The 70,826-nt window shown below is 43.7% G+C and overlaps 2 protein-coding genes and 3 long non-coding RNA genes across 7 annotated transcripts; 2 read left to right on the top strand and 3 right to left on the bottom strand.

Moving 5' to 3' along the window:
• The first annotated feature begins 16,521 nt into the window (after nucleotides 1-16,521).
• ATP6V1G1 (ATPase H+ transporting V1 subunit G1) lies at nucleotides 16,522-25,696 on the top strand. The gene is made up of 3 exons (XM_079962291.1): nucleotides 16,522-16,835; nucleotides 23,207-23,307; nucleotides 24,946-25,696. Exons 1-3 carry the CDS (start codon nucleotides 16,754-16,756, stop codon nucleotides 25,117-25,119), a joined length of 357 nt encoding a protein of 118 aa, XP_079818417.1. The 5' UTR covers nucleotides 16,522-16,753; the 3' UTR covers nucleotides 25,120-25,696.
• On the bottom strand, nucleotides 25,119-27,415 carry LOC307208002. The gene is made up of 2 exons (XR_013834930.1): nucleotides 26,503-27,415; nucleotides 25,119-26,472 (listed from the first exon to the last, which is right to left on the bottom strand). It is a non-coding gene; the product is annotated as an uncharacterized lncRNA (long non-coding RNA).
• Nucleotides 27,416-34,531: 7,116 nt separating this feature from the next.
• Nucleotides 34,532-52,703, top strand: TMEM268 (transmembrane protein 268). Of its 2 annotated transcripts, XM_079962218.1 has the most exons (9): nucleotides 34,534-34,831; nucleotides 34,937-35,135; nucleotides 38,393-38,502; nucleotides 40,272-40,379; nucleotides 40,794-40,943; nucleotides 42,356-42,466; nucleotides 46,065-46,145; nucleotides 49,656-49,841; nucleotides 51,793-52,702. In XM_079962218.1, the coding sequence occupies exons 2-9, from the start codon at nucleotides 35,027-35,029 to the stop codon at nucleotides 51,970-51,972; spliced, it is 1,035 nt and encodes a 344-aa protein (XP_079818344.1). In that variant the 5' UTR covers nucleotides 34,534-34,831; nucleotides 34,937-35,026; the 3' UTR covers nucleotides 51,973-52,702. The 2 variants fall into 2 exon arrangements, with proteins under 2 accessions (XP_079818345.1, XP_079818344.1); XM_079962219.1 differs by having other exon boundaries at nucleotides 34,532-35,135; nucleotides 40,272-40,325; nucleotides 51,793-52,703.
• LOC307207964 lies at nucleotides 35,157-48,732 on the bottom strand. Of its 2 annotated transcripts, none has more exons than XR_013834900.1 (3): nucleotides 48,579-48,728; nucleotides 45,999-46,118; nucleotides 35,157-35,324 (listed from the first exon to the last, which is right to left on the bottom strand). It is a non-coding gene; the product is annotated as an uncharacterized lncRNA (long non-coding RNA). The 2 variants fall into 2 exon arrangements; XR_013834899.1 differs by lacking the exon at nucleotides 35,157-35,324 and adding an exon at nucleotides 38,690-38,869 and having other exon boundaries at nucleotides 48,579-48,732.
• A 1,660-nt stretch (nucleotides 52,704-54,363) lies between the features above and the next one.
• LOC307207945 lies at nucleotides 54,364-68,832 on the bottom strand. Its single transcript, XR_013834862.1, has 3 exons — nucleotides 68,681-68,832; nucleotides 55,581-55,670; nucleotides 54,364-54,719 (listed from the first exon to the last, which is right to left on the bottom strand). It is a non-coding gene; the product is annotated as an uncharacterized lncRNA (long non-coding RNA).
• Between the last annotated feature and the right edge of the window lie 1,994 nt (nucleotides 68,833-70,826).

Here is a 70,826-nt window from a genome sequence, read left to right as displayed (position 1 = left end):
GACTGCCTGCAAGCTCCGCACTGCTTTTTCGAGCAGCGCAGGGCTTGCATCTGCCCACCGCCTCAGCTGCCCTACACCTGAGGGGGAGGCTGTGGAGAGGCTCCACACAGCACGCCCTGCCTTAGCTCGCCCCGCCCCTGGCTGCAGGACACGCATACCGGACCAGACACCCGAGCGGCTAGGTATGCCACTGCCCCTGCTACCCCCTTGGCTACACCCATGGTCCCATTAGTTCAGCCCACTGGGGAGAAACGGGTTGAGGTGAATAGTAAGGGGTTGGTGAGAAGCCTTGGGGTAGGAGGAAGAGAAATGATCTTCCAGTATGCCAGTTAGGATATAGGAAGAACCAGGCTGCTTTGGACCAAGGAGAACAAGTAAAGGAGAACAAGAAGTTTCCAGCAAGCCCAAAAACAGGACATGGAAGACCACAGACACTCTCTACTGGTTGCCCCTTCCCAATGCAGTATTCAGACATATAACTTAGAGCAGCGGTCAGCAAACTTTTTCAGCAGGGGGGCCGGTCCACTGCCCCTCAGACCTTGTGGGGGGCCAGAATATATTTTGAAAAATAAATTAAAAAGGAACGAATTCCTATGCCCCACAAATAAACCAGAGATGCATTTTAAATAAAAGCACACATTCTACTCATGTAAAGACACCAGCCAGCCCCACAAATAACCCAGAGCTGCACTTTAAATAAAAGGACACATTCTACTCATGTAAAAACACACTGATTCCTGGACTGTCCACGAGCCAGATTTAGAAGGCAATTGGGCCGGATCCGGGCCCCGGGCCTTAGTTTGCCTACCCATGGAGGTTCCATTTAGCTATCATTGCTTTTAAAAATATGCTCTATCCTTGTTGTCACTGTGCTCATATGCATTTTGGAAACTTCTTAAAGAATACCATCTTTCTAACCTCTAGCCCGGTGGTGGAGAAGCTGTGGCCTTCAAGGTAATATTGGACTTCAACTCCTATCAGTCACAGACACCAAGGCCAAAGGTCAGGAGGGAGGGGAGCTTGAGTCCCACATCTGGGGGGTGAGTACAGGCTCCCCACTAATGTCTTAGACAAATAGAAACTGTTCTGATTTCCCTCTCTGAGCTGTCACATGCTTGGCCATTACTCTTCTGGGGCATCTTGTCCTATTACCAAATTTTAACCCAGGTGGGAACCATTTCCTGCTGTCCAGTCTAAGTCTGCTTTGCTGCAAACGGAGCCCATCAACTTCAATCCATTTACTATTTGCCTTGCCTAACTCCCTGTATTAGGTCAAAATTGAGCACAGCCTGATTCAGATGCAGTAAAATTGATTCCAGCTTGCTTTAATCTTGGTGTCATTGGCCTTTTGTAGAAACATTTCCAGAGGGCATCAGCCAATTCACGTTTGATCACTGCCAGGCAGAACCTCAGACAGAGAAAAACAGGATTTATTTCTGAGGTAAAGAGGAAGCAACAGGCTGGAAAAGAATCCATTTACTCCTCTTGGCACAGCTGCCAAGACTGATTTTCCAGAGCCTACAGTGAACTAAGAGATACTTATTCAGAACCTCCAGTCTTCATTTATTGTGCCAGTATTTAAGAATTTGCGTGGAGACCTGCTGTCTTAATCAAGCTTAATATATATTCTAGCTAAATGTCAATTACACACATGTCATGTATTCTTGAAAGAGCTATTTGCTGAGTTAGTGATTGCTTTTTTGATCCTGGATAAATGGAAGATTAACGCTATGTTATCTGAAATGAATGTGGCTGTTCATAGTGGGCCTGTGTCTGGACTCTACCATTTTGGACTGCAAGAAGGGGCTTGAAATATACTCAGAATCGCAAAGTGATTTCATGCTCTTTATTCAGCTCATGGTGGTGAGGAGGAATGAATGAAAGTCCCCTCAAAGTATCTGCTTTATATACATTATTTACACAATGGGCTGCACATGATTGGCTAATTCCGGAATTCTACTGTAAGCCAATCAGGTTGTGGATTCACTTCAATCTGGAGCATGATTGGGTGGTTCCTGCCAACCAATCATACTGCTGCATTGTTCTAGGACCAATCAGACTGCTGCATTCTGAATCCTATTGTTCTAGGACCAATCAGACTGCTGCCTTTTGGATCCTATTGTTCTAGGACCAATCAGACTGCTGCAGTTTGGATCCTATTTGACTCAGTACATAACAGGGCTCACATGATGAAATGGCTTTCATGGGGCTTCCAGATTGAAAACAAGCATTTACAGAGAAAGACAGCCTAGAATGTTTGTCTTCTTGACAAACTAGGTCCTATTTGTGGGCCACTGTGGGGATGGGGATAGAAATTTGATTCAGGTTTGCTTGAAGCCACTCTTTCCGAAATTATACGCAAACTGAAACACAGGTCTGCTCTTCTCCCAGCCAGCCAGGTTTGCATAAACCAGCCCAGGAATTTCTTGAATTCCCTGTTTGGCACAGTTCTATACATTGGTACCTTGGTTTACAAGCACAATCCGTTCCAGAGGTCCATTTGTAAACCAAAACAGGTTGTAATCCAATGTGCACTTTCTCCTCCCAAAATTTTTTGTTCGTAATCCAAAAGAAATTGGGTTGTAATCCAAAAAAATGGTTGCACATCGGGACATGCACTTCTGGTTTCGATGTGTTTGTAATCCAAAACGTATGCAAACCAAGGTACCACTGTACTTTAATCCGTATCCCAATTAATCAAAATCCTAGTATTTATTTGTTCCTAGTGTTTGGGGGGGACACCACCCAGTTCTATAACAATACCATTTCTCAGTTCCAAGGACCAACAGTCACCTTTGGGTGGAAGGGAAAGGGTTATTCCAGGCTAGACGGTGCACTGGAATATCCCTTCCTGTCTTGATTGTGATATTTTGGGCTGGCACACTCACCAGCATGCTAGGTGATCATTCATTTCTTCCATACAGACTCAGCAGAGGAAGGTCACTTGGAGATGGTTGGCTGATTTGTGATTAATTTCCCCCCCTTCAGTTGAGTTGCTCAGAGCTAGCCCATGAGAGAGAAAACTCTTTAAGTCTTTGCTGGAAGAGGACATTTTTTCCTATACAGTGGTACCTCGGGTTAAGTACTTAATTCGTTCCGGAGGTCCGTTCTTAACCTGAAACTGTTCTTAACCTGAAGCACCACTGTAGCTAATGGGGCCTCCCACTGCTGCCGTGCTGCCGGAGCACGATTTCTGCTCTCATCCTAAAGCAAAGTTCTTAAGTCAAGGTACTATTTCTGGGTTAGCGGAGTCTGTAACCTGAAGCATCTGTAACCTGAGGCATCTGTAACCCGAGGCACCACTGTACCACAGAGTTATGGCCAGGGGTGCCAACAATAGCTGTCAACACTTTCCCCTTTTTTTAAAGGGAAATTCCTTTATTCTGAATAGGATTTCTCGCAAGAAAAGGGAAAAGTTGACAGCTATGGTGCGAACTTGAATAAAATAGGGGGAGGGCAGGTAAGCCAAACCCCCACATGATTGATCGCATGATATGATGCATGTAAACCATTTGAATGGCAATGCCCATCAATGGAGGGGGGGCTGAAATATTTTATTGGAGGGGGCTGAAGCTCCCTCAGCCCCTAAGAGTTGGCTCATATGATTACAGAGTAGCAGGGAGGAAAGGGAGCGATAGAGAGCTAGCCCACTTATATTTGTGCTGGAGGACAATCTGGCTAAGTTATAGGGAAATCTAGGCTGTTTTTTACTTTATTAAGAGCTGATCTTATAGGGATTATGGAATGAGCTCCCTACTGATAATACAGGAGGCCCCGTCTGTATTGACATTCTGCTGGCTTTTGAAGATGCACCTGTTTACAGAAGCATTCCTTTCATCTGTCAACTGCAGTACCCTTTTTAATTGCTGGGTGATTTTTAACACATATTTTAATTATGGGTAATTATGTTTTGATGTTTTGATGGGATTGTTTTATTGTGCATTTTAATTATGGATGCTTATATTTTAAGGTGTGTGTGACTGATTTTTGTACTTTGTAAAACTACTTAACAGCCTGTTTTGGTCAACTGATGGTGATGATTTCCACATTGCACTGATATCTAAAGATTTTTAATGTGTTCGGGAAATCATCTGCAGAACTGTTATGAGCGGAGGGCCCAAATACCTGCTCCCCTTTTGTGTTTGTTTTAAGACTAAGAAAAAGGCCGGGATACTGGGAACTGGGCATCTTTAGCCTGGATAAGAGAATATTGTCGTTGTTTAGTCGTTTAGTCGTTTAGTCGTGTCCGACTCTTCGTGACCCCATGGACCAGAGCATGCCAGGCACTCCTGTCTTCCACTGCGTCCCGCAGTTTGGTCAAACTCATGCTGGTAGCTTCAAGAACACTATCCAACCATCTCGTTCTCTGTCGTCCCCTTCTCCTTGTGCCCTCCATCTTTCCCAACATCAGGGTTTTTCCCAGGGAGTCTTCTCTTCTCATGAGGTGGCCAAAGTATTGGAGCCTCAGCTTCACGATCTGTCCTCCACTAGGGATGGGCAAATCTGTCAATTTTCATTTCTCTTTCTTTCAAAAAGATTGCCATAAAGATGCCTGCCTGATATTTGTTCTTCTTGCAGTCCATGGGGAATATAGGTAAAGGTAAAGGTACCCCTGCCCGTACGGGCCAGTCTTGACAGACTCTGGGGTTGTGCGCCCATCTCACTTAAGAGGCCAGGGGCCAGCGCTGTCCGGAGACACTTCCAGGTCACGTGGCCAGCGTGACATCGCTGCTCTGGCCAGAGCCAGAGCCAGAGCCGCACACGGAAACGCCGTTTACCTTCCCGCTGGTAAGCGGTCCCTATTTATCTACTTGCACCCGGAGGTGCTTTCGAACTGCTAGGTTGGCAGGCGCTGGGACCGAGCAGCGGGAGCGCACCCCGCCGCAGGGATTCGAACCACCGACCTTTCGATCGGCAAGCCCTAGGCGCTGAGGCTTTAACCCACAGCGCCACCTGCATAGCCATCTTCAAATATGTGAAGGTCTGTCACATGGAATATGGAGCAAGCTTGTTTCCTGTTTCCTCCAGAGGGTATGACCTGAACCAATGGATTCAAATAGCAAGAAAAGAAATTCTGATTAAACATTAGAACTTTCTGATATTAAGAGCTGCTCAGCAGTAGAACAAAATATATTGGAAAGTGGTGGACTCTCTTTCACTGGAGGTCTTTAAAGAAAGGTTTGATGGCCATCTGTAAGAGCTTCTTAAGCTGAATTTTCCAGTATTACAGAGGGTTGGGTTAGATGACCCTTGGAGTCGCTCCCAACCTTACAGCTCTATTATTCTACTGCCCTTTTTTTTCTCTTCTTCACTTACAGTCATATTCCCCACATACTCATACCCACCCGCAAGGAGGAGGCCAAGGCCATCTGCTGGCACGTCTCTCTCAGTAAAGCTGATTCTCTAAATCCAGAGTAGGTAATTAGAGTTTCTCGCATACTCATTGACCCCTCCCGCCCCCATGTCTGTCCCTCCCAGCAATCTACTGGCACTTCATATAGTTTTCTTAAGCAAGTGCTTACAAATTACACAGTGGTCTCATAGGATTGTATGTGATGGATGGATTCTGAATGAGGGTCAGAAACAGCTGGGAATATTGAAAGGGCTTTCCCCTAGATGTTTGCAATGTGTCCAAGGCCCTTTTACTCCTTTGCGCAGCTTTACAAACTTCTCCCAAGGCCCCCCAAACCCTTGAACCACCTGTAACTGTGTGGAAGATGATTTATTGTTCTTAACTATCACTGTGTTACCATGGTTATTTCAGGTTAATCCATGCTATTAATTCCAGAAGTCTACAGGAACACACAATTTCATTATATGACGTGGATCTCTCTGTACTCCCACACCACAAACTCAATTAGTTGTTTGGTTTACAGCTTCTGTGCTTGCATTAGCAGCTGCTTAATATTTTAGTCTGGGTTTGGGGCTCCCTCCACAATTGCCAGTCAGTGAAAAACAAGTTTTGCCAGGCAAAGGTTTGCTGTTAGGGGAACTCTCAGAGCTGATGGATGAGGTGGTGTGAGCAGAGATTGATTTTCAGCTTCTCCAATTTACCTTGCACAAGTAAGCAGTGTGCCATGTGGGGAGGAGTTCTATTACAGTGTGGGGAATAGATCTGGACAATAGAAAGGTGGAATAAAACTGCTTATTTTGCAGTTTAATCACTGGTGCTTGAGAAGCAAATGCAAACAAATTGGAATTCTCCACCCAGCCATGATATTTTCACTCCTTTCTCTGGAGAGGAAGTATCTAATGCTGGAAATTAGACAACTGTAATGTGCTCTCCATGGACCTATGAAGACAGTTCAGAAACTTCAGCTGGTACAGTATGCCACTGCCTTGAATGGTGATGGGCACAAATTAGCATACTCATATTCAGTACTTTTTTCTGGGTGGACATAGGGGTACACATACCCATAAACATTTTGTGAATCTAAGTTTGGCCTCATTGAGGGGCAGTATTTCAATATGAGTAGGAAAATTGGAGTACAGTGGTATACCTCGGGTTAAGAACTTAATTCGTTCTGGAGGTCTGTTCTTAACCTGAAACTGTTCTTAACCTGAAGCACTACTTTAGCTAAAGGGGCCTCCTGCTGCCACCGTAGCACAATTTCTGTTCTCATCCTGAAGCAAAGTTCTTAACCTGAGGTACTATTTCTGGGTTCGCAGAGTCTGTAACCTGAAGCGTATGTAATCTGAAGCGTATGTAACCCGAGGTACCACTGTACCCCTAAACATTTTTTCAGGGGGGAAAAGCACTGCCTATATTGATGGTCCCAGTATTGACTGATTTATTTCTAAACCCAATTCAAGGTGCTGGGTTTGCTCTTTAAAGCAGGGGTGAAAAATAGGCCACATTATCCCAGTAGAAAATTGCCAAGGACCTAGTACTGCATCTAGCTCACCCAATGAGCTTCATGGCTGAATAGGGATTTGAACCCTGTACTCCCGGGTCCTAATTCTAACCACTACACTACCACTGGCTCCAAACTCTTAAGATTCTGGGGGCACCACTGACATCACCCCTATTGCCACCTCTGTATCATCCACAATTTTCAGAGGTTAGTAAATGCAGGCAATATACAGACTGGGAGTTAAAAGGACTATTCTTACTTTGGGACTTGTTCAAAGATGCCAGTCCTTTGAAAAGCTGGAAGAAGTGTGCACCATCTGACTGTCACTGGGGCAAGTTCAAATGTTCAGCTGGCCAAAACTGTTGAAGCAATCAGAGGTTTAGGATTTTTTCAAAGGTATTTGTTTTAACCCCAACCTCGATTTAAAGGGGGTGAACTCAAGGTACTATATGGAACTTCGGCCAGAAATAGGAAATACAGTGGGGCTGGAGGAGGTGTGGGAAGCTGATCTGTGATATGTGCCACAGGATGATATATGGCTGAAATCACCAATCAAAACTATTTTAGTTCAGATAAGAGATACATTGTACAAGGTGATAAGCTGGTGTTATACACCAGTACAACTAGGATTTTCTTCCTATTGTAATTTCCCAGGAACATACTACCATATGTGGTGGAGGTGCCCTATGATGTGTTCATCTTAGCATAGAGCACTTCAGTAAGTATCAGCCACAGTAGATCAAATGGTGGTGATGGATCCAGCACCTGCCCTTTTGTCAGTAATTCCATAGGTCACATTAGGGCTTTTTTCAAAAATAAAGATTTAATTATATTTTTTGTTGGTATCAGCACAATTATAAATAGAACAGGGCTGGAGCTATTCCCCACCACTCCAATGTTTTAAATGTTATTGAACAACAGAAACAGACAATACACACAAATGGAACAGCAAGCATTAACAACTAATTCAACACGAGAAGCTTTAGATAACACAGTAAAAATTAATTTAAAAAATCAGGTGTGGATAAAATGGATATGATTATAAAATTACAGATAGGGTTTAAAACACAACCTTACATTGTACAATGAGTGAAACAGGAAAAATGAAAAAGTTATTGCCTGATTATAGACTGCCAAAAAAATCATTTGGCTCCACAGGGCAGATCCTTATGTGGCTCTACCCCCATAAACCAACTTCGACAGGTGGCATATCCCACCTACCTGTCAAAATCCATTGTGCAGTGCTTGGGAATCTCTTGTACCTGAAAAGGGCAGGATTGGTCTCCCCATACATCAACTGTTGCACAAGAGGGTCAACCCTGCTTTCTCGTCCATCCTTATTTGGGGCCATAACTCCCACTTATCCCATAGTGAAGAATAGACTTAGGATAAACATAGAAATGAATAAATTCTAGGATTGAGATTATTTGGGGTGGGAAGGGAGATAGATATATATGATTCAATATATGTTGCAAAGGAATTATTTCGTAGTCTGGCCAAGGTAGGGCAATTAAGGGACAATAGAAAGCCATTGAGGGTCCATTGAGGGGTGTTAACAAGACAAGGGCCCTAGATATTACCAGAGATTGGGGATTTGGGAGGTTGCCAGCAGGAATGCTGACTTGCCCCCCAAATTGAGGGGACACGGTCACATGATGTGTCACCTGATGCCACCAGGTGTGCCCCAGATGAGGGCAGGACGCTTGCTCGTCTCAGCTGCTGCCCGGCTCCTGGGCTGCCGGGGTGGAGGCTGGGGCTGGGGCACGTGCAGGGCACCCGGCGGTGGCACTGCTCCCTGCTCAAAAATATTGGAGCTGAAGCCCTCTCTGCACCCAATACCCAGTGCAGCTGGTTTCCAGGGTAACTGCTCTGGGGGAGGGCAAGGTGTTGCTGGGAAGAAGATAGGAAAGAAAGGCTGGGATCCATTTTTTGAGGAAACCAGCCTGAAGGTTACTTGCGCTGCTGCCTCTGGAAAGGTGCATGCTGTAAGATCTGGACTTCCTCCATGCAGACTGAAAAAGCAAATAGGTGAATAAACCCTATTTCTTAAAGCACGACAGACTCTACCGTGTCTTCTATTCTCCAAAGGGACACACACCCTGTAGGCATGCCTCTGACCCCATGCGCTCTTGCCACTGCTTGGCAGAGAGAGGGGCAGGCACCGGGTTTTTGTCAAAATATTATTGACTTTAGAATCCACCCATGACTCCACCATCTCTGCAGCAAGCCTCCGCTCCTGTTACAGTTTTCTATCACATATGCAAGTTATGGATTGCTTTTGTTTGTGCTCTGTCAATAGAGTAGGAGTGTAACTCAACACTTTTGTTCAGTTGCCCTGTAGTAGTATCCCAGTGATTGAAGTACTGATGGGAGGAGGCTAGAAGGGCAAGGAAAAGTGTTGCTGTTGCACAAAATAATTACTGCTCCCAGACAGAGTAATATTAAGGTGGCAATGGCAGGTGGTGGGATAATGCAGCTAATGACTGCAGCATGTGAGCTGCTCAGTGGCTGAAGAATGGATGAGAACGGGTTGTGAACTGTACTGCCATTCCTCAGCATAATTACAGCTCTGTAACAGTTAAGGGTGGAAGGGTGGAATAAAGCCATTAAGGACTGTAGCAGTAGAACAGAGTGGTAGAATTTAGACTTAGGAAACTGTAAAGACACACTGGCGTTTTTTTTGACAGGGTGAGGGGAGGGAATTAGTCATTAAAGTTGGTGGTTGAAGATCTCTGAGAGGATTTCTGCACAGTTGCTCTCTCAGCTGGCCAATGAAAATGATGGCACAATGAGGCAGTGTCAGTTGCAGGACCCTGCAGAGGCACTCAGGTTGTTGGGAAACCATTGAAAGGCAGGCACAAAGTAGGCAGAAAGAAAACAAGCCAAGCTTTCAAGAAGAAAAGCCAAGGTCTCTCAGTCTGTGGAGTAATTTGTGGTTTTATTGTGCTTTTATTAGTTGAAGTTTGGTTTAGTGCAGGGATGGGGAGCATGATCTCACTGGCAGGCCCAATTGTTATCTCCCCCACCCTTTTGTGGGGAGAAAGTGGCTGCTGTATTACTGGGTTGTGTTTGGCATTGTGATTTTGCTTCCTAGAGTGAAATTCTGGGTTGTTTTTGTGTCGTTACTTGGAGCAAGTCAGTCGTTGCCTCAATTCAATGTCTCTGATTTGAGGGGAAGCATCTATCCAAGTTAGTAATAATGAGATATATTTAAGAAGGCCAACATCACCAAACTGTAGATTCCAATTTCTTAATCAGGCCCTAATATAACCTTTAGAGAGCAACTTCTCTCATAACCATTGAATGAATAGGCTTGCATTGAGTGTCAGTTCTAGTCAGACTAGAACCAGTGAAGCTAATGGAAACAACTAACTTAGGTCCATTCATTTAAATGGGTCTATTCTGACCAAATCTAGATTACTAAAGACCCTTGGCCACAGTCAGGAAATATGAATGAGGGTGCCCATTCACTTCTGCTGTTTTGCTCCCACTGGTGTTCCTCAACTCTCTTAACAATTTGTGTGTTATTATCATGCTCATCAGTTCAGATCCATCAGTAAAGTGCTGCTTTTAACCTTTAAAGCACTGAATCAGGGGTTCAGAACCTAAAGTCTGGGAACTAAACGTGGCCTTTGGGGCTGCTTTGTGTAGCCTTTGGGACTCTTCCCAGGCTACACCTCCTCCTGAGCAAGACCACATTTCTCTGGCCCTACTTGTGCACCAGCCTTGAATGCTTTTGCCTGTCTGGAATATGTCTCTTGAACTCTGATAATGCTTCTTGCTTGCTTGAATGGAGGACAGAGAGGGTTGCATCAATGGGTGTTGATGCGGGACAGGGCATTCACTACAGTAGCACCAAAGTTACAAAGCTCCCTCCATAGCAATGTCCACCACGCTTGTTATTGACTGTTGGATACCATAGTAATGTGGCTTTTTTCCTGGGTCTTTTGGGTTGCCAGTAACCTTCTCTCTCCTCCCCCATTCTGATTAATGTGGCTACTAATTAGAAGTTAAAAAAAAATTGTTACATGTTTTATACAATTTTGTGAATAAAAATTTGTGTATATTCCAGTACTCACCATGAAGTTATTACAGTAAGTGGCACATTTTAACATATATTTTTTTTTTGGGGGGGGAGGCACTGATTATACTGCTCCCAATATTTTTCTTCTCACCAAATTACCCTTTCCATGCATTATCTTGTGCACTGAGAGAATTTCTATAATTCCCACCCACCACAGGGAAGTACATGTGCTCTTGATGTCAGTACACATCTCAAATGTTCCACAAAAGGCACCCAAAGTGCATTAAAAAAACAAAATGGGGTGGGGGGGAGACTCCTTCTTTAGGTCGCTGAGTGCCCTTCTCCAGCTTCTTCAGGCTGGAGCTGAATCTGATGTGCTACATACGAAATCCTCTGAAATCTGATTAGCAAAGAGAGCATGTTGGCTCTGTGTAAATGGGGTCATTTCTAACAAGCTGTTAGCACACTTTGCAGCTGCAATATAATCTAGCATTAAACGCCGGGGGCTGTGGACCATGTGTTGTAATGTTTCACACAGACAATATTTCTGCTTCATCTGTTGTTCTTGAACTTAAGCAGAATTACAACCTTCAGACCTCAAGTTTAGTATTTAAAAGTGCTCTGTGTACTGTTTGCAGTTTTTGCTTTTTCAGCTGAGTACAGTGGTACCTTGGGTTACATACGTTTCAGGTTACATGCGCTTCAGGTTACAGACTCCGCTAACCCAGAAATACCTCAGGTTAAGAACTTTGCTTCAGGATGAGAACAGAAATCGTGTGGTGGCAGCGCAGCGGCAGCGGGAGGCCCCATTAGCTAAAGTGGTGTTTCAGGTTAAGAACAGTTTCAGCTTAAGAACGGACCTCCAGAACAAATTAAGTACTTAACCCGAGGTACCACTGTATTAGTTTTCCCAATATAATGCCAGTGCTTCTGTCCCATTTTCTAATGTTCCTTTCATACTGCAGTACCTGTTAGAATTACAGTGGTACCTTTGGTTACAGATGCTTCAGGTTACAGATGCTTCAGGTTACAGACTCCGCTAACCCAGAAATAGTACTGAGGCATCTAATCATAGCCTGCATTTTACTTAGGCTTATATTTTGATCAGGGCCTGTATTTTAAAAAGAGCTTAAAGATTTTCAAATGTTTCATGCCAGGCAGAAGACCGGCTGCCTAAGTACTTTGGCAAGATGTTTATCCTCCTGGACAAGGGGGCCCCCTGATTTATAGCAGAAAACAATTCTCAAAGTCGTAAAAAGGGAATTACAGGCTGAGAGCAAAGGTTACACTGACCCTACATATTACAGAATATAAAAAAGCTGAGAAAAAACATAATTAAGACTTGGTAAATAGTAAAATAAAACCATGTGCCTCCTATTAAACTTGAGCCATATTTTCCTAAGGTTAGAAGGACAGAAGCAAATGGAAAAAGCAGCTGGCTTGGCTGGAGAAGGGGGTGTAAACAGAAGAAGAGGTTTCTTCCTATTTTATTTTGAGGCTGTAAACTGTTCCTTCCTTTTTTACTTTGAGAAAGTTTATTCTTCTAAAAAGCTATCTATGATAATGTATGAAATATATTGGCTTAAATGTAATTATGTAAAGGATTTAGAAACTAAGAAATGTTAAATCCTTATGCTAGATTCTTATTTCATATAGTTGGAAGAGACCACAGGGGCCATCAGCCCAGCCCCCCTGCCAAGCAGGAAACATCATTAGGGCACACATATGGTTGTCAGGCCTTTGTTTAAAGACCTCCAAAAGGAGATCTTTCAATGATGATGTGAACTCAAGATCCCTGACATCTGTTTAAGATAAAAATTTAAAACTATTAACCATCTGTTTTGGAGGGCAATAGGGCAAGGAGGGCAAGAGGTGAGCTGGTAATTAAGGTTCCTTGTTGAGACAAATGTAAGATAAATGACTACTTATTTGTCATTTATAGATAGAAGAATATATAGCTTTTTTTTCCCATAAAAGGCAATAGGAAATGGGTGTATCTTTTGTGATTGGTTCTAGCAAACAGCCAATAGGAATTTCAACCAGGCTGATTGGACAGAGGCAGCCAAAGGAGGAGCAAGGGGGCTGGGTTAAGGAAATATAAGTGCTGGCCAGAATGGCAGGAGGGCAGGCCAGAGCTTGGTAACCATATACCACTGTGCCTCTCATTTATTTGTCTGACAAATAAATTATTATTTTAATTTCTCTATTGCTGCGTTGAATATTTCATTCCAGCTAAGCGTTAACCACAAGCAGGGTGCTACAGTACCTCAGGTTAAGAACTTTGCTTCAGGATGAGAACAGAAATCATGCTCCGGCTGCAGCAGGAGGCCCCATTAGGTAACTTTCAGGTTAAGAATGGACCTCCGGAAGGAATTAAGTACTTAACCCAAGGTACCACTGTACTTATGTTTAAACCAGCAGTGTAGTGTCGGTTGTCAGTGCTCAGGGCGGGCACATGTGTGCGTGCCGGGCAGAGTGTGTGTGTGCGTATGGGTGTGCACACACCGGACAGGGGGGGCACCAGTCCCTCCCGTGCCACTGAAGCTGCATTAAGTGACCCCACTCCTACCAGAACAAAGCAAGGCCTCGCTGAGCTGCCTGCCCACCCACACGGAAGGCAGCCCAGCCAACTGACAAGGTGGGTAGATAGGAGCACCAGGCTGGGCCTCACTGTGGTTGTCTGCGTGGGGGCGTTTGGTTTACACACACACACACCACAAAAAATGTGTGCCTGGGACCACGTCCTCCCTGGCATCTGCTTCTTTCTCCCCTGGTTTTAACTGCTGTTTGGTGGACACTCAATAGAGAAAGCTTACACATAACTGGGAATCCCAGGCCCATAGGGGTGCTTCAGAGTAGGTGAGTGTTGAGCAGGGGTCAGCAACCTAAGGCCCATGGGCTGGAAGCGGCCCACAGAGGTCGTTTGACCGGCCCACGAGTCGCCCCCGAACTGAGCTGTCCAATCGTGCACTGCGCTAAACCAGCGTAGCGCGGCACGGGGACTCACTTCCGCGGCGCCTGAAATCGCTTCTGCGCATGTGCGCAATCTGGTCCATGGAGGAATTTCCGTGGGACCGATCCAGCCCAGGCAAGAGAAACCTTGCTGACCCCTGGTGTTGAGTTTCCCTATACAGTGGTATCTCAGGTTAAGTACTTACCTAATTTGTTCCGGAGGTCCTTACTTAACCTGAAGCACCACTTTAGCTAATGGGGCCTCCTGCTGCTGCCGCGCCACCGGAGCACGATTTCTGTTCTCATCCTGAAGCAAAGTTCTTAACCTGAAGCACTATTTCTGGGTTAGCGGAGTCTGTAACCTGAAGCGTACGTAACCTGAAGCATATTTAACCTGAGGTACCACTGTAGTTTTCCCAAGGGGGGGTGGGGAGGTGAACTTCAGAGCAGACATGTATGGAATTGCACTATTTACAAATTAGTATCTCGCTGGCATTGAACACCAGCATGGTTTAGGCCACATCCAGCTATGGCTTCCCCCAAGGAATCCCGAGAGCTGTATATAGTTTGTTGAGGGTGATGAGAGTTTGTTCAGTGGCCTCTATTCCCCCACCCCCAGCTACATTTTCATAGTTCCCTTTGCAGATAGATTGTTAAACCACTCTGAAATCTGTAGCTGTCTGTGGGAACTAGGGTTCTCCTGTAACAACTCTTAGCACTCTTTACACACTGCATTTCCCAGGGTTCTTAGTGGGAAACCATGACTTTTAAAAGTGGTATGACACTGCTTTCTGGTTGTGTTTGAAGAGATCAGTATTTTGGACAATTGTAATAAATGAAGTTAAACTTACAATAGGATATGAATTTCCAGTAGAACATTAGCTATATTATTTGGATATGGTTTAATGAGTAGACACAAAATTAAAAATAAATTTGGGAACAGCTGCTTGTATTACAATCCGCTATGTTTGGGAAAAATGTATTCCGGCATTAGAAGATGGGATAGTAAGATTATGGGAATTGGCTGATATGGTGAAATCAACTCATATTGTAAGAATGAAGGGTGGAAAACAAGCAGATAATTTATTTATTGAAAAATGGAAGTTTTGTTATGTACTGGTGCAATAAGACGCAAGAACGTTTTCAACCATATATAGGGTTGTAAGCAGTTCAATGAACAAGCAATACACTTTTACATATCCTCCAATATTTCTCTGATGAAAATAAGGACATCACATTCCATAATGATAATTTTACTATTTATACCCCACACATCTTAATGGGTTGCCCCAACCGCTCTGGCCAGCTTCCAGCATATATAAAAACATAATAAAACATTAAAAAACCACTTCCCTATATAGGATTGCCTTCAGACACCTCACGAGTCAAATAACTCCATACCCTCCAACATTTCTCCCATGAAATGAGACATCCTAAGCTTCTCTAAATCAGGGATGCCCCTGGAAAAAATGGACACTTGGAGGGTCTTCTTTTAGGGTTGTATCTGGCTAAGTTCTACTCAGAGTAGCCACATCAAAAAGTAATGGACATGAGTAACTTAGATACGTTAATTGAAATGGGTCCACTCTTAAGGAAAACTTGAATTGAATACATGTTTTCTTGTTTTTGTGATTGCTGCTGTATTAAACATCAATGAAGCATTCTTACACCGATCTTGCACCTATATAAAGCAATCAAATTTCTATTTTTTTTAAAGTGTAAAAGAAAACAAATCATAAAGCAATAAGTAAATATTGTGTTGTATAGTAGTTTTTACCCTAGCACCTCTCTCACTTGCCTAGGGAGGGTATTTCATTAATGGGCCACCCATTTTAAAGGTTTTTTTTGTTTTAACAATAAAGCAGCATATGAATTTCATGAAATAGATAGATAAATGCGTTTTCTCGTTCATCTCTCTTCTGAATTACTACACTGAATCTAGAACATACATGCTGTACATACAAACATCCGGAACATATATGTTAGTGTATTTATTTATATGTAAACACCGCTTGATCATAACGTGGAAGCCAAGACGCTGTAACCAGGAGGTGAAATGCGCTGCGCCAAAGTCCGGCGGGCTGAGCACCATTTGTTATCTCCTCACGTGAGACAGCTGAGTATTTTTAATGCCTGGCAGAGGGTGGAGGAGGGGAAGGGCGGACACTCGCGCCTGCGCACTGCAGTCGAGCAATGTTTTGATCTGTGTGCGTGTGGTGAAGGTATACAGTAGCATAACAAAGAGGGAGGAGCAACAGCAATAAACACCGCCCACAAGCGAGAGGCAAAGCCGGCGGCAAGGGAACGGTAGGTCGGCGCGCGCAACGCCGGGAGGCGGAGTTTAAAAGACTAAAGCTCGAGCGTGCGCAGTGAGGACTTTCGCGGCTGAGGCGTGAGATGAAGTGATGCGCGCCACGTGACAACATGGAGAAGGAAAACCATAGAGCGCAGAGATAATCGAAACCCTGCTTTCTTGCTTGGGCGGCCTCTTCGTCAAAGAAGCTTCTCCTGTTAATTTTAATTCTCAGTTCGAAGGGGCGTGTAAAGGGGAAAAAATTGATGTCGCTTTCAGCCGAAGGTGGCTGGGTACGACGTGGCGGCTAGAGCGTCTCAGCGCTTTGCGTTCGCGCCGGAAGTGACGTCAACGCGCGCCGGAAAAGAGGATTAACAACACTAGCCAATATCGTTTTTGTTTTTTTGAGGAACTAAATCCTGGCACGGCCCCTTCCGCTGACTTCCCCGTCAGGTGACCCGCGTCGCTGGCTGGTCTCCGTGCCGGTCTTTGCCTGAGGGGAGTTGCGAGAGGGGCGGCAACGGCCTGGTCGTGAAGAGGGAGAGAGCCGACCTGAGCCAGTAGAGCTGCCGGCAGGAGCTGCCGGAGAGCGCCGCGACCGCCGCTAGCCGAGCCGACCGCCTCACCGCCATGGCCAGCCAGTCGCAGGGCATCCAGCAGCTGCTGCAGGCCGAGAAGAGGGCAGCCGAGAAAGTGGCCGAGGCCCGGAAGAGTGAGTGGGCGGGCCGGGGCTGGAGGAGGAGGCGGGGTGGCTCAGTACTCTGGATGCAGTTTTATTCATTTTTATTTATTCACTCACTCATTTATTTGTATTTATTTTTAAATATTTCTTTGCGTTTGTTGTCATTTATTCAATTATTCTTTATTATTTCATATTTCTTTATCCCTTCTTAAATGATGTATTTCTATTTACTTATTCGTATTTCGTTATTTTTATTTATTCACGTATTCGTATTTATTCTCATTTCGTTATTTTTATTTATTTGCTTTAAATATTTGTTTGTGTTTATTCTTATTCATTCGTATTTATTCATGGACAGGAATTCAAAAATGCAGGCTGAGACAACTATTCTAAAGCACTGAACAAATGGCTGACACTGAATCAAATTATCGTGGTTATCAATCCAAAGTGCTGGTTTTGACTATGTGGGCCAAAAAATAATTTTCAGTTGTGGTGTCCTACCTTTGGAACTCTCTGCTCAGCAAAGCTTGTCTGGCTGTGCCACCTCCTATATTTTTGGCACAATGCAGATACACTTTTTAGTTCACTCAAACTTTTCAGGAATTCTTGTTTACCTAATTCTCATGTTATGTTGCATAAAAGTTGTTATCCTGACAACAGTTCTGGATGGCAAGGCAAGTCTATTGTCCTCCGTATTTTGCAGATAAGCTCATAAGTTGCTAACCTTCAGTATTTGTTTACTAGCCTATTAAGAGAATACTAGCCTATTTCCTTGCTAGCCATGGAGGAGGGAAAACCCCATGCTCTGTGGTCATCATGAAAAGACAAGCAGGTAGGCAGAGGTGTGATGGAGCTGAGGCACAGGCTTTCCTTCTTCCACAGCTAGTACTGTAAGTAAGCAAATTATGGTGACCAGGAAAGTTTTTATAATGTTATTGGTCTAAGTCAGTATTGCCTCACTGGCTGCAAGCAGCTCTCCAGAGTTTTTGGCAGAGGATCTGAAATGGCACAGATTGAAGCTGGGATCTGCTGTCAGTAAGAACTGTTATCCCTCCCTCAGTGGAGGCAAGGCTGAAACTTTACAGTGGTTGTATGGAAAGCCCAGTAGTGAAAATGGCAGAGAAAAGAACTTATTGTTTCAAGGTTGAAAGGGTTAGCAATTAATAGCCTATGTTTAAGGGGTCTAACATTTGTATTTATGCAGCAGTGTGCAAGGATAAAATGACAAGGGGAGGCCCAAAGCATATCTGTGAGGTGGCTTGTGACTTAAAGGAAGGGTGAGGTGAGGCAACTGTTTCTCTGTTGTGCTGAGAGGTAGCTTAGGTTGCTGGGACACATGAGAATAGTGTGGCTTGGAAGGAGATCATAAGATGAAGCTTCCTTATGTATAGTTGGCTCTGGTCATTGTGAGCAACAGAGGTTCTACAAAATATTTTTTCAGATCAGATCTCCCAGAATCTGTTTGAAGTCCACATTGTGGTAATGGTTTCATAATAAACATTATGAAACATATATCACAAATCACAATGTGTACGCGCAGTAATTACAAAATCACAAAGTGGGGAAAACTGAAGCTGGTCATCACTTCTCTCATGATTCTTACCACCCCTGTTGCTCTGCTGCCTCTTCTCTTCCCTGCGGGGGACAGCGGACCACAAGAGCAAGCGCTGAAGAAAGTCCTCAGTAATATAGACACCATTAACTGCTTGTTTTAAGTGCAGGTGCCAGGTTGGTAGGTGGTTGAGGAATACAGTGGTCCGAAGTGGCTCCAGGCTTCTTGTTGGGAACCCATTTCTCACTTTGTTTTATTTTGGGCTCTCTGTGCTGGCAGGCCCTGCCTGTAGCAGCCACCAGAGCCCTACTGGAGCACTCGCAAGAGCAGGAAGCCCCTTCCACCTTGCCTCCCCCATTGCCCAGCCCTCCCTTTTGAAGGGCTGCTGCCCTCAAATGGGCTCGCTTGGAAGCTATTGCTGGTAGCATCGAAAAATAAATGGCTGCATATTACTTCTGAGTTTTAAAAGCATAAAAATAAACCTTGCCCTCTTGTTTAAGCCTCTTTCCTCGCTTATTCCCTTCTGTATCCCTGTGGTATTTCTGCTACTTATTCCTACTGCATTAACATTCGAGAAAATGTGCTAAATGTACTATAAAATAACAGTTGCAACAATATATTAAAGGTAATTTTTTTTTGGTAAGTTTTAGACTGCTAAGTAGTAGCAGTTGCCAGGACGTTACCCTGTTTGCCTCTTCAGGCAGTCCTCTTTTTGTGCAGGGGTTACATTCTGGACCCCCACATTGGTGGACCCCCCGTAAAGTGTCCCCATTTAACGACTTTTTGGATCACTTCCGGATTTCGCAGTATGCGCGATCACGTATCAACTAGAAACATGTGCATTGGTCATTGCTTGTACATAGTTCCACCCTTATTTCAGACATTGTGATATATCAGTATATCATGATGTTTAGCTGGTGACATATCATGATGTTGAAAACCAGGCATCGCCCAACCCTAGTTGCAGCCCTTTTCATTTTTAAACTATGTTTATGTAGAATACTCATAAGCTGGAAGCCTAATTAGTGCTTGCCTGGTTTGGAAAGGAGTGAAGGGCTCTAGGACCCCACCAGAGCCCTGGGGCTTTCTTCCCAGAGCAGTTCCGGCAGTTCTCCTGCACAGGGCAGAGGTGGTACAAAATTAATAAGATCCATAATTGAGAAGATCTGGCGCCCCCACATAGATACTGGCTTCACACAGGCGCCATTTTATGAAAGATTACAAAGTCCGTCCATTTTGTCTGACTGGTAGGGCTGTGGGATGCTGCCAGAGCTCAAGCACCAGAAGCCTATTAATTGCCCAGCTTTCAGAAGGAGGGAAGGGCTCTAGGACCCTGCCAGGACCCTGAATTTTCCTTGCCAGAGCGCTACTAGCAGTTTCTCTGCACCGGCGCTGAGCTGAGTTGGCGCATAATTGAGAAAATCCACTTGGGGCGTCAACCTCGCAAAGGCACCATTTTATGAAAGATTACTGGTTCGTCCATTTTGTCTGACTTTTGGAGGGCGGTGCAAGGGCTCTGGGATGCTTCCAGACCTGTAGCACCACCCAGGTAAACCTTATGCGAGATCACAGCTTAGTATGTGTAGACTAGGGTTATTTACTTGGGAGTTAAAAAGAAATAAAAATTTCCTTCTCCCCTTCTCTGTGTCCATGTTCTGTGGCTCTCTCATGTCTGTGTTTCCCCTGCCTCGTTATGTTCCCCATTTCCTCCTCCTTACCCACGAAGTCTCCCCAATGCTTCCGTCGCCCCTTTGCTTGCATACACATTTGTCCCCTCCAGCCCTATGCTTCCTTATGTGCCTTTTCCCTCTTCACTTTTCTTCTGTCCCACTCCACCCCTACCAGTGAAAATAGGGGGGGGGGGTGTTTTTGTTTTCTGGTTTTGTTGGTTCCCCCTAAATAGTTTCCTTCCATGTTAAAAAGGAAGGGGTTTTTTTAAGGGTTATCTCTTTGCTACATAATTTCGTCCTTATTTAGACATCTGTGTTTGAAAAAGTGCTGATGTGTTAGGTAGGTTTTGGTGGGTCCTGTGGGGAAGGAAAAGGATGGATTAGGGTTACTGAAGAATGTATGTTTATAAGAGAGAAAATGGGCTACAATTACAACATTTAAAAAGGCCGAGTCTTCAGTAGAAGAGGTGTGGTTGTGTGCATTTTGGAGATGCCTGGCTGTGGTCTCTTACATAGGGCTGCCATATTTCAAACAGTGAAAATCCAGACAGTTGTTTGGGCAAATGAGGAGGAGGCCACCTTGAGCTCTCTGGAGAAAAGGTAGGTTAGAGGTGCAATAAGTAAATAGTAATAGCCCTTGACTTCTTTCATAGGTGGTTGTGCCCCTTACTAAAATATGAAAATAGCCCCAAAGGTTGACATCAGATGCCATTTTCCTGGACATTTTTAGCAATTTCTGCAATTTTTAGCAATTTCTTCCCAGACACTGCTTCCGACTACATTGTTTTGGATATGCTCATGAAATTCTAGGTGTATGGCAACCCTATTTTACAGCAAAGTCCAGAAGGGCAGAGTGGAGGACCTGTTTACTGAAGGAGCCCAAACACTGCAAGTAGAACTGGTGTGCCACAGGAGAACTTGGTGTATGTATGCTTTTTAGGGTCTCTGCAGAACATTTGGCTAATCTTAGTAGAATAGCAGCACAGGAGTGAAGCAACAATAAAGTCAGGAAGAAAAGGCTATCAAGTTTGGGCTGGGGCTTGCTTTTGGCTCCAAGCGCAGCTTCCACTTTTGGATGCATTGGGCAATCTTTTGCATAAGCTAGTTTACTCAGTGCAAACAAATTTTAGCCTGCAGATTGCCAGTTGTTTGTGGTGGGCAGATGGTCTGCAAAGTCATGTGCTGTGTAATCCTTCAATGATTGAACAAAAGCTTGGCATGCACTTAGGGACTTGGACTAGAAACGTAATATGCTGTAGTGTCTTGTCTATTGGGAATCGGGAGCCTTCTGCTCAACTAAAATTACTTTATTTGAATTTATCCACTTTTTATATATTATTTTTGTGTGTGGAAATACCTGGAATCTTTCCCATCATGACTGCTTGGAGGAAGGAACTTGCTGGCTTGTCAGACCAGTGGAAGCATGTCATGTGCCCGAAAGACAGTGTAACAAGCAAGTGTCTGGTTAATCTGCATGTTGGAAACTGTGACAAATCCCAAGCCTTGATTAAAGATGTAGCTTCCAGTCAGCCCCAAATGTTCAAAAACTTAGTTGGGTTCACACATCATGGGGCTGGCCTACAAGTGTCATGTTCCAAGTTTCTTGACATGTATTGCAAGTTCAGCTATATATTTTGCGTATCTGTATCGTGCCCTTCTAGGAGGAGACAAAATGTTCAATGCAGCAAATCAAGTGTACAAAAGTGTGAGGAAATGTTACACAGCTAAACAATTCTGCTAGCACAAGCACTTTTGGCTGTGCATTGGAAATTCCCCTCCCTGCATGCCCCCTAAATATGTTCTAGGGCTTATGAGGGAGGAGAAATTAACAACTGTACAAGACAACTTCACGGTGGATCTTTCTAGACCCTGGGTGTGTGAAGTGCAGATCTCCCCTTCTGCCACCCTCCCCAAAAAAACACACACTGGTGTCTGGGGCCAGTTACTTCCAGAGTGGGGGAACCCAGCAGTCAACCCTGGCTGCCCCAAAGCTGCTGAGGTGTGAAGCCTGAGGCCTTTCCTTAGGAAACTCACATCCAGCACCCTACTTGTTTGGCAGTCTGCATAGAATTCCCTTTCCTCCTCCTCCTGTTGTGCATTGCAGGGGGTTGGACTAGATGACCCCTGGGGTCCCTTCCAACTCTACAATTCAGTGAGTCTGTAATACAGTTTAATGCTATTTGGTAAACTAAGCTTTGTGAAAAGCTTGAATGAATTGAAAAAAAGTATTTGCATGGTGCCCAAAATACAAGAGATGGGACTACCAAACAAGCTTTCCTAGGCAGAGAGCTCCAGAGGTGGGACACCACTACTGAAAATTATTGTCTGGATCACGCAAGCTCAAAACCAGCACTTTGGATTGATTGAATATGGAAACAAAAATGGTAACCTGTGTAGATGGTATATCAGTGTTGTGTGTTCCAAGGTACCATCTCTCGTTAACATCCTAGCAGCTGCATTCTTGACCAGTTGCAGTTTCCAAACTGTCTTCAAAGGTAATCCTATATAGACCATACTGAAGTTATCTTCCTGGTTTGTACACAGTGAATATCATCACTGCCCCGTAATTTGACTGCCCTATATTCTTTACCCATGAATGCATGCTTTAGATAATCAAGGCTACCTGTGGCACTCTAAAGATTGCACACACAGTGTACATAACTGTAGTAAGAGACATACACACATGTTATGTCAGGGTGAATCGACCTTTTGGGGCTATAAGTGTGTCTGTGAATTGACGTCACAGCTCCACAGCATTCAAATAAGTACTTTGCTTTTGCCTGTAACTAAGTCATGGCTGAGAACTAGTATGGTGTGGTGGTTAGAGTGTGCTGGATCTGGGCGACCAGAGTTCAAACCCCAATCAGCCACTGGACAGACTTGTCACAGGCCTGTCATCGCCTCCCACCCTAACCCACCTTGCAGGGTTGTTGCAAGCATAAAACGAGGAGAAGGACAACCATGCAGGCCACCTTGAGCTTTCTGGAGGAAAGGGGGGCTAGAGGTGCAATAAGTAAATAATAAATAGCCCTTGACTTCTTTAATAGGTGGTTGCACCCCCTGCTAAAATCTGAAAACAGCAGAGCAACTTAGCTGAATCAGTTTACAGTTCTTAACTGCTCCGATATCTGAGCACTCCTGCCTCTCTCTTTTTTTCTCCCCCTTCCCCCCATAAAAAGGAAAGAACCGGAGGTTGAAACAAGCGAAAGAAGAAGCTCAAGCTGAAATTGAGCAGTACCGCCTGCAGAGGGAGAAGGATTTCAAAGCCAAGGAAGCAGCGGTTGGTTAGATTTCCATACTAGCTAAGATTTTCTTTTCACTTCTCTCTGCTCTTCTCTGCCCAGATTTGCTACCTGCCCCTGTGGTGATTCATGGAAGTCTGGGATATAACTGATTTAACAGCAGTTATTGGTGCAGAGATTAAGACCCTGTGGCCCTGCAGATGCTGTTAGGATTTCATCTCCCTGGCTGATAATGAGTTGTAATCCAGCAACATCTGAAGGGCACAGGGTCATCATCCCTACAATCTAGACCGCTCTTCGCTCAGTGGATATGTCCTAGCTTCTTTCTAAAGACAATGGCCGTTGCTGTATCTTAAAGCAGTGGAATTTGAATTTCTTTTCTCCATCCTGCCCAATTTTCGGCCCTAAGGTTTTTTGGGGTGAATGGAATTTTGCAGGGAAGCCACTTTCCTTCACACCGTGTGTTATTCAACTTAAATTTTCTGCCTCTTCCCCCCTGTCAATTCATCCCCTAAGCTTAAAAAGTTATTCTAACCATCTGATCATTCTGGCTGCCTTTCCTCCCAGTTCTATGATACACTCTTCTTCGGACCCCCATTCAACTCCAGCCTAAAAAGCTAAACTGGCATGCACTCACACGCATATACATAGAGTATTTATACACCTTTCTCATTTTTTTTTTTTTTTTTAAGTTAGGGCTTCTAGATGGAAATGAGGGCATGTTCCTTGTAACTTAATAGTTTCACAGAAAAGGAGAATTGTGTTTGCTGCAAGGTTGAGAACATGTACTAGTTGGGAGTCCCTCTTTGCAACTGATTAATAGTAAAAAGGACTTGTGCTTGGTCACTTTCTCTCACCATTCTCTTGCAGCATTATTTTTAAAATGCTGTCAACAGCAGTTGAAGTTCAGTGCAGTACTTGTTCAGAATATGGATTTTCCAGTCATTTGTACCAACATGTTTAAAATGACAACTCTTATGTTTTGTATTTTTTTTATATTTTGGGTAGCATCTCTCCTTTCATTATACAGTCATACATCCGCTTACGTATCCCTCTAGTTACGTAAACTTCGGGATACGTAAGCAGTAAACCCAGAAGTATATTTCCAGGTTTTTGCCACGCACACATGCATAGAAGTGCTCTACCACCGTGCGTGCGTGCACAGAAGCGGTCTCTCCGGTTGTGAAAACCTCGGGATCCGGCTGGACCTCCAGAACAGATCCTGTCCGCAACCGGAGGTACCACGGTATTACAGGAAGGGCATGTTTCAGGTGGCCTTTGAAGCCTGACCACTAGTCCCTCTAGCCCAGACTTGTCTATACTGACTGGCATTTCCTCCCTAGTGTTTCAGACAGGGAGTCTTTGCCATACCTAACTTGGGAATTCAGGGACTGAACCTGGGACTTTCTGAACTTTGGCCCTCTAGCCATGCTTGCTGTGGTTGAAAGGAGTTGCAATTCAGCAGCATCAGGAGGACTGAAAGCCCCCACCCTTGCCTGGAGGGCCACATACACAAAGCTACTGAGATCAGTGGGGCTTAATTAGATATGCATAGAATAGTTCTGGATCGAGGCACTGAAGAATCCTAGAAAAGACATGAAATTCCTTCTGGTATGAAATGTACTTCTCGGCATTACAGCTTGTTGAATAAACTTTTTCCCCCCTTGTTGCCTCAGGCTCTTGGTTCCCATGGCAGTTCCACCACTGAGGTGGAAAAGGAGACTCAGGAGAAGATGACCATTCTCCAGAACAACTTCCAGAAGAACAGGGAGGAGGTGCTGACTAGCCTGCTCAACTTAGTCTGTGACATCAAGCCAGAAATCCATTTGAACTACCGCATCAATGGATAGGGTGGGGAAAGTGTTTTGGCATTCAGGAAGTATTAAGCAATACCGACTCTAGCTGTGCCCCTCATTTTGTAACAGATCTTAACTTATTTCAGAGAGTTGTAGATAATCTTTTTTGCCTCTTCTTTCTAAAACCTCTTGAGAACCTTTTGTAGCATTTTTGGAGCTCATCCAAAGATACATATATACTAGTTACATGTCTCAAAAGTGCATTATGATGGAAGGGTAATATTGTAAGACTTGTGATAAGTATTGCGCATTCTGTCCACATGAAGTATTTTAAAGTTAGGAAGGATAAGATCTCCTATGCTATCTTCTGTATGCCTCTTAAAACTGGAAATACGTGAGCCTGGTGCTATGGCCAATGACAAGCTCACACCAGCAGAGGGAGGAAGTTTTGTTCATAAAGAGTTGTGAGTCTTACTGTACAGACTAGTCCAATGACTTGTGAAGGTGTGTTTTCTTGAAGTAGATTCTGTTTGAATAGCTATACTCTGTATATCTTCCTGTTTAACTTGGAACTAGAATCCTGTCCTTAACAAATGTTTGAAGAAAAGTAAAAGTCTTACTTATTCTGTGATTGGATTAAAATGTGTTCATTTCATTCAATTTATGAATTGCTTCCCATAAAATGTTTTAAAGCAATGCCACAGTAAAAAACCAATTCTGTATACACAAACGAGCAATTCCATATGTAGAAGCATTTTTAGTTTCCATGGAGATACATACTGGGATAAAGAGCATTGTGCAAAAGTCTTGTTGGACAAGAAACACATTGGTGCCAATAAGAATAAGAATAAAGGTGATGGATCTCTGATTTGCAATGGGAAGGAATTCCAAAGAATAGGTGCCATTACACTAAAATGATTACTCCTCTCTCCCCTCCCCACCCCGCACACATCTGGCATTGGATGCTGGTTAACTGAATGAGTGGGTGGGTGCTTTTGTCATTCCAATGATGGTATTCTCTTGTAAGTCACCTTCCCAGGTCTGCAGGCTGCCGCAAGAACCAGATGTGAGTAAGGCAGTTGATGTGACTCTTGTCTTATGTATCTGCTATGCCACATCAACTGCTCTACTCTTATCTGGTCCGTGCACAATCCAAGGTGTGCAAAATCTCCATAATTCATCTAGCAAGCAGGAGGCATCGTCACAGTTCAGGGACACATTCCTGCACAGCAAAAGCAATCAAGGAGGTTGCACATTGAGGCCAGTGAGGTGGGGTAGCTTAAGAAGGAGCTCAGCCTCAGGTGATTTCCAAACGGTGCATAGAAAGCCCTGAAGAGCTGATTTTATCTCATGGATGAAAACTTAATTATCATATTAAAACATGGCTTAGCCAGTTCATGTCATACCCTACTGAAATCTGGCCAGTTTGAGTAAAACAATTAGACTTTCAGACCCTTCGTGAGTTGGGGAAGGAGAACTGTGACATCTCAAACGTAATTTAAAGAATGCTTTTAAACTTAGAGCTCTCGTGCTGGCAGTGGTGGAACCTGCAGTTCTCATCCTTGATCAATGGCTGTGCTGACTGATATATTCAGATTGGAGTCTCACAATATTTGAAGAGCCACAGGTTCCCTATGGCAACTGCTGCACCTCACCTGAGCTCTGTGAATTGTAGGGGAAGGGAACCTGCAGCCAAAGGGTCATAATTCATTGACAGAAGGTCTGGACGATATATCAATATATCGCCCAGGACCGGCATCAGGAGTAGACCATGATGTCAGCTTCACTCAGTGGTTTATCGCTGGTGAAACCACTGCCCAGCCCTAATTGACAATGCATCTGCTTTGCATGCAGAAAGTCTCATGTTCAATCCCTGGCATCTACAGGTAGGTCTGGGAAGCTGTCCCTGTCTTATACCCTGGAGAGCTGCTGCCAGTCATGTAGCTACTAAGCTAGATGCAGCAATGATCAGAGTTGGTGTAAGGAAGCTTCCTGTGTTGCTAAAGTGCTGCTTTTTCCTGTTGCAAAAAGAAACAAAAAGATGAACCAAAGAAGGCCTACTATCTATCCTAGCACCAAGCAGATGACTGCATATGAGGATAGACTTAGTATTTGGTCTCGAGTCATTTCATCGTGTCAGAAGTCTTGTTGGGTGGGGTGGGAGGAGAAGCTCTGCAGAGGTTTTGCAGAAGCAACCGGGAGTTACCACTACTGCCTTCACCCAAGTCAGTGTGCGGTGAAACAGTTTCTGTTTTGCTGAGGCATCTGGTATCGGCTGAAGAGTCAGACAGGAGTTGCATAAATAACATCGTAGGCTCTTATATCTTTATATTTTGCATTTGGGCAGATGCCAGTGTAGCACCCTGCTTGTGGTTAACGCTTAGCTGGAATGAAATATTCAACGCAGCAATAGAGAAATTAAAATAGTAATTTATTTGTCAGACAAATAAATATGAGGCACAGTGGTATATGGTTACCAAGCTCTGGCCTGGCCTCTTGCCATTCTGGCCAGCACTTATATTTCCTTAATCCAGCCCCCTTGCTCCTCCTGTGGCTGCCTCTGTCCAATCAGCCTGGTTGAAATTCCTTTTGGCTGTTTGCTAGAACCAATCACAAAAGATACACCCATTTCCTCTTGCCCTTTTATGGAAATCAAAAAGCTATATATTCTTCTATCTATAAATGACAAATAAGTAGTAATATATCTTACATGTGTCTCAACAAGGAATCTTAATTACCAGCTCACCTCTTGCCCTCCTTGCCCTATTGCCTTCCAAAACAGATGGTTAATCTTGAATTTTTATCTTATGCATATGTCAAGGATTTTGAGTTCACATCAACATTGAGATCTCCTTCATTTGAAGGTTTCTAAACAAAAGGCCTGACAACCATATATCAGGAGTGCTCGATGGCGTCTCCTGTCTGACAAGGGGGGGCTGGTGCCTGATGGCCCCTGTGATCTCTTCCAACTATATGAAATAAGAATCTAGCATTTCTTAAATCCTTTGCATAATTATATTTAAACTAATATATTTAATACATAAATAACCTTTTAAAAGGAAAAGAAATCTTAAAAGGATCTTAGTTTAAGAAAGAAACAGCTTTAGAAAAGACTTCCCAAAAATGCTCTGTTTCTGCCAGCCAGACCAGTTGTCTTTTTCACTGCTCTTGACCTTTTTTAACCTTAGGAAGAAGATATGGCTCATTTTACTATTTATCCACCCTTAATTTGTAGGGTCAGTGTAACCTTGGCTGTCAGCCTGTAATTCCCTTTTTACGACTTTGAGAATTGTTTTCTGCTATAAATCAGGGGGGCCCCTTGTCTAGGAGAAAAACATCTTGCCAAGGTTTTTAGGCAACTGGTCTTCTGCCTGGCATGAAACAGAACATTTTTAAGCTCATTCTTAAAATACAAGCCCTGATTAAACATATAAGCTTTAATAAAAATGCAAGCTTATGATTAGATGCCTCACCAGTGCACAAAATTTTCTGTGTCATTCTAACATCCCATGCATGTTAGAACACAGGAGAGCCTTGCATCAGACTGAAGGTGTGTCTAACATCTTGTTCTGTCCGTCACCAGCTCCCACCAGCAAGCAAACGTCCTGGAGGGGGCTGTCACTGTTGTTACCTAGTGACTAATATTCAGAAGCATTCTGCTTCATCCTCATTGAGTTGCTGCTGAACTACAACCAGCATCCTTGGCTCTGTGGCTAGGCCTGATGTGTGTTCCGAGCACCTGGTATACAGCCATCACCAGTAGCGATTATTTTCCAGAAAATTGTCTAATCCCCTTTTAATGGCATCTAAAAGGGTGACCTTTGCCCCATCTGTGGATTGTGTAAGCAAAATACATAGTAGGGGTGGCAGCTGGGGAAAAAGGGCTTCTGCTGCTGCTGTGAAGTTTGACAAAGCAGTTGACCAGAACTGTGCATGGAATGTCCCATTCATATCTCTCTCTCTCTCTCTCTCTCTCTCTCTCTCTCTCTCTCTCTCTCCTAGCCCTATTCTGTTGCTGGAGTCAGCTTTCTATTATGGCTCCAAATCTTTCATGGGCCTATATTTGTTCATCTATATATGAAGTTGAGATTGCTAATTGGGTGGTGTGTTCAAAGCCATTGATGGGAGTATGGAGTCATTAGCTGCTGTCTTTTGTGGGTGGTGGCTCAAAGTAATTTGTTAATAATCACTTTGGATTTTTAAAATACTTATAACCTTGATCACTGTTTCATTTTAATAACTTCTGTACTGCTTATTATAATATAATCTCTTAAGTGGTTCACACAAGTTACAAGCAAAAAATCTCAAGCAAAAAATCAGTATATCGCATCAAAATACAATAAGAATCTAGTAAAACATTAAAGCAGAAATACTGAAATACTTGTGGCCTGTTCCAGTAGCTTGATGAAAAGACATAGTGACCCATGAGCCATGTTCAAACAAATGTTGGCATCTGTCTGTCTCAAGTGTGCCTCGGGGTGAAGTCAAACCACTGGGGAATTGCAGCACCTGCTGTGGCTGCAGAGACCAGTAATTTATAACTGTTGCCTTTTGTGTTGTTTTTGCTGCATTAGCAGCACCAAAGTGAACCTTCTGAAGCCCAAGCCTGGGCAGTGAGTTTGGAGGGCTTGGGCTGCCCAGACGACAAGACCCCCTCTTGGTGTCGCTGATGTGGTCCAGAGGAAAGCAGAGCAATACTTTTGGAACCAGATTGGCTGCAGGAGTTGCCAGAAGGAGGCGTTCATGGCACCACCCAACTATCTTAGGGTCTCCACTCTGGATTTGTGTAGGATTTATTCCTTAGTCTTTTCTTCTCCTAAATATGCCCCACAAGGCAATGGGTATATATTTTTCTCACAGTTTACTCCCATAAGTTTTCTCCTGAATGAATATACCTGCAAGGCATTGGAGGTTTAGGATCAGAGTTTTATTTCTATACAGTGGTAACTCGGGTTACAGACGCTTCAGGTTCCAGACTCTGCTAACCCAGAAATAGTAGCTCGGGTTAAGAACTTTGCTTCAGGATGAGAACAGAAACTGCATGATAACGACGCAGCGGAAGTGGGAGGCCCCATTGGCTAAAGAGGTACCTCAGGTTAAGAATAGTTTCAGGTTAAGAACAGACCTCCAGAACGAATTAAATCCTTAACCCAAGCTACCACTGTACGGGCTACCTTCCCAGGTTGATAAGTCCCATCTGCCGCTCACTTCCCTCTACAGCATATGCAGAAACTACCACCTAGACCATGGGTAGGCAAACTAAGGCCCGGGGGCCAGATCCGGTCCTATCACCTTCTCAGTCCGGCCCACGGACAGTCCAGGAATCAGCATGTTTTTACATTAATAGAATGTGTCCTTTTATTTAAAATGCATCTCTGGGTTATTTGTGGGGAATAGGAATTTTTTCATTTATTTATTTTTCCAAAATATAGTCCAGCCCCCCACAAGGTCTGAGGTACAGTGGACCAGCCCCCCCCCCCCCGCTGAAAAAGTTTGCTGACCCCTGTAGACCCATTATTTGTCTCATCCACTAAATCCACCAGAGCTTGTCTTTGCAGTCCCTAACTCACCAAGGGTTTGAGAACCCTTGGCTACCCTCACCTGCTTTAGCTGCTCAGTCAAAGCTGTTTCCTGAGGTGTGGCCACTATAGGTGAGAGATGAGTGCAGGGTTGGGGACAAAAGGTGAGCAAACAACCCCAGAAGGAGCATGGCGGCCTTCACCAGAGGTACTACACCTCTCCTAACCCCAAACACTGCATTCAAGCAATAAACTCTGGTTAATCTTAACTATTTCCCGTTGAAACAAGCCAGCTTCACAATCCATGGTTTGAATATGGTTACTTTCAAACTGGTCATGGTGAAGACCAACCATACACTCCAACTTATGAAGCAGATTGGGGCAGCTGGTGTTGCGTGTGCGACACATGGCACTTGTGTTGCTTGTGTGTGCGGAGTCACTCGCATGCGGAGCACCCTCAGCGGTGCACGTTGAGCATCCCAAGTGATGAGCGCTGAGCAGCCCGAGCACTGGCTTTTCCTGCTGCTGAAAGAGGCCCTGGCTTCTTCTGGTGTCGTGCAGAACATAGTGTGTGTGATGTCCTGTGTGCTGAGTGTCCCGAGCATTACATGTGCCGTGCGCAATGTCATGTGCACAGTGCTCAGTGTGACATCGGGAAGAGCCAGGGCCTCTTTCCGCTGCAGCAGGAGGAGAAGAAGCTGGCCACAGAAGCCACATCTCAACGTTCAGCCTCCCCTCCCTGAAATACTATTCAGGGGCTCAAAGAGCTCAGCACCCACCCCCAAGGTGGCACCCCTAAGACCAACCAGAGTGTGTTGGTGACAAGCTGTGATTAATGAAAAACAAGCCAAATGAGGCTTTCAAAGGAATGGAGAGACATTGCAAAGCTGGCTGGAGCTGTGTGAGATTTCACTTAGCTGCCGTATAGCAAGTCAGACAATTGGTCCATCTGACTCAGTATTGCCTCTTGCTTATCTGGAGGGAGGATATAAAGTTATGTGCGAATGTGTGTATAAACTACAGTAAGGCACAAAGATAAAATTTACATTCATTGTTCCATCCATTTTTCCCTCTGGCCCTATCCACCACTGACATGTGGACCCCAGTTGGTTTGCCCAGAAGGGAATGTGGCTCTCAGGCTGAAAAGGGCCTCCCACTATGATTTGTGTACTGTTAAAGCACTGGGAGCCAGAGGAGAGGGAGCTAAAAATAACACTACTGATTTCATATGCAGCCGTTCACAAAGGATTTAAGAGTGCCCAGCAAGAGGCGACAGGAGGCCCTGAAAAAGATCCAGTAGAAAAAAGGTGAGGATTTGCAGGCCAAGTCTCTTGAAGCTGAGATGTGTCTCCTGTTAAGGAAGCCATGGATTTTTCTTCTATGTTCAGCCTTCAGACAATAATAAAAAAAATCTGTAGAAGGGCACAAAGGGCACATTACAGAACAGCGAAAAGCTTTGACACAGGCAGATAAACAAGTGCTGCAGAACTTTGCCACATGCTTGTAGGTTTACAATGGTTGCTTCCAAGCAGGTTGTAAAGGAAAAACTGAAATGGTCAGAGGCATCTTGTTGACATAGATTAATTACAGATTAATTGCCACAATTAATTACAAGATAGCAGCTCTCCTTGCCATTTAAGGACCCACTCAGAGGAACCCTGCCCTTCCAACCAAGAGAGATTGAGAGCCGTAATCTGTATCTTCTATACCACTTTAGGCTACAAAGTGTGGGTGAGTGGGGAGGAGCCAGTGTGAGAAGAGGATGCTGGACTAGGTGGGCCTTTGGCCTGATCCTACAGGGCTTTTCTTGTGTTCCAGTTTGTGTTGTTCGGAGAAATATGAATTAGGTAGAATTGCCTTTAAATCTGACCTGAACTGAACCATTCCCCAATCTCTACCCAAGTGTCAAAATAAAGAAAGATAAAGAAGCAAGAACTACATAATGAAAGCTCCAGATGCACCTGTATGGGGGAAGGAATACCACAGTTTAGGGGCTGCCACAAAGAATGCCTTTTCCCAGGCTGCCACCCCCCTTAATGTCCGAGGGTGGTGGAACTATCAAGAGGGCCCCTTTGGAAGCCAAACCACAGGATTTGAGGAACACATGACTGCATTCCTTTGCAGTCACTAAGCTTGCTTGCTGGTCTGAGCTGAGAAAAATATTTTGGTCGGCATTCAGCAAGACTTTCCATATTTTTTACCTGCTTCCTCCCAATCTAAACAATCCTGCAATTCTATGGAAAACTTACAGCATTTTGATCTTTGACGCTCCTTCCTGGTTGGAAGAGGACCAGATGTTTATGACGGAGTTCTGCACAGCAGTAGAAGGAGGCAGCAATGTAAGCTCTCTCTCTCTCTCTCACTCACTCACTCACTCACTCTCTCACTCTCTCTCTCTCTCACACACACACACATTTTCCATAGGTGGTTTTCTTTGTTTTTTACTGCAGCTCATGAAGATGCTGACTCATGCACAGGAGACCTAGATTATTTTAGTGATGAAGGAGAAGGGAGTGCACTTCCTACCCTAAGGGCCTTCTGAGGATGGAAAGCTAGTCCAACTTCTCATTCATAATTCCCAGCAAGTGGTTGAGTAATGGTTGGGTGGATGGTTACAGGAGAGGTGATCAAAAATTCACAAGTTTTTCTTGTTTCTGTTTCTGTTGGGTGTATTGTGCAACATGCCACTGATGCAATCATAGCAGGCTAGGTACAAGCCACATAGAAAAGACAAGCGAAAATGAATTTAATAGTATAGAGCAGTGGTTCCGAAAGTGGAGGTAGGAGGTGGGATTCCCTAGGGCCAAGGAGGGTGTGTGTGTGCGCGTGCGTGCGTGCGTGTACACTGGAGGTGTAAATGACTACCAGGCATGGAAAAGCTGGTTAGACTGGATGAGGTTCATCAGTTTGGTTGAGTTAATTAAACTGGATAGTTTTAACTGGATTTTGAACGAACAAAAGCTTGCTGCTTTGAATGTCATTGTGATATTATCTTCCTTAGTGGCTTGTGCACACTGCTATTCTGAATAATGCTCTTTATAGGGTAGAGAGCACTGGGGATGAATCCATGGAACCAAAGGACCGTGAGAACCAAGGGTATGCAGCCCATATTCTTTCTTCATTTTTTGTACAAGTGGGGTCTTGTGTTTCTGGTTTGCAATGCATAACAAGCCTCACAAGTGAAAGAGTGCAGACTATGGATTGCAAAAGAACATCAAACAGTAAGTGGCTCCAGAGCCAATGACAGGCTGAGCTGGCTAATTCTGATTTTGTCCCCATCCTTAGTTCTGCAAGAGTAACACTGAGAATAATGAGGAGGGAGCTGATAGCTAAGGCCACCCCCTGGCTAGTAGTAAGGATGAAGGCAGGCAGGCAAACAGATGGCAGCTGTCTGATTGGGAACAGACCATAGTTGGTAGGGGAAAGTCCCATTCACTCCCATGGACTAGTCTCCAGTGGTAGAGCCTATGTTTTAACTCCAGGGAAAACCAAGCAAAACCCTGAACAGCAGCCAGTGGAGTCTGGTCTAAAAGGAGAAATGGGTGCTGTTCCCATCAGCCTCATTCTGTCCTTAGTCAGGTGCCACCTGCCTTCCTTCCTATTTACAAACAGTCCAGCTGATGGACAGTTAGCTTAGCCTGCTCCTCCTTATTCTCAGTGCTGCCATTATAGAGCTGTGAAAAGAATAGGATGAGATCAAATCTAGAATGATGAGATCAATGATCTAGGATGAGATCAAATCTGTCTGTCATTGGCTCAGGCTCCACCTAGTGCTGGCTTCTCAGCCTTCCTCCCTACCAATCTCAATGGGCACCAACCACTGCTGACAGCAGCTCTCTATATTGCAACATTTTGTTTCAGCCTCTCCTCCCCACTCACGGTACCTTAATGACTTGTACATGTTTGTGTATGTGTGTTTAGGTGCATGAATTGAGAGGGGGGAAAATCAACAAAGAGAAAACAGCAGAGAAGACAAAACATTGACAGGCTGAGTTTCTGAAAGTGCAGCAGAAAAAGAGGGCCCTGTAACTGGATTCTGACATAACTTGCATTTTCCCATGGTTGGCAAATGCAGGACCTGTGTTGCATACATGCATGGGCCTCTTGCCAAGTCTCATTCCACCCACTGTTGATGAATATATAACATTGCTTCAGATAGTGACTCAATGAAGCTTCATGAAAGGAGGAGGATGTGAAGTAACAGGGGCAGAACTCTGCAACAGATCTTCTACTGAGAGCTCAGACAAGCAGGTTTCCATCTCAGGTCCCATCTTGAGCTTGCTTGGCCTCCACCTGCAACCCTTGACCACCTGTCAGATCAGATATCACATGATTAGCTTGGTGTTTCCTAGGACAGAGCAACTTCCAGGTGGAAGATGTGGATGCAGAAAGCTAGATTTTCCATCTGATTCTGAAATTCTTGAGTGACACTGCTCTGCAATATGGCTTGTTGGAAAAAGCAAGTGGACATGTCTAAGGAAGACGAATTACCATTCTCCGTGTCTTACTGTCAGACCCAAGGGGAGGAACATTCAGACTACTGGAAGGAAGGTAATGTAGATGAATGCACTGTTGATTGCCAAAAATGAGGTGTAGAATAGTCAACACACACTGAACTAAACATGGGTCACATTCAGACTGTCAGTGTTTTGCAGGAGGGATTAAAACTCAAACAAGGAAATTTAGATATGTGCAATTGCAGCTGATTTAGGGGTTTGTTTTCCCAATGTAGCAAATCCACTTTAGGAAAAGAAACAGATATTTTGCGGTTAGGTAAGTGAAGGAGAAAAGAATGAAATAAATGAATGAATAATTGGAAGACGCTTAAACACTGCACAAGCAAATTAGGATGAATGAAGGGTGAATGCTCATTGTTGTATAACCACAAACCAAACAGAATGAGTTGGATATAATTTATCCTCTGTGCAAGCTTTGAGCAAGCAACAAAGGCAGATTTAGGAGAGTGCAACTGGTTTAGTTGCACTGGGAGCAGAGCATGGAAATGCCATAGGGGATGCTGCAACTATGATGTAGAATGGAAGGCCAGTGAATTTTGGCAATGCACAGGGCACCACAGGAATTTGAGATTACAAGGTATGTCATTGCAAGCAAATCAAAATGAATACTCAATGAATAGCTTGTCTGGAGGAGCCCATAGAAACTAATCGAGAGAAAGAGTTTCCATCCATGAATTGCCTTGTGTTGATATTTAGGTATATTTTAATACACTGTAGTGTCTTTAATGGACTGGGCTTCACCAGGTTTCACATTTAAACAAATGCAATTTAAAATATAGTTACCAGATTTTTTTCAAGGAATCCAGGGACACTTTTTTTGGGGGGGGGGGATTTCATGCTTTATTTTAGGAAAGGGTCTGGGGACGTCTGGTAACCCTAATTTAAAACAAAAGAATAATGTGGTAAAATTTATGGCAGCCATTGCACAATCAGTTCAATATGATACTTCAGTGATGTCTTTTGGAGGATCAGTAGGCTGTTCCCCCTTCTCTGCTCCAGAAATTGTTGTACAACCTTTACCGTCTCTTTTCCTTCAAGGATGATGATAACTCCATGGTACAGCAGTGTGCAGATAATTGCATACAGATAATTGTCCCTGGTACCTCCAGCTATAAATGGAGTGTGTGCATTATGGTTGAGACAATACTTCTGCCTGAGAAATAGCCTTCCTAAACCTGAGACGCTCTAGATTTTTTGGACTGCATCTATCATTCCTAACCATGCTGGGTTGGGCTGATGGGAGTTGTAGTCCAAAACATCTGGAAGGTCCCACGTTGGGAAAGACTGCCATAGAATCAAAGAACCATAGAGATGGGTGGGATATTGGAGGCCATTAAATGAATCCCCACACTATACAGTGCGGGGGCTATGGCACAGGGTGTAACTACAGCACCTGCATGTATCATGTTTCCTTTGCATTGAAATGAATGGCTTGGAATAATATACTAAGAATATATTCTATAATCTACATAATTAATTGCTTAACTTACTTGAGTTATACAACTTCACTACAGCAGAAGAGAGAGAAAAATAACATAGTTTTTGGAAGAAAACCAATTGCAGCAGAACTGATTGCTGCATGTGATGAATACAGAATGCCCTCTGGCTCATTCCTGATTCTGTTGGGACCACAGTTCCCTTCAGCCTAAGCCAGCATGGCTAATGATCAAGGATGATGGGGGTGGAAGTTGAACAACTTCTGGGAAGCTGTCCCATTAGCTGTCCAGTCAAAGAATCTATGAAGCTGAATCTTTTCTTTGGAAGGGCTGAAAGCTCAGCGACGAGGTCCCTGCTTTCCACACAGAACAATTTCCATCCTTAGCATTTCCAGTAGGGATGGGAGAGAAATTCGATTCAGTTCACACTTAAAGTCACACATATGTAAACCACAGTTTCCAAAATGATAAGTTAACTCAAACACAGCCAGCCCCCAAAATTTGCACTTTATGGAATTTCACAACACAGATCTCAAACTGAGTAATGCAGACAAAGAAAAATCGTACCCTGTGCATAGAAGTGCATATATTAGTGAAAATAGCCTCAGTCAGTTTTATTGCACATAGCCAAAGGCTGCCGCAATGTACACAGAATTATTTGACAATTAAAAGAAAATATACTGAATTGATAAAAAAAGGACTTAAAACATTTACATTATTAAAACATTGCATACTCTAAACAAAGCTATGAAAATACCCCAATGTACAAATAAAAACATTAAACAATAAAATTCATAAGCTAAAATCATCACATGGTCACTAATGTTAAAAACAATATCAATTATTACAGTGTGCAATTTATACTCAGAGTGTGGTGACAAAGATATAGATAGATAGGATCAAATAAATTCATCACCTTTACAGTTAATGGCTACCTTGGCTATATAATTTGCTCTAATTTTCCTAGCAGCAGTTGCAAAAAGTGCTACCCGCCAGGTCACATACTTATCTGTGTCTGCAAGGAAATATAAAATCATGTCAAGGGGGCTCTGGCCAGGGGTGGTGAAAATAGCATGCAAGCATGCATTTATCGGGGGAAACGATTTGTATACTAGGAGAAGTATGTACAAAAATGCAAATGAACTTTCATGAGAATTATTATTATTATTATTTGCAAACTGATGTGGAAATTGGAAAACTGAGCTTTAGACAGGAAAAATGTGAAACAAACTGACAAGAGTTGCTCATCCCTATTCATGGCTAATCAGAGATTAAACTCCAAATCTCCCAGGCCAGAGCAATCTACTACAGTGGTACCTCAGGTTACATATGCTTCAGGTTACATACGCTTCAGGTTTCAGACTCTGCTAACCCAGAAATATGACCTCAGGTTAAGAACTTTGCTTCAGGAAAAGAACAGAAATCATGCAGCGGCAGTGCAGCGGCAGCAGGAGGCCCCATTAGCTAAAGTGGTGCTTCAGGTTAAGAACAGTTTCAGGTTAAGAACGGACCTCCGGAAGGAATTAAGTACTTAACCCGAGGTACCACTGTACTTACATGGACAAATATGTATCCTCAGAATCCTATATTCCTAATTTCTAAAGGATCTCTGGTTGTATTTCTGGGAAGGACTCATGCATTAAATACTTGAGAGATGGTTCTACTTAGAGGAGGCCAGAAGATGTCCAGAATGGTACATAGCCAATGATCAGAGATCAGGGGAGATGTAGTGCAGAACATTTGGAGAATACCACATACTTTCTGGGACCATTTCCACACAAAGCACATGCACTGCTATGAAGTGATAGCCACTCCACAATGCTTATACTCAGTCTTCTTTACTGTTGCCTTCTAGATCTTCACAATGGGCAAATGCTTATGGTTCTCACAGCTCACGAGTCCTGTTTTTCTACGTTTTTTGATATGAATCTTTGGGTAGAGAGATTGAAGACCATGGGAATTCAGGTGAGGGTTGCATATATCTTGTTGAATCATGCAGAGATAAACGCCACCAGATGCAATATAATTTGATTGTGCAAGGAAAAAAATCAGGATGAACCAGATCGCAAGGAGTAATTAGTACTTTTAGTACTTTTTGCTGCTATCCAAGAGTCGTCGTCTTCTTCTTCTCCCCCTCCTCCTTCCCCTCCTCCATTATTGCAATTGTTATTTTGACTCCAAGCTGTCAGCTAAACTTATTTCCTATTGAAATTAATGGGGCAGTTGGAGGCAGCAAAGCTTCTGAATACCAGTTGCTGGAAAACACAGGCAGGGTGAGTGCCCTTGTGCTCAAATCCTGCTTGCAGGTTTCCCACAGACATCTGGTTGGCCCCTGTGAAAAAAGGATGCAGGATAAGGTGGGCCATTGGCTTGATCCACAAAGTCTCTTCTTATGCTCTTAAGCTCGTATGCTTAGTAGGACTTTTGACTTACCTAGGACCCTCGTACCTACGGGACCACCTCTCCTGGCATGCCCAGCAGAGGACCTTACGGTCCACAAATAATAATACTTTGGAGGTCCTAGGGCTCAAGGAGGTTAGACTGGCCTCGACCAGGCCTGGCGAACATTTAATATTCCGACCCTCATGGCTGTGATTCGTGGGTTGCCACTTCATTTTATATTGATTTTACTGTCATTTTGAGCTGTGTTTTAATCAATCGTTTGATTTTGTGTTTTTAATGTATTATATATTTGGTGTTAGCTGCCCTGAGCCCGGCCTTGGCTGGGGACAGCAGGGTATAAATAAAATTTATTATTATCATTATTATTACCTAACTAGCCCTGTTGTTTCCAAGATTCAAATGGAAGCCAAGTTTATCCAACTTAGTTTAAGGCATTTCTTCTTCTTCTTCTTCTTCTTCTTCTTCTTCTTCTTCTTCTTCTTCTTCTTCTTCCTTTGTTCACATTAGTTTTGTGAGGGAGTGGGAGGTGTCATGGTGTCATGGTCATAAAGAACAGGAGGAAGAAGAACGACATGAGGAGGAAAATGGGGACAGGGTAGGCCCAAGACAGTCTGGCATCTGAGGTGAACCCCAAAGTACCTCTCTCCCTCCCACACACACCAGAGAAGAAGGGGGCAGTGGAGTTTCCCATTAAGATCAAGGGAGGGATAAAGATCTACAATGGGAACAAGGCAGTGAGTCAAATCAACCTTACCAGACAGCTGAAGTGAGACTCAAAGGCTGTTGTTTGGGTGTGTGCCCTGAATCAAACCAGGCAAGTGCATAACCCAGGGGGCAACCCCTACCATTTCCTCACTAGAGGAGCGGGGAGACCAGCAATGCTTCCTATTTGCAGAGAAGCTGATGTGGAGGTAGCACTGTGAGGCAGGAGGCTGCTGAGGAAGCAGCAGATCTGGCTTCCAAGGAGTGTACCACAGCCACCGCTGCCACTGTAGCAGCGGCCAAGGAATTCCTTGGAGGCTGAATCTGTCACCCCTGAGGATCTGCATCTAAGGTGGGTTGCTGCACTTTGCCTCACGGGTGGGCTGGCCTTTGGTGAGGAGGAAGAGGAGGCAGAATGGTAGAGGAAAGGGGAAAAAATCGGCAGAAGGGATAGGCTTGATCCACTTTGTGGGATGAGCAGCCCTTCACACATTTCTTAGTTCCAATTGTTCTTCTTGGCCACAGTTCAAAGCATGGCAGTGAATTTATGCTCACTTCATGCTGTTATGGGATTGTGTCCATTGCATTTGGGCATACATCAAATGACCATGCCGCTGTTGCTTATGCAGGTGACAGCTGACCAGTGGGAAAAATTGATTCAGTGTGCAGTGCTAGAGCCAGAGGTGAGAAAGCACCTTTTCTACAACTCCAGAGCGTTTGCGATCTCAATTGCTGCGGTAAGCACCAAATTGCTTCAGTGCGAGTTGGGGCATGTGGGTTTGCTAGGGTCTAAAATGACTATATATATATTGCAGGTGTGGGGAACCAGAGGCCCATTGTTCAAATGTGGCCCTCTAGACCTCTCTTCTTGGCCCTCAGAATTCTCCTCAGGAATGTGCCCAGTAACTCCAATTATGCTTTTTGTTTGCATGGCTGGAGAAGGGGTGTGTGAGTGGGTATAGCAATCAGACAACTGTACAAAGATAAAATTTGCATTCGTTGTTCTGCCCTCTTTAGCCTCTCTCCCCCACCCCCACCCCACTTCTGGCACTTGGCTCCCAGAAGTCTGACCAGAAGCTAATGACGCCCTTGGTTTGTAAAAAGTTGCTCACCTCTATTTTATTAGATAAATATTGTGTTCCTCCTTTCAGGTTTTCTACGTGACCCTCTGGATCAATCTTTTTTCCACCCTGCAGATATATTCTGTAGCACAACCCTGGGAAATCAGTATTTTGGCCACTGCAGTTGCCCTAGTGGCTGCTTTGATCGTCAGACTCACAATTCATCAACATCAAAGGAAGGTAAGATGAGTTGAGACATGTCTGCAGTTATGATTTCCATGATGACCAGCAGGTATTAGGGATTCATGTTCAGATAATCACAAATTAAAACAGAACCCAATGGAGCCTATTCAGTTCAACTTTCATTCACTGAAATAAATGCCAAAAGCAAAGCCTGAAAAGCAAGAGGAGGTTGGCTCACATCTTGCAAAGCAATTGCTTTAGAGGGTGCCTGCGCATTACAACCCCATTTGTTGCACCCACCTCATCACAGTCCTAGCTGGAATTGTTACCACTGTCAGCTCAACTCAGCTCAAATCTTCCCACCCTGAAGAGTTATAGCTCAGCAACAGAGAACCAAGTTTTTCATGAAGAAGCACCCCAGCATCGCCAGGTGCAGCTGGGAATACTCCCTGCCTGAAATCTTGGGAGAGCCCTGCCAGTCAACATGAACAATACTGAACCAGATGGACTGATGGCCAGATGCAGTTATAAGGCTGTCTTATAACTGTGTCTGAACCATTGGTCCACCTGTTCCTACCTTTTAAGTGGGAGAGCTCTAACTCAGTGGTACAACATCTGCATTGTATGCAGAAGGTCCCAGGTCCAATTCTTGGGCAGGGCTGGAAGGAAACTTAGGTGAGCCAGTGCCACGCAGTGTAGATGATACAAATCTAGATGGACCATTGACTCAGGAGAAGACAGCTTCTTATAAAAGGTAAAGGTAAAGGTACCCCTGCCTGTACGGGCCAGTCGTGCCCGACTCTGGGGTTGCGCGCCCATCTCACTTAAGAGGCCGGGGGCCAGCGCTGTCTGGAGACACTTCCGGGTCACGTGGCCAGCGTGACAAAGCTGCTCTGGCGAGCCTGCACCAGCGCAGCACACGGAAACGCAGTTTACTTTCCCGCTATAAAGCGGTACCTATTTATCTACTTGCCCTTAGGAGTGCTTTCGAACTGCTAGGTGGGCAGAAGCTGGGACCGAACGATGGGAGCTCACCCCGCCGCGGGGATTTGAACTGCCAACCATACGATTGGCAAGTCCTAGGCGTTGAGGTTTTACCCACAGCGCCACCCGCGTCCCACAGCTTCCTATAAGGAGCCACAATTCAGTGGCAGAGCACCTGGCTGCATTCAGAAGGTCCCAGGTTTCACTCCAGTATCTCCAGGTAGGGATGGGAATGTCCCCTGCCTAAAATCCTGAAGAGCTGATGCCAGTCAATGTATACAATTCTGTACTAGATGGACCAATGGCTTGATGCAGCAGAAGGCAGGTTTCTAGGTTCCCCTTTGAAAATTGTGGGGAATGACTGTTAAACCAGCTTGTTAAACTGCCTATGCCCACGAGACTGTGGTATGGCTTCCCTCTTGCCTCCACTGGGCATCCCGTGGTTGAGACCTTTAATGCCCTTCCTTCTCCTTCTCATTTAACAGCTGAATGTAAGTACAGACATGAGACTAGCCGCTGCCAACGAAGCTTTCATGAAAAACAAATTCCTGGTGGGGTTCACAAATATGCCAGAGAAGCAATGTAGTGTTCCACAGGTATCCTTTTTCAGATTGAAAGAATGCCAAATCTCTGTATGTCAGGGAGAACTGAAGTTTCAGTTTTGTCACTTAAGAACTCACCCTATATTTACCTCTGAATATAATGATATAATAAAATAAAGGTGGGGACCTTTTGCTGACGAAGGACCTCGTTCTCTTCTGGGCAGCCTTCTGGGGACCACATGCTAGTGGTGGGGGAGACCAGGGGCAGCCATAGGTAGAACAACAAATGTAAATGTTTGCCTTTGCAAAGTAGGCTAGTTTCTGCACCTGCTCACCCGCTTCGCTTTAACCTCAATCCAGGCAAGTCAAAGGCATTATTGGAGTTCAAATATGCATTCCAGCCAGGTGAACACTTGGGGTTGTATCCAATGTAGTGCTAAGTCTTTTTGGTGTCTTTGTTTGTTTTTGAGTCTAATAATCAGGTCCATGTTTATTGAAGGCTTTTTTGTTTAAAAAAAAAAATTAAAGCAAAAGGATTACATGCCGTTAAACATTTAAAAAAGAAAAGATGAATCAGCTAACAAACTTTTCTTTCCGCTACGGGTCAATACTGTTCAGATGGCATGGGAAAGGGAGAAGGGGGGGGGGGAATCATGATCAAGAGCCAATGAAAAAACACCATCCCCAAATGGAGGGTTGGGGGAGAGATACAGGATAAAGAATACACATGCCCTAGCGACTGCAGCAGGAAAGTGTTTATGGATGCTTGTGGTCTTTGTGAGAGAGCCTGGAAAACTAGAATAAGGAAGAAAAAACTAGTGAATCAAATTGGCTACCAAGTGGCCATTTTTGCTCTGCATTTGAAAATATTTTTGCAGACCCTTTAAAGATGTTCCCCGGAAGTTGCCCAGTGAAAAGCAGATTGTTAGAAGATGTCACACACAGGAAAGGAGTGGATCTTGGTTTTAAGATAACCCCAAAAGATCCTTGGGCGAAAGCAACAATGGGAATTTAAATAACACCAGTGTTGCTCAGTTCAGTGCTAAAACAAATCATATCATAAAGGAAGACTGGCTGTAATCATGGTTATCTTGAAGGGTTGGAGAAGATTAAAAGTCCTCTTTGGCCCCATCCCAAGGAAAACAGTGTTCCATCTTAAAATAAAATAAAATAAAAGTTTGCTATGTACTTCTGCAGCTCTGGAGAGTCTAGAATTAGCAGGACCACCCCAACAAAATTGGGTTTAAACACACAGTCATTTATTCCTCCAGCCTGGATATGAGCACTCGTAAGTTGACACCCCAAGAATTGGGTTCAAGCCACAAAGGCAACAGAATCAGCTGGAAGAGAGGAACCCAACCCTCCCATAAAATGCAAGAGAAAACGTTTGGTTATGCAGTCATCTCACTCTCTGCAAGCTCCTGAAGTCAGGTGGAGAAAGGGTTCTAGCAACTCGAAAGAAGACATGAGAGTTGGCTGTAAATATGGGGTGGGGTGAAAACAAAACTGTGGCTGAACACAGAAGCTTCACATCAAAGAAAAGGGCCTATCCAAACAGTGACAACCCATTTATGGGCCAGAGGAATCAGCGATCTGAATCACAGGCGGCCAAAAGGCCAGGCTGGGCTGAGAGCCATTTTTTTAAAAAAAAAAATTAAAAATGCAACACTCAATTATGAAAGAGAAACCAAAACACCCCTAGAAATTAAGTAAGAGAGTGGTTTTAACAGGACGGTGGCCAGACCCCTGTGGCAGCTTCTGCCTGACAGAACTGGATCCTGCAGGCCAAAGGAAGGAGGTCTTGTGGGGTTCTTCAACATCTTGCTATCAGCAGCAAACTTCTTGGCTCAAACAATGGCAGGAGCCCCACCGATTCCCATGAACAACTCTTGCATTTCTCAGAAAGGCAGAGGAAGAAGTTCCCCATTGCATGTGCCTGATGACGGCATGAAGCTCAGGCTGAATTCAACACCACACTCATTGATTCGGAGTTTCCTGGTACAGAAAAGCTTGTACTGAGTGGGAAGGAATGCAGCAAACCAGAGTGGAGTGTGGTTTCCCACTGAAAAGTCTACTTTGGCTATGAAGGGGGAAGGAGGTGCGAATGATCCTGCACATCACAAGACCCCCACCACAAATGGGTGGCTGTGAGAAACCAAGGTCCACAACAGACAGAATGTTTCAAAATTAACTGGTTTGTGTCCGGTCACCAAGATGAAGTAGCCTTTTGCAGAAAGGCCGGGAGAGGCTGGGTGGGAAATCGTTATTGGAGAATTCCAGAGGGAGTTAAAGACACATAGCAGTACATTTGTTCCACTGGCAAAATGTTTTGCACCAGCTGAACATTGTTGTGCAAGAGAATGTACCTGTGCTGCCCAATAAAGGTAAAGGTAAAGGGACCCCTGACTGTTAGGTCCACTCGTGGACGAGTCTGGGATTGCAGCGCTCAACTCACTTTACTGGCCAAGGGAGCCAGCGTACAGCTTCCGGATCATGTGGCCAGCATGACTAAGCCGCTTCTGGTGAATCGGAGTAGCGCACGGAAATGCCTTTTACCTTCCCGCCAGAGTGTTACCTATTTATCTACTTGCACTTTGATGTGCTTTCAAACTACTAGGTGGGCAGGAGCTGGGACCGAGCAACGGGAGCTCACCCCGTCGTGGGGATTCAAACCGCTGACCTTCTGATCGGCAAGCCCTAGGCTCTGTGGTTTAACCCACAGCGCCACCCGCATCCAGTAGATTGCCCAATAGATGGCACAATTTATTGCACATTGTTTTTCCACTATTCTAACTGTCATGTTGGGACGCAGGTGGCGCTGTGGGTTAAAGCCTCAGCGCCTAGGGCTTGCCGATCGAAAGGTCGGCGGTTCGAATCCCTGCGGCGGGGTGCGTTCCCGCTGCTCGGTCCCAGCGCCTGCCAACCTAGCAGTTCGAAAGCACCTCCGGGTGCAAGTAGATAAATAGGGACCGCTTACCAGCGGGAAGGTAAACGGCGTTTCCGTGTGCGGCTCTGGCTCGCCAGAGCAGCGATGTCACGCTGGCCACGTGACCCGGAAGTGTCTCCGGACAGCGCTGGCCCCTGGCCTCTTAAGTGAGATGGGCGCACAACCCCAGAGTCTGTCAAGACTTGCCCGTACGGGCAGGGGTACCTTTACCTTTAACTGTCATGTTGGATCCCTCTGTTGCACAGCATTACAATCTCACCCAACTGCTGGCACAGGAGCTCTCGTGCTAGTAGACAGAGAACATTGGATACAGCTCTCATGGTGCAAAGCAAGGCCAATGAGGTGTGGCCTGGAAAAAGTTCAAAAGGAAAGATAGAGAGGCCTGGAGAGTCACAATCAGCCTGGGGCCTGAGGCTTCTCTCCAGCTATAGCTTAACATCATACATTCTTTACTTGCCATGATATATCCAGTACCATAATTTGTCCATAGGTGGTGGTATTGCTACAGATTACTACATAAGAGTAAAACAATTAAAACAATCTGAGTTCCTTCTTACAAATGGGTGTGAATAAGTAGGCAACATCAATCCTTTTCTCCAGTAAGCAATATAGAGAGTTGCAAAGAATTTCATCATTTACCATAATTTGTGCATGGCTGGTGGGATCATCAGATATAGGGCTGTTTTCCTTGACTTCCCCCATCAGCTCTGGTTTGTTCATTTTGACGTGGGGCCATGCCTTCAATTCTTAGCAGACTCTCTGGCAGAAATGAAGAGGAATGAGAAGGTGAGTGATGATTGGAGGGTTTTTGTTTTGTTTTAAGGCAGAAGGTTTCCAAGGAAGCCATGCTGCCGAAACTGTTAGTGGCATTGTTGACAACAAACAAAACATTGCTGAAAACAAACAAAACAAATTAATTAATTTGAGCTCCATCTTCCAAATGGGTGTAAATAAGCAAACAGCCATCATCCTCTTTCTCAAGTCAGCCATACAGAGAATTGCCTGCAATTATATCAGGCACAGAAATATTCTTCAGAATTACCAGAATCCAGCTGATGGATGTTATCATGCTTTAAACAGCCACCACCACCAAAGTAAGACACTGACTCATTGCTCTTAAAACTAGCTTGTGGGTTATAACAAATTAAATATACAGAATTCAGTCAATGGAGTCTTTTTAGTCATTTAACTATTCCATTTGGGACAGGTGTCTATCATTTTCATTAAAGATGTCATTCTAAAGTTAGTTAGCTAGTTAGTTTTTCAAAAAAGAAATTCAGTACAGTGGTGCCCCGCAAGATGAATGCCTCGCAAGACGGAAAACTAACTAGACGAAAGGGTTTTCCGTTTTGGAGGCGCTTCACAAAACGAATTTCCCTATGGGCTTGCTTCGCAAGACGAAATGTCTTGCGAGTTTTTCCAACTTTTTCCCCCTTCCCCCCCTTTTTCTAAGCCGCTAAGCCGCTTATCTGCTTATCCGCTAAGCTGATAAGCCGCTAAAAGCTGCTAATAGCGCTAATCCGCTAAGTTGTCAATGGGCTTGCTTCGCAAGACGAAAAAACCGCTATACGAAGAGCCTCACGGAACAGATTAATTTCGTCTTGCGAGGCACCACTGTATTTTTGCAGAGTTTTTGAAATAACATCACTGCTGGATCACACTGAAGAGTCTTGTTTAGTAAGACTGTTTCCAACTCCTCAGTCTCTACCCCCCAGGATTTGGGGACCCAGTCCAGGCAGATGTGGAGATCACTTAGCCTGGATCTGGACCTGAATCAGTTCAGGGAACAAGGCTGAAACCCAAGTAAACATAAAGGCACAAGGGGGTGGGAGAAGAAGATGTTGCATCTCCTTCCCCTCTTCATGGCTGAGAGCAGGAGGGTACAATTGACTGACACATATTACTGCTAGGCTCCTTGCTTTCTCACGGTAGCAGGCATGCCAACTCCAGGAGACAGAGATGTCATCAGCCCCCTCAATATTCCTTAACAGGGGACACAGCCCCCAAATATTGAGCGGGTGGAGGAGGTCTAGCCGAGCAAAGCACAGCATCAATGGAAGGCTGCACCAGCCTGCGCAGTGCCAGGAGACACTGCAGGGACCAGGGCAGCCTGGTGTGAGGTTGCACCAGCCTGCTCAGCATCTCCTGAGACTGTGGGGACCAGCGTGACCTAGCAGAAGGCTGCACTAGCCTGCATAGTGTCGGGAGATGCTGTGGGGACAGGTGCGGCCTGGCGAGAGGTTGCACTAGCCTGCGCAGCATCTTTTGATGCAAGCAAGGACCAGCACAGATTGCAGTAGGCTGCTCCTGCCTGGCATCTCTTGACACCACGCAGGCCGATGCAGCCTTCCTCTAGGCTGCAACGGTCTGGCCTGCACAGCATAGGGGGCATGTGCAACATGCGCCAACCCACCCAATGTTGGGGGCAACATGGTGCCTCTGCCTGGTAGACACCAGGAACCACCAGCACACACACACACACACACACACACACACACACACACACCCCTACACACACACACACAATATCCATCTCCATTTTCTAAGTTCTGGTTCCCTGTGTAGCCAAAACAGTCCTGGCACCAAATCACCATAGGGATAAGTAAAGGTAAAGGTACCCCTGCCCGTACGGGCCAGTCTTGACAGACTCTAGGGTTGTGCGCTCATCTCACTCTATAGGCCGGGAGCCAGCGCTGTCCGCAGGCACTTCCGGGTCACGTGGCCAGCGTGACGAAGCTGCTCTGGCGAGCCAGAGCCACACACGGAAACGCCGTTTACCTTCCCGCTAGTAAGCGGTCCCTATTTATCTACTTGCACCCGGGGGGTGCTTTCGAACTGCTAGGTTGGCAGGCGCTGGGACCGAGCAACGGGAGCGCACCCCGCCGTGGGGATTCGAACCACCGACCATGCGATCGGCAAGTCCTAGGCGCTGAGGTTTTACCCACAGCGCCACCCGCGTCCCTACCATAGGGATATTCTTCCATTAATTTGCATCCTGCTCTGGGTCACCCCATATTGCTTTTTCTTCAATTCATTTATGTCCAAATAATTTCCTGACAGATTGTGCTCAAGATCAGTTCAGCTGCCCCCAATGATGATCCCCAAGTCATTTCTTTATAAAGTAATCTCACAGCAGTTTATTTTCCCAAGTTAACATCCTACCCAGTCACCTAGATCACCATCCTCCTCCCATTCAACCCCCCCAAATTCATTACTCACTTGGAACCACTAGTGGCACTTCAACAAAGATTCAAGGTTGTATCCAATGTTAGTCCTGCACAGGGTAGACCCATTCATAGGTGCCGAGTTCTGCCCAACATTTTTTTTTTTTTTGGGGGGGGGGGCTTGTTGCATGTGTGTGACGTCACATGTGATGTCACACACATCAGGAGGAGGCCTGATGTCCTCTGCAGCTGCAGAGAGGCCCAACAAGGCCCAGCTCCTCAAGTTAGGGGGAGGCTGCCACGTCCCCACATACTTTGGGGTGAGGGCTGAGCTGTCCTCAGCCCCATAGAGTTGGTGCCTATGGACCCATTGAAATTGTTAGACATGACTTAGTTCTCTTAATTTTTATGTGTCTACTCTGAGTGGAACTTAGAGACAACCCTCAGAACCCATGCTGTCATCCTTAACAACACTCATATTCATTTGTGTGATTATGGCCATATTCACGCCATCCATTTAAAGCACTGTGATACCACCTTAAGCAGTCATAGCTTCCCTAAAGACTTATGGGAGCTGTAGTTTGCTAAGGGTACTGAGAGTTGTTAATTTATCCCTTCCAGAGCTACAATTCTCAGAATGGTTTAACAATCAATCCCACCTCACAGGTAACTCCTGAATATTGTAGCTTTGTGAAACACCCTTAACAAATTAGAGCTCCAATAATCCTTTATTGGAAGCCTCAACTGTTGAAAGTGGTAGCATAGTGCTTTATGGATGGTACGAATGTAGCTTATGTTGCTACTGAATTGTATCCAACAAATTCCTAGCGAAAGCAGAATGGTTTCTGCTCATACAACAGAACTTCTGTTCCCTCTCCTGTCTCTGCATGCCCTCAGTGCCACCTGCAATTTTGTGTGTCAGGACTCACATGGAGAGAGGAGACAGGAGAGGAAGGGGAAATTCCATTGTGAGAATGTAAGATAAAACCATAGAACTGTAGAGTTGGAAGGGACCCAAAGGGATTCAGCTGATCATTGTTGCTGTTAGCTGATTGCTGCAGAATGTGCTTTTCTGGGTGATGCAGAATAATATCGCTGTCCTGCAAATCTGCTCCTCCCGGCTCCTTTTCAGTCTGCTCTGAAGCACAACCTGAAAGAACTCTGCATTGTAATAGAGACTCCCATCGTTCCAAGTCAGGAAAAAGGCCTGGGAATTTCTTCAGAAGATTCTGAACTGCTGCCCGAGAAAAAGGACAGCAACCAAAGTGCCTTGGCATACCGAGAGTTCCTCCAGCTAGTCCCAGATGGAGCCCCTGAGGTAAGAATTCATTGAAGGAGTCCGTAAAAAGGTTTGGTGTTGGGGGAGAACTGAGATGGATCTTCACCAGCCTCTGTACTCAGCCAGCCCATACCTGCCTGATTTCTTACTTATAAACTGTCCAGAAGGTGGCACTGGCTGTTAGTTTCTTTCTCCTCCTTAGTCTCAAGGTTGACCTTCTAGACCTCAGCAGGGGAGGAGGCAAAACTAGAACTAGTGCCTCTATCAGTCATTGGCTCCAGCACCACCCTACTTTCGTATTCTATACCTTTTGTCCTACCAGTCCCAAGGGGGCACCAGGCACTACTGCTCACTTATAAAGGTTTAAGAAATGTTTAAAATAAAATGTAGTGCCAATGATATATTATTATGCCTTTTAAATGATGTGGATAAGCAAGGGACATTCAAGGAATATTTGAATTCTTAAAGGAATTTTTAAATATATATATTTTTTAAGTCAGGAACTTTTCAAGAAACTTTTAGGACACACCTTTTGGTTATTTTAAGTTGTTTTAGACTTTGTGTTTCAAAGTTGTAACCCACCCTTGGACCTCACAGTGAAGGACAGGTAATAACAACAGTAACAACTAGGTTAATGTATATATTAACACTAGCAAGGGTAATGCACATGAAGGTTTGGAAAGGTGGATGTAAACCTAATAAGAATTAATGATGGAAATGATGGAAATGTTTAAGTTGGCAATAATGTTAAATGAAATGGGATTAAAAAGCTGTTGAAGGCTAGTTGTGCAATATAGAAGCAAATTGCTCAGAATATCTGGGTTTGGAGAAGGGAAAGGCACACAGCTGAGTGGTAGGGCACCTGCTTTGTGCATGGAAGGTCTCAGGTTCAACCCCCAGCACTGGGAAAGTCTCCAGTCTGAAATTTTGGGGAGAGGTGGTTTATTATGACATAAGCCAGGGTTGGGGATAGGCCAATCTTGGCCTGTGAGGCCATTATTTCAGAAACTATGCCCATTGATAGTGGGACGCAGGTGGCACTGTGGGTAAAACCTCAGTGCCTAGGACTTGCCAATCGCATGGCCGGCGGTTCAAATCCCCGCGGCGGGTGAGCTCCCGTCTTTCGGTCCCAGCTCCTGCCCACCTAGCAGTTCGAAAGCACCCCCAAGTGCAAGTAGATAAATAGGTACCACTTTATAGTGGGGAGGTAATGGTGTTTCCGTGCACTGTGCTGGTGCTGGCTCGCCAGAGCAGCTTCGTCACGCTGGCCACGTGACCCAGAAGTGTCTTCGGACAGCGCTGGCTTCCGGCCTCTTAAGCGAGATGAGCACGCAACCCCAGAGTCGGACACGACTGGCCCATACAGGCAGGGGTACATTTACCTTTACCTTTATCTCCATTGATGCTATTCCAATGGTGGGAGGGGTTTGATTCTGAATTGGCTGCATGCATCAGTTACTCTACTGGGAACTGGCACACATAGCCGAAGCAGCAGGGTTTAATCTCCACTCACCAGCAGATGAGTAGGAATTCAATCCTGCACCACTGGGCTGTTCATGCCTCTTCACCTACTGGAAACAGCCATGTGCAGTCAAAGCTCAGTGTTGGGCTGTTTGAAAGCCCTTTTGCAAAGAGCCCTGTGCTGTTCAAAGAGCAACAAAGTTCTGGTTGCAAAAGAGCTTTCATACAATTCCACACTGAGTCCCCATAGTCAGGGCTTGAGAGTTCAGTATAACCTGGTACCATATTAATGTCAGATGACTGACAGGTAGATGGCCTCTGGGTTGGGGATATAAGGATTTGGCTTGGTGGTCAGAAAATGTTCTCCACTTCTAGCACAAACTTTCAGGGACAGCACATGAAGTGCTATTTGAGCTACAGATTGGTGTAGGCATCACTGGGCTAGATGGACCACTGGTCTGACTTGGTATAACAGCTGCTTCCTATGTTCTTACATCATCAATAAATGTTGATGCTTGACTGATTTTAGGTGATGGCCCATCAGCTATTGGCAATCTTCAGTGGCTGTTACATCAGACTTCTGGTCAGTGGTCAGCTCACAGAGGTTGCAGCAAGACGACATGTATCACTCAACCACACCCCGTGCCTGTGCCAATTCATCGAGACTACAGTGCTGGCAAAGAGATCCTCTTGGTTCAAGCTGAGGTGACCAGTGGTGGATAAAGTGGCCCTTTGCAATTATGCACAGTATTAACCAGAATGGAGACCTAGAATTTGCAGACTGGGGGAAACATTTCACGTGGTTGTCTGAATTGGCCACAGTGACACACACCTTAGTTATGCACTATTTGCATTGCTGTAACATGCTGTACATAGGATTGCCTTTGAAAAGTGCTCAGAAACTTCAACTGGCTCAAAGAGCTGTCAGATTGCTGTCCCGGGCTGGTTATATGACCTATATGGATTAGGTCCAAGCTATCTGAAATACCACATTCCCTCATAAGAACCTGCCCAGGTTTCAAGAGCTTCAAGGGAGATCTTTCTCTTGGTCCCACCATCCTGACAGGCATACTTGGTGGGGATGCAGGAGAAGACCTTCTCGGTAGCTGCTGCCAGACTCAGAAACTCCCTCTCCAGAGAAGCCAGGCTGGGTCCCTCCTTGTGGTGTTTCTGCTGACAGGTAAAGTCTTGTTGCAATAGGCTTTGGGGAGCTGTCTGCTTTTAATTAAAGGGCTGGTGCTGTGCTGTTTTTCATTCTAGCTATTTTTTATTGTGAAGGTAAAGGGACCCCTGACCATTAGGTCCAGTTGCGGACGACTCTGGAGTTGCGCGCTTATCTTGCTCTATAGGCCGAGGGAGCCAGCGTTTGTCCGCAGACAGCTTCTGGGTCATGTGGCCAGCATGACTAAGCCGCTTCTGGCGAATGCCGTTTACCCTCCCGCTGGAGCGGTACCTATTTATCTACTTGCACTTTGACATGCTTTTGAACTGCTAGGTTGGCAGGAGCTGGGACCGAGCAATCGGAGCTCACCCCATTGTGGGGATTCGAACTGCTGACCTTCTGATCAGCAAGCCCTAGGCTCTGTGGTTTAGACCATATAGTTTTAATTATAATTTATTTTATAAAATGTAATTTTAATGATTAGTTTTTCTGTGATTTTAGCTGTTTTTATTTTTTATCAGTAAGCCTCCTTGAGTATTTGCCAGGCAAAGAGGTGGGGTACAAATATAAAAGTAGCCACCACCATTGTTCTCCATATGCAACAAGTGTCCAGCAGTAATTTTCTGGGTGCATTTTTGTCATCTCCTTTAAGGAGCTACTGTGAAATGAAATGAGATCAATAGCCTGCCTAGCACATTACTGGCAAAATTTCTCCAACCTCCTGTGCAGACATCCAACAAGCCATGTCAATAAGAGATGATCACAAATCTCTTGTGCGATTTTGCAATATTTTGCTTTCCATGGCTCCTGTTGGGTAACAATAGTGGAAGACATTCCGTTGCGAAGAAGGATCTTGTCTTTCCTGTTGTTGCATCAAGCCAGGCAGGAAATGAATGATGCGTGCAGATGCAAAAGAGCAAACTGCTGCAGGCTGGCTTAGGGTGGCCGGTGAGAGATCCCCCCCCCCCACACACATAGCGGCATAGCTTTTGAGAGAGGCAAAAGCAGGATAAAGGGACAATAATATTTTTACCCTCCCTCCTTTGCTCTTTCTGTGTGAGATAGTTGCTTGGGATCCCCACCTACCCGCAACAGTCACCTAACGGTTTCCTCTCCTTGGAAATAGGGGTGAAATCTACTGCTGGTGATTTTTATGACTGGCTAAGCAGAGAAGATACAGTGGTACCTCAGGTTACAGATGCTTCAGCTTACAGACTCCACTAACCCAGGTTAGGAACTTTGCTTCAGGATGAGAACAGAAATTGTGCCGTGGCGGCGCGGCGGCAGCGGGAGGCCCCATTAGCTAAAGTGGTACCTCAGGTTAAGAACAGTTTCAGGTTAAGAACGGACGTCTGGAATGAATTAACCCGAGGTACCACTGAATACAGAAGTCTCTCAGTCATTGGAAATGCAGTGATGTTATTGTGCGCAACAGAAAGAAGACTGCACCATAGCCTGGGAAGGTTTTTTGGGTTCAGAACCTTGGCAGGGCTACGTCCTACTTTGCCCTTAAGAGTAGCCTCCCTGGTTTCAGCATTATTTCACTTTCCTGGGCCCCTTTTGACAATAAAGGGCAATATATTTCCCATGGGGCATTCCGTTGCGTTTTGGTTTTTTTCACTTGCAAAGACCCTGATTCTTGAGATTCTTCAAGCAGAAATATCAGGGGGTCAGTGAACCCATGACTGTTCTTGGAAGCATGAGCTCTTATCCATGAGCTACCGGTATATCATAAACACTTCCCACACACAGAGTTGAAAGTGTGGGCTGAAGTGGACTTTATAGGTTTTCCAGACCACCCTGTGATATTTGCTGTAATAGTCATGCTGTACACTTGTCATGCGAAGTAATGCAGGCTATTTCACTGTACTGTAATTGCGCTTTTGCAATGCAACTCATAATTTTCGATGGGGAAAATAAAAAACCATCAAAGACTAATAACAATATAACATAGCTTTTAATTAGTACAATTTCCTTTTCATTTCACTTGCAATTAAATCATTTTATAATTTCATAACTATCTATGGGCATCACAGGCAGAGGGTTTTCAGACACATTCATCTCCGCTGAAAGAGGAGTTTGTGAATCTGTCTTCATTATGGTCTGTGATGATGCAAGAGGGTGTGGACTTGCTGACATCATAGTTGCTTGAGGGGAAGCAGTGCAGGATCTTGTCCCAGGGAAGATGCTCCTTGTAGGCTTTTAGCGTCATCTTCTAACAGGCTGACTTTGGACGGGAAGCGTACATGTTGCTGGTGGCTCAGCTCTTCCAGATGAGGCGTGTCATGTAGTTACTTGTACAAAGGGAGGGAGAATTAGAAGCAATTAGTAGCCAATTTTAGCTGAATTTGGGATTCGGCTGAATCCCATGGGTCAGCTGCCTTGGAAGCCCCCCCCACACACACTTTGTTCAAGTATTATGAACTATGGGGGGGGGGGACATTCTCCCTATCCACTTTCTCCACATAATCTCATACACTTCTAACACTCTCCTCCTCTTTTCACCTTTTTTTCTAAATGGAAAAATACAAAAACATTGCAAACTTCCTTCTCACTGGGAGAGCCTCCAGCTTGGGAGCCAAATGCAGACCTCCAGGCCTCTCTAGCTGGCCCTTGCAACTCTTCTCAGGCAGTAGCCCCTCCCCCAGTTCCCCCCCTCACCTGCTTTGAACTGTCCCTGGGGATTTTTCATTGGCTGGGATACAGTCACTGAACTATGATATCACCTCTTGCTCTCCTGGAGCAACAGTTGTCCAGAAGGTAATGTGGCCCTCAGCCTGAAATTGATTACCCACCTTTGCTCTAGCCCTTTGTTTTCTTGGGGGGGGGGGAGGTGGTTTCCCCCTTTATGCACCTTTTCCACCTCTGCTACACATCTTTTCTAAGAGTCCCTTTGGAGAATGGCTATTTTTGTCATGCTTCCCGAAAGCATCTGATCGGCTTCTGCTTTGGAATCATGCTGCTGGACCAGAAGGGCCTTTGGTCTGGTCCAGTAGGGTTCTTCTTAACCATATGCCCACAGCTGCAGGGATTGGAAACTTATGGCCCTCCAGACGTTAAGATTCCAACCCCCACCAGCTCCTGCCAATGACCAAGGCTTATGAACAACACCTGGTTCCCCATCTCTGCACAGAGGGTCTCCAGTTCCTCCTTACCTGGTTTCTCATTTGCCTCCTGCTGTTGCTCCTCTTTGCTTTGACAGCAGCAGCAGCATTCCCTAATTTTAGCTGCCACATAGCCGCAGGCTGTAGACCATGGAAATAAAAGGAAAGTCAGATGGAAATCTCTGCATGCAGTCCACATAACTCAGCTTTCAATTTTTGAAAATGGGGGTTTGCAACAAGAGAAGAGTTGGGTGCAAAGAAAATGTAGAGAAGGGGCTGTTGCAGTGCTGGGATAATAACATATGCCCTCTAGTTTATCTTCTGCTTTGCAAAGTGCTCCTTGTGAACTATTTGTATGACATGATCGAGGGACTGTATTGATTACTGTGAATGGACCCATTCATAATGATTAAGATGTGACATAGCTTAACTCATGAGAATAAAATAAGCTTGACAACTCAATGGCTGGAATGCTCTCTGTAGTCTTTGTCACACCCATCAAAGTTTGGAGAAAGTGCTCAGCAAAATTTTTGATTTAAGCAGAGGGAGTCTGACAGCTGGAGGGTTTGTTTTGTTTAAGACAGAATTAAATAAAAGTGGGAGTGGGGCTGCTACTGTTGCTTCTTGAAAAGAAGATGCAGGATTGACAGTTGTGCTATTTGCTTTAGAACTCTGATTGCTTTTAATATCTTCAGCACGTTTATTTGTAGAGAACAAAATGCAACAACAAAATATGCACAAGAGGGAAAAAAATCACTATAAATTTCTTGCATACTAGTTCAACTTGAGGAAACAGTCTCTGTAAACTGATGCACTCTGTATAGGACTTCCTACTGCCAAAAAAAAAAAACTTGTATGACTCAGTCTTTCCACATCTCTTGTTTTTATTAGCAATATGTTCCTGGTCAGCCACATCTAGGTATTTTATAAAACCAGACTTCCGGTGCTAATCACCATGGTGAACAGCGGGTCCCAAGATAGCGGACACCGGCCATGCAGCCAATTAAGGATAATGTGAGAGTAATTGTCCTTGCAAGCCGGGGGTTGGGGGGGAGCTTTCACTCGCAGTTCATCTGATACCTGCTTCTCACTCCAATGGAATGTGGGGGGCAGGAGCAGTAGGAGGGAAATAGAAGTACAGCATCATGTCTCTGCAACTATTAAGTTGGAATATTTGTGGTCTAAATTCCCCGGAGAAGAGGAGGAAGGTTTTTCATTTATTAAAAAAGGAACAATTGGACCTAATTTGCCTACAGGAAACACATGTGATTAGGCTTCATAGGAAAGTTTTGATTAATAAAAGATTGGGCCAGGAGTTTATCGTATCGGATAAGGTTAAAAAGAGAGGAGTGGTCATTTATGTAAAAGAAAGCCTAACATGAAAATTTATTTTTAAAGATGAACAAGGAAGAATCTTGGCAATTGAAATTCAAACTCAAGGAGAAAAATTTCTGATTTTAGGAATCTATGCACCAAACGAGGGGAAATCGGAGTTCTACAAGAAGCTGCATGAGACAATGTTGGATTATATGGACTATAATAACATCATCATGATGGGAGATATGAATGGAGTGGTATCCACGAACATGGACAAGACACAGAAACAGACTGTAACAAAAGAGGGCAGACTACCAAAAACTTTTTTTGAACTGACTGACAATATGGACTTAATTGACATATGGAGAACCAAAAACCCCATGGAAAGAGAAGGAACATTCTTTTCTGAAGCCAAATTGACATGGACTAGAATTGACCAGATATGGATAACTAGAGCACTGGCACCTAAGATAAAAAAGGTGGAAATCTGCCCAAGAACTTGCTCCGACCATAATGCTGTAAAGATGGAAATGAAACTAACACCAACCGGTTCCTTTAGATGGAAGATGAATGACACCTTATTACGAGACCAAGAGATTATCAAGAAGGCCCAAAAGACACTGAGAGACTATTTCGAAGTAAATTTGAGAATTATGGTGGAAAAAAGAGTAATCTAGGACGCAAGTAAAGCGGTCATGAGAGGGTTTCTAATCCAACAGAATGCTATAAAAAAGAGGACTCAAAATGAAAAAAAAGGATAAAATTTTGGAAAAAATAAAAGAAGGGGAGAAGAAATTAAGTTCGAAACCCAATTCTAAGGAGATTCTGAGAGAAATTAAATTATACCAAGTACAATATATGAAATTGATAAATCAAGAAGTGGAATGGAAAATAAAACAGATGAGGCAAAGGACATTTGAATCGGCTAATAAATGTGGGAAACTGCTAGCTTGGCAGTTGAAAAAAAGACAGAAGTTAAATACTATTACAAATCTTGAGATAGAGGGGGAAAGTATTCAGAATCCTGTGGAGATTAGAAGGTGTTTCCAGAGATACTTTAAACAACTTTACACACAAGGGCCACAGAAAGAGACTGATATAGATCAATTTTTAAGATCCAACGGATTACAAAAAAATTCTCAAGAAAAACGGATAATGTTGAATTATGCAATTACAGAACAGGAGATTGAAGGTGCCATTCAGAACATGCAGCTGGGCAAGTCTCCAGGGCCAGATGGGCTAACCTCCAAGTACTATAAAACTTTGAAAGACTACTTAATTCAACCATTAAAGGAGATCTGTAACGAAATCATGGAGGGGAAGAAGGCGCCGGAGTCGTGGAAAGAAGCTTTTATCACACTTATACCGAAATTAGAGTCCGAAAAGACACAACTCAAGAACTACCATCCCATATCCCTTTTAAATGTGGATTACAAAATCTTTGCTGACATTTTAGATAACAGATTAAAAAAAGTATTAGTAGAAGAGATTCACAAGGACCAGGCAGGCTTTCTCCCAGGTAGACACTTGTCTGATAATACAAGGAATATAATTGACATTTTGGAAATATTACAAGTGAATATCAACACAAAAGCTGCCTTAATTTTTATTGATGCGGAGAAGGCCTTTGATAATATTTCTTGGAACTTTATGAAGAAAAATCTCAAGGGAATGGGGGTGGGACAAGGGTTTGAAAATGGTATAAGTGCAATCTATTCAGAACAAAAAGCTAAACTGATAGTTAATAATGTGGTGGCTGAAGAATTTAAGATAGAAAAAGGAACACGACAGGGTTGCCCTATCTCTCCATTACTATTTATTTCGGTCCTGGAGGTACTGCTGAATATGATTAGAAGGGACCGTTTGATTAAAGGAATTCAGGTCAGAGCCAAACAATATAAATTGAAGGCTTTTGTAGACGACCTAGTTTTGACATTACAGGAGCCAGAATCTAGTACGAAAAGGGTATTAGAACTGATTCAAGAATTTGGTCAGGTGGCTGAATTTAAATTGAACAAGTCAAAAACGAAGGTTTTAGAGAAAAAATTAACACAGACTGAAAAAGAAAGGTTTCAGAATGAGACTGGTTTGACCCTAGTTAAGAAAGTGAAATATCTGGGGATTAATATGACAGCTAAAAATTTGAATTTATTTAAAGACAATTATGAGAAATGTTGGTAAGAAGTTAAAAAATATTTAGAAATATGGTCTAATTTGAAGCTTTCCTTGCTGGGTCGAATTGCAGTTATAAGGATGAATGTATTGCCAAAAATGTTATTTTTGTTTCAAACTTTACAGATTGTGGACAAGATGGATTGTTTCAAGAAGTGGCAGAGAGATATCTCTAGATTTGTCTGGCAGGGCAAAAAGCCCAGAATAAAATTTAAAATATTAACTGTTGCGAAGGAAAGAGGGGGGTTTGCCCTGCCGGACTTTAAATTTTATTATGAATCAGCAGCATTCTGCTGGTTGAAAGATTGGCTGCTTCTTGAGAACACTGACATTTTGGATTTGGAAGGTTTTAATAATGCTTTTGGATGGCATGCATATTTGTGGTACGACAAGGTTAAAGTGCACAAAAATTTCAAACTTCATATTGTCAGGAAAGCATTATTCAATGTCTGGATAAGGTACAAAGATTTATTGGAAAATAAGACCCCAAGGTGGTTGTCACCCACGGAGGCAAAGGCTCTGAAAAGGCTCAATATGGAGGCCAAATGGCCGAAATATTGGGAGATATTAGAACAGGAAGGAGACAAAATGAAACTGCATAGTTTTGAGAAATTAAAAGACAAAGTGCGAGATTGGCTTCATTATTATCAAATAAGAGAGGCATATAATTTGGATAAAAAACTGGGCTTCCAGGTGGAAAAATCGAAACTGGAAACAGAACTGTTAGAACCTAAAACTAAGATTCTTTCAAGAATGTATAACTTGCTGTTGAAATGGAATACTCAGGATGAAACGGTTAAATCAGCTATGATTAAATGGGTACAGGACATAGGTCATAACATTTTGTTTGCTGACTGGGAAAAGTTGTGGACCACTGGTATGAAATTTACGGCATGTAATGCCTTAAGAGAGAATATTATGAAAATGATTTATAGGTGGTACATGACCCCGGTCAAGCTTGCTAAAATTTATCACCTGCCTGATAACAAATGTTGGAAATGTAAAGAAACTGAGGGTACATTCTTTCACCTTTGGTGGACGTGCCCGAAGATTAAGGCTTTCTGGGAGATGATATATAATGAATTGAAAAAGGTATTTAAATATACCTTCCTTAAGAAACCAGAGGCCTTTCTCTTGGGCATAGTCGGCCAATTGGTGTTAAAGAAAGATAGAACTTTTTTTATGTATGCGACAACAGCAGCAAGAATACTTATCGCAAAGTATTGGAAGACACAAGATTTGCCCACCTTGGAAGAATGGCAGATGCAAGTAATAGACTACATGGAATTGGCAGAAATGACTGGCAGAATCCGAGACCTGGGAGAAGAAGCGATGGAAGAGGACTGGAGGAAGTTTAAGAACTATCTGCAGAAATACTGCAAAGTTTATGAATGCTAAAATGATGTTGGATATAAAAATAATATGGCATTAGTGATACAGTGTTAAAAAGTATGCAAAAACGTAATAGAAAAAGGGCGAAAGATAAAGGTTATATTATGTCAAAAGTAAACAATATGTTAAAGGTGTTTAAACACAAGGAGGAATGATCGGAGACATAATAGAAGTGATTTTAATAATTAGAAATGAGTTTCGAAAGAGGGTAAGGATTTGCTGTATCTGATTGGACAAAGAGGAACACAAAAAAGGGAGGCGTGAGGAAGTTAAGAAAGTTTTGTAAACATGAATTTAAAAATTGGAGTTTTTATTTTTAATTTTTTCTTTTTTCTTGATGTATATCTGTGACTGTTTCTGCTGTTCTGTATTTTTCTGCTGTTTCTTCTTTTTCTGTAAAAATAAATAAATATTTTTTTTAAAAAAAAAAAAGGAATGTGGGGGGCAGGGACACTGAGTGTATAGCACTGCATGTATCGGAAACTCTGCAATGCAGCCACCATGAGCGGAAGTCCTTCTGTTTTTTAAGATGTATCAGAATTTGGACTTAAGAAGCAAGCATGTTCTGAATGAAGGAGACAAGATAACCTGCTAAATGAACCAGCCACTGAGTGTAAAGGTCTCGATCTGGAGAAGATTTTCATCGTTATTGGATTGGTATGTTGGTAGAGAGGAGCCTTTGTTCTCTCTTTAAATATTCACTATGCCATTTTATGTTTTGGCAACTCTTCACCAAAGAAAAATTAGCTACTAATGAAATGTAATTAATAATGGATTGCAAATATTAATGGAATGCAAGAGGGAATTAACAAGAACTTTATAATGCTTATGGATTATTTCAAAGAACAGAACTATGTGGAAACATTGGGATGTTTGGTGGCAATAGTCCCTAAGGAGGACTCTAACTTTAATTTATCACGGTGCTGGCGAGATATCAACTTGTGATCGGGCGGGAAAGAAATCAAAGAAAATGCTGGAAGTCTGCCTAGAGTAATGGGCAGACACCAGACCTCTTTTGTTTTTGAGAAAAGCAAGATGGCGAGAGGCCTTTACGCAGCAAAAATGAGTCCTTGGAGTGGGGAGGGGGGGATGCCAAAAATGATTGAGTACAGCAAGAAAGGAAGGACGAACATTAAAAAAAACAACAATCCATACAGAAAGTTACAAGACTTAAACTCCTCTTGCAAAATAAAGGCATTGGAATAAATACAAACGAAAGTCATCACATCAGTGTTTGTTAAAACAAAGGATCAAGATTGGAATTGTATTGTTTGGATTAAATAAGAGGATTGGAGTAGGCACAAGGAATAACAGCATCTGCCAAAAATTAGAACATGGGAAGTCATCCAAAATGTTTAATTTGGAATCGGATAATTGGCTCTTTTAATTGTATTATGATTTGGTATTGTATTAATGTGGTTTATATTGGATTCTTATTAATGAAAAATTAATAAAAATTAGATAGTTTACAAGGCCACACCTAAATAACAGTTGCGGTTGTGATGATGGGATGCTCCATCATTCCATTTCCTTTTTTTTAAAAAAAATAATATTTATTAAAGTTTTGAAAGTTACAGAAAAAAAGAAAAAAAATTAAACATAACAAAACCATACAACAAAATACAAAGACAAAAATACTACATATACATAACAAAAATAAAACAAAAACAATTTAAAAAAACACATCCAATACTTTCAATGTTATTAACTTTCTTTTACTTGTTTCAGCGACCTCCTCACACCTCCCTTTTTTTGTATTCCACTTTGATTAATTGTTTCAGCAATCCTTTCCATCTTCCTCAATTTTCTGTCCTATCATTTAACTTGACAAATTCTAACATTATTTTTTCCTTTAATCCATTTACAATCTATTGTACTTAATTCTTTATAACATTTCTGCTAAAGCCATATAACTTCATTCCAACATTCCTTAATTTTACAATATATCTGTAGATAACCTTTAAATTTCTTCCAATCTTCTTCCACTGACTCTTCTCCCTTGTCTCGGATTCTGCCAGTCATTTCCGCCAGTTCCATGAAGTCCATCACCTTCATCTGCCATTCTTCCCGGGTGGGTAAATCTTGTGTCTTCCAGTACTTTGCAATAAGTATTCTTGCTGCTGTTGTAGCATACATAAAGAAAGTTCTATCCTTCTTTGACACCAATTGGCCGACCATGCCCAGGAGAAAGGCCTCTGGTTTCTTCAGAAAAGTATATTTAAATACCTTTTTCATTTCATTATAGATCATTTCCCAGAAAGTCTTAATCCTTGGGCATGTCCACCAAAGGTGAAAGAATGTGCCTTCAGTCTCTTTACATTTCCAACATTTATTATCGGGCAAATGGTAAATTTTTGCAAGCTTGACTGGTGTCATGTACCACCTGTAAATCATTTTCATTATATTCTCTCTTAAAGCATTACATGCCGTAAATTTCATACCTGTGGTCCATAACTGTTCCCAGTCAGCCATCACAATATTATGTCCAACATCTTGTGCCCATTTAATCATAGCTGATTTTACCGTTTCATCCTGAGTGTTCCATTTCAACAGCAAGTTATACATTCTTGACAAGTTCTTACTTTTGGGATCTAACAGCTCTATTTCCAATTTTGATTTTTCCACCTGGAAGCCAATTTTTTTGTCCAGATTATATGCCTCCATTATTTGATAATAATGGAGCCAATCCCGCACTCTATTTTTTATCTCCCTCTTGTTCCAGAATTTCCCAATATTTCGGCCATTTGGCCTCCATATTGAGCTTTTTCTGAGCCTTCACTTCCATTGGTTACAACCACCTTGGGGTTTTATTTTCGAGCAAGTCCTTATATCTTATCCAGACATTAAATAGTGCTTTTCTAACAATATGATTTTAAAACGCTTTATGTGCTTTGACCTTATCATACCACAAATATGCATGCCACCCAAATACGTTGTTAAAACCATCTAGATCCAGCACGTCAGTGTTTTCAAGAAGCAACCATTCTCTCAGCCAGCAAAAAGCGGCTGATTCATAATAAAGTTTAAGGTCTGGCAGGGCAAATCCACCTCTTTCTTTAGCATCAGTTAGTATCTTAAATTTTATTCATGGTTTCTTGCCCTGCCAGACAAATCTAGAAATATCTCTCTGCCACTTCTTGAAACAATCCATTTTATCTAGAATTTGCAATGTTTGAAACAAAAACAGCATCCTAGGCAGTACATTCATTTTTATCACAGCAATTCAGCCTAGCAATGATAGCTTCAGATTGGACCATATTTCTAAGTCCTTTTTCACTTCCATCCAACATTTTTCATAGTTATCCTTAAATAAGTTCACATTCTTGGCAGTCATATTAACCCCTAGGTATTTCCAGCGGCGTAGCGTGGGTTGTCAGCACCCAGGGCAAGGCAAGTAATTTGCGCCCCCTAACCCGGGGCAAGGCAAGTAATTTGCGCCCCTAACCCCTAACCTGCCGCCGCTGCCAGCTTCTTCTTGCTGCTGCCTGGGCTAGTCGGGTGTGGTTCTCTCCCGCGCTCAGCGCTGCGCTGGGTGGCCGCTGCACTGTCCCTCCCCCAGATAGTCCCTCCCTCGCTCTCTCTCCGCTCCGCACCGCAACGCACACCTGGCACCCTCCCCCTCCACAGTGGGCGGCGACCCGGCAGCTCGGATCGGATTCGCACAGCCAGCACTGCAGTGAGAGAGAGAGAGTGAGCCAGGTAGGGGCAGAGAGCTGCGAGTGCGAGCGCCCCCCCCAACGTTGCGCCCGGTGCGGCTGGCCCCCCCTGCGCCCCGCACGCTACGCCACTGGGTATTTCACTTTCTTAACCAGTGTTAATCCTGTCTCCTTCTGAAACCCCTCTCTCTCAATCACAGTTAGGTTTTTCTCTAACACCTTAGTTTTCATTTTGTTCAGCTTAAAACCCGCTACCTGACCAAATTCTTGAATTAGTTCCAGTACTCTTTTAGTACTAGACTCTGGCTCCTGTAATGTCAATACCAAATCATCAGCAAATGCTTTCAATTTGTACTGTTTAGCTCCGACTTGTATACCTTTAACCAATTGGTCCCTTCTAATCATGTTTAAAAGAACCTCCAGGACTGATATAAAAAGCAATGGAGAGATTGGGCAACCTTGTCGTGTTCCTTTCTCTATCTTAAATTCTTCCGTGACTACATTATTCACAATTAATTTAGCCTTTTGTTCTGAGTAAATTGCACCTATACCATTTCCAAACCCTTGACCAACCCCCATCCCTTGTAAGTTTTTCTTCATGAAACTCCAAGAAATATTGTCGAAGGCTTTCTCCACGCCCACAAATATCAGAACTGCTTTAGTATTAATATTCACTTGTAATTTCTCTAAGATATTAATTATGTTCCTCGTATTGTCAGACAAATGTCTGCCCGGGAGAAAGCCCACTTGATCTTTATGAATTTCTTCTACTAACACCTTTTTTAGTCTTTTAGCCAAAATATCTGCAAAAATTTTATAATCCACATTAAGCAAAGATATGGGGCGGTAATTCTTAAGCTGCGTCTTCTCAGACTTTGTTTTCGGTATAAGTGTAATATAAGCTTCCTTCCACGACTCTGGTGCCCTTTTCCCTTCCAATATTTCATTACAGACTTCCTTTAAAGGTTGTACTAACCATTCTTTCAAGGATCTATAATATCTTGAAGTCAAACCATCCGGTCCTGGGGATTTACCTAATTGCATGTTCTGAATGGCCCCTTCTACCTCCTGGTCCGTTATTTTGTAATTCAACATTAACTTATTTTCTTGAGAGATTTTTTGTAGTCCATTTATTTTCAAAAAACGGTCAATGTCCATTTCTATCTGCGTCTCCTGTGTATATAGTCGTTTGAAGTACCTCTGGAAGCACTTTCTGATCTCCACTGGATTCTGTATATTCTTTCCTTTCACTTCCAGGTTTGTAATAATATTAAGTTTTTGTCTTTTTTTATTTGCCAAGCCAGCAGTTTTCTGCATTTATTTGCCGATTCAAACGTCTTTTGTCTCATCTGTTTAATTTTCCATTCTATTTCCTGATTCATCATTTTCATATATTGTACTTGATATAACGTTATCTCTTTCAGGATCTCCTGCAACTTTGGTTTCACTCTCAATTTCTTTTCTCCTTCCTTTATTTTCTCCAAGATTTTATCTTTTTTCTCATTTTGGACTCTCTTCTTAATTGCATTCTTCTTAAATGCATCATTCCATTTCCTTATGGTTCAGTGAGTTCACTCTGCTCAGCATTCCAGGCTTGCTGAAATCATTTTTAACAGTGGTTGGTGGGGCTGTAGAGACAAGGCAGCACTATTCGCCTGGCTGCCCAACAGCAAGCGTCACTTCCAGTTACTGAGAGGTAGAGGGAGTGAGGTGCGGGGAGCTAGCAACGTGCAAGCATGACAGCACCCCCAGTTCAATGCTCTTGACTCTCATCCCACTAGGTAACCAGCAGCAACACCTGGCATTGGAAAGTCAAGCACCCTGATTGTGCCACCTGCTCCTACCTTTAAACAAATAATAATTCCAGAATTGGAGCGTGTGCATTCTGCAGCAATTTTCACTTCACACGCTCTACACATAAATGCTTTAAATGAGCAAAGGCATGGCTGCAGGTACAAAGTCCTATGAGGAACTGTTGAAAGAGTTGAGTAGGTTTATCATGGAGAAGAGACAGTTAAGAGGAGACATGGGGAGAGCTGTCTTCAAATATCTAAAGGACTGTCGGTCACACAAAAGGTGGAGCAGGTTGGAGTCACATCCGCACCATACACTTAAAGTGCTCTTAGACCACTTCAGTAGGCATGGTTTTCCACAAAGAATCCTGGGAACTGTAGTTTGTTAAGGGTCTCCTAACAATGCCCAGAATGTTTAACAAACTAAAGTCCCCAGAATTATTTGGGTGGGGGGAGTCATGGCTATTAATGTAGTATAGGAGTATATGAGAGGAATGTATGCATTAGGCAAAACTGCGTATAAGCATGTGTGTATTCACACCCCAAATGGTGATTTTTTTTAATGCTCAAATGGTGATGAATTTGCATGTGGATTTAAATAATGAAATCATTGAGGTGGAAGGGACCACAAGGGCCATCTAGTCTAACCCACTGCAATGCAGGAATCTTATGCCCAATATGGAGCTTGAACCCATGGCCCTGAGATTTAAGGTGTCATGCGCTACCAACTGAGCTACGCCAGTGGCAAACTGATGTGGAAATGTGGAAAACTGAACTTGGAAAAAATGAGGAAAATAACAGATTTCCCCATCCCTAATGACAGGACACATGCCTTGCTTACAACAGATGCCCACTTCTATCCCTGCCATCTCCAGCTAAAACATAGATGAGGTAGCAAATAAAAGGAAAGACCTCTCTCTGCCTGAGATCTGGGAGAACCATTGTCAGTAGGGGTAGATAATTGGCTTTCAGCTGGATTTCCACGATTCACCACCAGGTTATGGCCTGATCTAAGGGTCTCTCAGCAGCACCCCAACCACCATTCAAATGCATGGTGAAGAGAAAGACAAAGGGCAAGGAAAAAGCTCTATCGATCAATATTAGATTTTAAACCATTTTATTAATAAGTGTGGTAATGGGCCTAAGAAATATTTAGGCACAGTTTTTGTAGATTTTACAGAGGTATTTGGCAGGATGAATTGTGAAAGGCTGAGGATAAAACTTTGGAATTCAAACATGGACTGATGTTTGTGTACACTTAGTGAAATATTATGCTCTAAAACACGAGTGAGGGCTCATCCACGCATACCTTTTGCCCTGTGCTTTTTAGGCACAGATTCACACTTCCCAGGTCTAGGTCTCAGTGCTTCATTGTTATTTCCTTTTGCCCTGCCTCTTTCCCCAGGAAAACCCATTCTTAAATGCTTTGCAGGCATCAAGATCCCCACAAGCAGTTTTACTAGAACTAGAGGTGGCAATATGATTGCTTCTGACCTGAGAGTATGCTTTGGTAAAGTGCTAGGACAGTTGGCTTACTGGGGAGAAATCTGAGATTTGGCTAAGATAAGTCAAACGACTAAATGATGAAACAACAACAAAGTCAACTGGAAACCATTCAAAACAAATTTCTCAAAATAATACTGGGTATGCCCACTCTGTTTGACCAAACTGTGAGAGGCAGTGGAAGACAGAAGTGCCTGGCGTGCTCTGGTCCATGGGGTCACGAAGAGTCGGACATGACTAAACGACTAAACAACAACATGCCCACTCTATCCTAGCAGCAGGGCCATCTTAACCATTGTCTTAACCGGCACAGTGCCAGGCTCCCAGGGGCGCCGAGCAGGCTCTTTTGCTGCAGGCATGCTCTGGTCCATGGGGTCACAAAGAGTCGGACACGACTAAACGACTAAACAACAACAAATAGCAAAATACTGGTAGAACAGTGTTTTGCATATGTGATGCTGCAGCAGTAGAATATCTTTATTATTATTTACTGTACTGCTCTTTGTATTCTGAACCAAAGGCAAAATTTATTTTGAATTTGTTATGTAAGATACCTGATGGTGATGATCAAGTGAAAATCATATATTTGCTATCTCCGACAAATTTGTGACAGAGCTGCAAGATTTGCAGTGGTTGCCCAAAAGCTGAGAATAAATGTTAATGAGGTTAATACGGTGAATTGCAAAGATTTATCTGGATGGTTTAATAGGATATTTTAATGTATCAAGTTTTTTAACCTTTGGTGTTTCATTTTATTTTACCTTTTTATATTATTCTTTTGTATATTTTAATGTAAATATATATTTTGGTCAATGTTGGTTTTTTAAAATATTGCATGAGTGTATATATTTTTTCTGTGGTTGATTTGACCATGATGTTTGAACAAACAACAATAAGCAATAAACCAGAAAAAAATGAAGTAGGTCCTCAGAAACAAGTTTGGGTTAAAAGTAAATATCAGGTTGGAATGTTATGAAGGCAGTAGACTACAGAACCTAAGGAAGGATATAAGTTCTTCCCAGAGTGCTCCTGAAATACTTCAGTCTGGAAGTAGTTCAAGGAACTGGCCACTGGTTTTTAGTTTGGATTAAAACTCTTCACTCTGACAGAGAATTGGTGCCTTGAAGCAGCTGTGTGACCCAGCAAACACACATCCCACCCTTCTCCCTTTGCCAGGGGAAAGATTAAAAATAGATCTATGCGGACAAAAACCGCAGCTGAAACACCAGCTCCTCTTTCCCTTTGATCTCAGGTACTGAAAAAGCTCTTTTGTAACCAAAAGTCACCTGGGCTTTAGATAAAGCTGTTCTTCACTTACCATGAGCAATAACTCAGGCCATGTTTCCTGTGGGTGCAGATGGGTGCTCTCTCTCTCTCTCTCTCTCTCTCTCTTTGCAGTCAACAGGTTTACAGCAAGAAAGCTGTTGCCACTTATTTCCTCCTTCTGGTAACACATTACATTTGTTCCTCACCAGAGGACGTTGCCCAGTAACCTAGTCACATGTGGGTGACAGTTAGCAGGATGGGTGTATTGTGACTCATACAGTTGCTCTGTTTGCTTCACTTTAGGGTAAGGAGGAGAGGGGATCTGGTTTTGTCTGTGAAGCTTTCCTGTGTGAGGGTTGAGGGAGTCAGCTGGTGGGGGACTTACCCAAAGAACCAGCATCTGACATAACTCAATTGGTGGAAACACTTTAAAAATCCAATCTTACCTGTGCAACCTGTTTATTCAGTGCTAAGTCCTATTTTCCCCAAGTGCAGAAATGTGTTAGGCAGCTGCAGCCTTTGTCAGATTTCACACATGCTGTTTAAAGCTAGTTTGAGCCTCTCTCTCCTCTTGGGGAATTTATTTTATTATAATTTTTTTATTAAGAAATTTTATTAAGAAAGAAATACATATACAGTGGTACCTCGGGTTACATATGCTTCAGGTTACATACGCTTCAGGTTACACACTCCGCTAACCCAGAAATATTACCTTGGTTTAAGAACTTTGCTTCAGGATGAGAACAGAAATTGGGTTCCAGCAGTGCAGCGGCAGCAGGAAGCCCCATTAGCTAAAGTGGTGCTTCAGGTTAAGCACAGTTTCACGTTAAGAACGGAGCTCCGGAATGAATTAACCCGAGGTACCATTGTATATAGAAACAAACATGAAGCAATAGTACAAGGCTGAGTAAATCAAGAGAGGTAAGCACAGAAACCTGTCAAAATAAATGGTGCACAATCAGTGTTATGCAGTACTTGAGCTGTAGAAACAACATCAAACTAAGGTCACCTGCAACTTCATGTTCTTGGTGTTTTAAATGCACCAGTATCTATTTACAAAATCCACTGAGGACCATTAAAGAAGGTGGCTGTACAATGAAAGAAGGTGGATATACCTTCCCACATAGTATGTGTTTCACCAGGGATTTGAACTGAAGGCTTTGATTAGTAGTTCATTGCCAGTCTTCTATCCATTATCCTGTCTTCACCTAAAGTTGTATACAGCTGTGAACAACTTTTTAACATTTTCAATACCTCCTTTCTGTAGGTGATGAAATCTGTTCATTTAGAAACACACATCCTGCCACCACCTGTATTGTCAATTCTCTGCTTGTGGTGAAACAGATAGGTAAAGTAAAGGACCCCTGGACGTTAAGTCCAGTTAAAGGCGACTATGGGGTTGTGGTGCTCATCTTCATCTTCAGGCCAAGGGAGCCAGCATCTGTCCACAGACAGCTTTCCAGGTCATGTGGCCAGCATGACTAAACCAATTCTGTTGCAACGGGACACCGCGACGGATGCCAGAGCGCACAGAAATGCTGTTTACCTTCCCACCGCAGCGATACCTATTTACTCACACTGGCATGTTTTCAAATTGCTAGGTTGGCAGAAGCTGGGACAGAGCAACAGGAGCTCACCCCATCGCATGGATTTGAACCGCCAACCTTCCAATTGGCAAGCCCAAGAGGCTCAGTAGTATAGACAACAGTGCCACCCACGTCCCGGTGAAACAGATAAGATTAGTGGAAAACCACTTCATTTTCATCCATTTCCTTCACTACAGCTGCCCTTAAACATTCTTTGCTGGAAACTTCTATCATTCTATCATTCAAGCCAAGAATTCTCTCACTCACCCGCCCCCCCCCTTGAACTAACAAGGCTTTCCATCAGTCTTGTTGGTTTCACTGGACAGCTGGTGAAGGTTGGTAGGGCAGGGTAGGGCAAAAGCAGGACTGTGCACAGGCTCAGCCCGAATCCTGGCCTGAATATGGCCAATAGGGGTCAAACTGAGTGGGCTGAGGGAACCCAAGATCTTGCCAGGTCAGATCAGGTCCACCTGGAACCATAGCAGCCAACATTTAGGGGCTGAGGTCCCTTTGTCCCTCCCCCAAAAGGTGATGGGCATTCCCATTCAAATGGTGTGTGTATACTGCGTTTTGTGATCAATTATGTGGGGTGGGGCTTACCTGCCCCCCAAT

Source organism: Podarcis cretensis (assembly GCF_951804945.1).
Source record: "Podarcis cretensis genome assembly, chromosome: Z".
Classification (NCBI taxonomy): domain Eukaryota; kingdom Metazoa; phylum Chordata; class Lepidosauria; order Squamata; family Lacertidae; genus Podarcis; species Podarcis cretensis.
This window is presented reverse-complemented; position numbering and strand designations above follow the sequence as displayed.

Excerpts from the sequence above, each read along its gene's own strand:
- ATP6V1G1 (XM_079962291.1), top strand. The coding sequence starts at position 16,754 with ATGGCCAGCCAGTCGCAGGGCATCCAGCAGCTGCTGCAGGCCGAGAAG. Across the intron at positions 16,836-23,206 it reads AGTGGCCGAGGCCCGGAAGA|GAAAGAACCGGAGGTTGAAA; the intron begins GTGAGTGGGCGG and ends CCCCATAAAAAG. Across the intron at positions 23,308-24,945 it reads TCAAAGCCAAGGAAGCAGCG|GCTCTTGGTTCCCATGGCAG; the intron begins GTTGGTTAGATT and ends TTGTTGCCTCAG.
- TMEM268 (XM_079962218.1), top strand. The coding sequence starts at position 35,027 with ATGGCTTGTTGGAAAAAGCAAGTGGACATGTCTAAGGAAGACGAATTA. Across the intron at positions 35,136-38,392 it reads TTCAGACTACTGGAAGGAAG|ATCTTCACAATGGGCAAATG; the intron begins GTAATGTAGATG and ends GTTGCCTTCTAG. Across the intron at positions 40,380-40,793 it reads TTGCGATCTCAATTGCTGCG|GTTTTCTACGTGACCCTCTG; the intron begins GTAAGCACCAAA and ends TCCTCCTTTCAG.